Source organism: Doryrhamphus excisus, chromosome 7, assembly GCF_030265055.1.
Source record: "Doryrhamphus excisus isolate RoL2022-K1 chromosome 7, RoL_Dexc_1.0, whole genome shotgun sequence".
NCBI lineage: Eukaryota > Metazoa > Chordata > Actinopteri > Syngnathiformes > Syngnathidae > Doryrhamphus > Doryrhamphus excisus.
In genome coordinates, this window is record NC_080472.1 from 13,700,779 (window position 1) to 13,772,867 (window position 72,089).

The 72,089-nt window shown below is 40.5% G+C and overlaps 2 protein-coding genes and 1 long non-coding RNA gene across 7 annotated transcripts in view; 1 reads left to right on the top strand and 2 right to left on the bottom strand.

The window, feature by feature from the left end:
• Window positions 1-15,139: 15,139 nt before the first annotated feature.
• LOC131132815 (uncharacterized) lies at window positions 15,140-53,735 on the bottom strand. 3 transcript variants are annotated; one of them, XR_009130440.1, is made up of 4 exons: window positions 53,417-53,735; window positions 34,621-34,653; window positions 34,439-34,526; window positions 15,140-18,439 (listed from the first exon to the last, which is right to left on the bottom strand). It is a non-coding gene; the product is annotated as an uncharacterized LOC131132815 (long non-coding RNA). The 3 variants fall into 3 exon arrangements; XR_009130438.1 differs by having other exon boundaries at window positions 29,745-34,526; XR_009130439.1 differs by having other exon boundaries at window positions 29,745-34,653; window positions 47,563-53,735.
• Window positions 53,736-57,289: 3,554 nt separating this feature from the next.
• mkln1 (muskelin 1, intracellular mediator containing kelch motifs) lies at window positions 57,290-68,908 on the top strand. Of its 3 annotated transcripts, none has more exons than XM_058078008.1 (18): window positions 57,290-57,405; window positions 58,706-58,775; window positions 58,929-59,071; window positions 59,238-59,326; window positions 59,399-59,508; window positions 60,030-60,222; window positions 60,311-60,388; window positions 60,651-60,716; window positions 61,688-61,800; window positions 61,875-62,087; window positions 62,386-62,607; window positions 62,679-62,808; window positions 64,301-64,448; window positions 65,093-65,207; window positions 65,687-65,826; window positions 66,031-66,133; window positions 66,210-66,264; window positions 66,744-68,908. In XM_058078008.1, exons 1-18 carry the CDS (start codon window positions 57,326-57,328, stop codon window positions 66,863-66,865), a joined length of 2,190 nt encoding a protein of 729 aa, XP_057933991.1. In that variant the 5' UTR covers window positions 57,290-57,325; the 3' UTR covers window positions 66,866-68,908. The 3 variants fall into 3 exon arrangements, with proteins under 3 accessions (XP_057933991.1, XP_057933989.1, XP_057933992.1); XM_058078006.1 differs by having other exon boundaries at window positions 60,311-60,427; window positions 66,744-68,903; XM_058078009.1 differs by lacking the exons at window positions 57,290-57,405; window positions 58,706-58,775 and having other exon boundaries at window positions 58,936-59,071; window positions 59,150-59,326; window positions 60,311-60,427; window positions 66,744-68,903.
• Window positions 68,909-68,983: 75 nt separating this feature from the next.
• podxl (podocalyxin-like) overlaps window positions 68,984-72,089 on the bottom strand; it is a 12,641-nt gene continuing 9,535 nt past the window's right edge. The window contains exon 8 of the mRNA XM_058078010.1: window positions 68,984-70,876. Coding sequence (XP_057933993.1) covers window positions 70,682-70,876 — 195 coding nt within the window. The 3' untranslated portion in view covers window positions 68,984-70,681. The remainder of the gene's footprint in view (window positions 70,877-72,089) is intronic.

A 72,089-nucleotide genomic window follows, 5' to 3' on the forward strand; every position in this document is an offset into this window, starting at 1 on the left:
ACCATGCCAGGGTTGCGACACATTCTACAATGAAGTGTATTTGATTCTATTAAAAAACCTCTAAAACCTGTCTGTGCAAGTAATACCACTGTTTGGAGCTAATAATACAAAGTTATTCTTATTTGGCATGGCTAGAGCAACTTTGGTGGTTAGAGGGTGGGAAAGGTTGGCTCACGGACGCTCAGACCATGCTGCTTTTATCAATGACGTCTATTTTTGTAAAATGACTTTAAATGGCAGAAACATTTTTGCACACTGCCCAAATGAAGCAATAGAAACAAAACACAGTCCATAAATGTGCCATGTTGTACATCAGATAAATGGAGTGGGAGTATCAGCAGCAACCTTTTGTTCACGTTAATTTCCAATAGATCTGACACACTTTTATTACAAAAACCTTTACCTTTATGTTGCCGTCATCCTTGTCTCTGTGTTTCCGCTTCTGTGGAAAAATGACCAGATATGGCATGAATACTCACGGGAAAACATTTGTGTGGTCAATACACAAAGCCACAATGGCCGACCTCCTGTTTTTTTTAACACAAAAGATGACACAATCTACTTCTTTTGTGGTGTAGTCTGAACGTAATCCATTGTTTTATACTTGCATTCTATACCAGAGATGTATTCATACGTTTTTATAAACCCCAACACCCAATCCCAACAAAAACACGCCAGTCATGCATTTCACGTCAGATAAAAATGCCCACAAGGGGGCAGGTATGCAAAAATGTTGACATGTGGAAGAGTGTAATGTGCAGAAGGTTCGCATTGTAGGGAAATTTTAACGCGTGCACATACATTTCAGTTCCAATTGTAAGTGGTTTATGGTGTTATATTTGTAAATACATGGTTATTTTTATGTAAAACAACCATGTCTTGTTTTATTTTTGTTGGTATAGTTGTTAAGATATTTCAGCTGTCACAAAAGCAAAAACAATGTGTCAAAGTTAGCCTTGAAATGTCATCTTTTCACAAACCTTTTTTTTAGTCTGGAACTGATATTTTCCTGAAACGTACCTATGTTCTCCTGCTGATTACCAAAGAACAGGAAAAGGTAGAAACAAACTTTTTTTTAGTCGGGAACTGATATTTTCCTGAAACTTACCTAGGTTCTACTGCTGATTACCAGAGAACAGAAAAAGGTAGAAACAAACTTGTTTTTAGTCGGGAACTTATATTTTCCTGAAACTTACCTATGCTCTACAGCTGATTACTAAAGAACAAAAAAAGTTAGAAACAAACTATCTTTTAGTTGGGAACTGATATTTTCCTGAAACCTACCTATGTTCTACCGCTGATTATCAGAGAACGGGAAAAGGTAGAAACAAAGTTTTTTTTAGAGGAAAAACAGACAGTCGAATCTTTCATTTGGTAGGTTCGATGTTTATATAACCAGATAACACAATATTCGGTGTGCCTTGGAAGATCAGTCGAAATGATCTAAAGTGGCCTTTTGAAAAATGGCTGGGATTGAATTTGAATTGATTTTTTTTAACTTGTAAAAAATAAATAATTGGAAGAAAAAGTATTGAATAAACTGCAAAAAATGTAATTCAATAAGAAAAACACAAATAAATAAATACAACTAAGAATGTGTTTAAAAAGGGATGAAAAGTAAGTTAAAAAATTGTGTGATGCATAAAATTTAAAAATATGTTTTAAAAAGGAATTAAAACGAGAATGAAAAATATATATAGATACAGAGACGGCCCTCCACAGACATTTACAGCCACTCCATGTTTGCACCAAGGGGCAATTCTGCTCATTGCCCCTGTAGTTCTTTTTATAAAGCAACAATTGTCAGTGCTGGAGGTCCTTCAACTAACAAGAAAGAGTTAATTAGGCAGCATGATTCTTTAACACCTGCATGTGGATTGTCAGTCAGAGTCAGTTAGCGGGTGAGAATAGTCCTTTGGCAAGTTGAGACGATGGGGTCGTTTTAAAAAAAAAAGTCCTCGGACTCCCCCAACCCCCCAGGGGGTTCTGTCATTGCTGGGTCCATTAACCAAGACAATCCAGACCGCCTCGGGCTGGACACACAGAATGTATGTGAAAGCCTCTTGGGCATATTAAGACAAATCATGTTTAAACGTTGGATTGGTCTTTTGTTTCTTGGTTTAGGAGCTTTCCGGGCAATGCTGAATACTTGCATATACACATACACGCTTCCATCTCCATAGAAGGGTACAAACCATTCATTTGGAGTCGGATCACATTTATTTAGAGAGAGAAACACAGTGGCTTTTGAAGTCGGCCAATGAATTACAAGCATGGAAATATGCCTTATATAAATTAAACTGCAAATACCGCAGCTACCTTGCAGACTTCAAAGTCCTTACAGCTATCAGGCATATATATTTTCTCCCTCATATGCATTACCCACTACTATGCTGCTGTACACCGAATGTACTTTTCCATTGTAAAACTCTTTATTATAGAAGTAGTTAGGCAGCACAAACTGGTTCTCACTCACCCTTTCTTTCCCAGACCTTCATTTTTTCAATTATATGCGACAAGAACACTGCACACCCACTCCGACAATGACAGACTATAACCCTGACATTATAAAAACATCGGCACATCATACTTTTATCTTTGAAAATATGACAAGCATCTACAATGAGTACTAGTGAAAGAATGTTCAATAAATGGTATCAACTAAGGGTGGGTGGATCAGTCAAAATATGGACATTACTGGGTAGTATTAGTGCTACATAGGTATTTTCCTGTCCTCTTTTCATTATTGTCACAAATAATTGTGTGTTTTGTTTTTATTACATAGGAAGTAATAACAACAATAATAAATAGGAAGTAAGTAATTGGACACTGCAGGGTTTTGGGTGCAAAAAGATACTTTGTAGACCCTTTTTTTATATGCTGAAAAATGTTTGTCTTGTTAGCTTTTATGTTTATATGAAATACATGCCGCCTTTCCTTCCACCTATGGTGAGTTTACGTCAGTTAATTCACTTAGCAGAGCTTGAATCCATTTTGCGAAAAAAGAAACAAAAACGCTATTTCCTTTTTTCCTTAGTGGAAGGACGTTCTGTTTACGCACACCTGACCCCTTCAGGATGCAGTGGTACTGCAAGTGCCTCTCATATGACATTTCTATGTGTTTTATCTTATTGTCTGTGTGTACAAATGTGCAAATTCAGCAATTTTACAGAAGAAAATAATTGAATTCATTCTTTCATTTTCTACCACTTATGCGCATATTTGTTTTTCTGCATATTTCATCAAGACATGACATGACCTGACCTGCGCTCTCCATCAGCAACTCGGGGATGGGATAACAAACGCCATGAAGCAACTTGTTCAAATGCAACACGATCTTCCTCAACAAACACTTGTCTTGTACGGGATAATTGCGGCCAGGGCTGAGTGTTAGTCACTGACAGATTTGTGCTTAGCACAAAAGGCCAATGATATGCATAGACGACACAAAGAAGCAGCATTGATGGACAGCTGTGTCTACTACATGGCAGCTGGGTATACCATCCTTTGATTCAAGGGTGACTTACTGATGAACTAATGCCATGACATAAACTTCTCTTTCATATGAAATGAACATCGATAAATGTTTCCTTTCATGACATGCAGTGTCGCTTGTGGAACAGAACAGTTCAGTGATGTTGATTCAAACTACTGACTGTGAAAGATTTATTGTTGATGTTTGGGGGAGGAGGAGGGGGGTGTGAGCATGTCTACAAGATGGGCGGACAATACCCATCTCCAGGCATCCATCCATCATTGTTGAGCTTCATCCCAGTCACCTGTGACTGACGAGTTGGTCTCCTGATAGAGAAAAGCTCAGGTGCAAATTCACCAAACACAATAGGACAGCTAATGACAGCTAAGATGGGTTTTTTCTTCCATTCGAAGAGGGTTTTACTTTCGTGGGAACGCTACATTGCCGTGTAATTGGAGTGTGTGTCAGAAATAGTGCCAGTTGTGACTAGACTCCATATTGAGTTGAACAGATTACAGATCATGCGAGTTGCATTTGATCCCCAGATTTGAGTTAGGGCTGCTTGAACCCACACTAATCATCCATGATGATAAACTGCCACATTACAACATAGATTTTACAATCCCTCCCCCCGTCAAAAGCCTGTGTAACATCAATGAGAGCTTGTAAAATTTGCCCTTTGTTAGCATGTGCTATCAACTATCATGGGGCATCCATCCAATGACTACATCAATAAAGGAACATCAAAGTGTGATGTATCTGAGAAGAGAATAAAGCAGCTGCACCAAAGTCGTCTCTTGTTTCGGCAAAATAGCACTCATTTTCCAGACTAAAAGTAACACTTTTTCATAGTTTGGCTGGTCCTGGCGACTTAATAAGTACTGTTGTCCTTCGTTCATCGCGGCTAAATTGTTTCCAGACCTGACCGCGATAAGTGAATTTCAAGTAGGAGTCAAAATGAATAAACAGTATATTTTCACTGTTACAGCATCGAACACCTGTTTATAAGCTTTCTAAATACATTTTTTAACCATTGTTAAAAAATTTATTAGCCCTGTAATAGCCCTGGAGACATGAAATAACACCCCTATAGTCACCTTAAGCTCAGCGTGCAGGCAAGTTAGAGCCTTTCCAATGTAGACCATGGAGAATAGACTATAGTCAACCACAAAACAGCCATCAGTTGCAAAACCAAAATAGTGAGGGAGCGATGTTCAAAATGCGATGTAGCGAGGGACGACTGTATATCAAATAAAAGCAGTTTTTCAAGTTAATTCATCCCAAGTTTGACAGCCACACTCAAGAGGACACTCAAGGCTAGCGACACCGAGGATGAACAATTCCTCATGCATTAAGTGATATGGAATGAGATATGGAATGAGGTACCTTGCTCATTGGACTTTGTCATGCATTTTTTAAAAACTGAAAATATGTAGCTTAAATTTACGCTAAAGTTGCACTGTATGAATAATGGAGTCTATCAGACAGCAAAGAATGACCTTTATTGTGAAGCCACACCCAAAATACATTGAACTATGCCTAATATTTTGTCAACTCATGGTTGACAACAGATCATTCAACATAATTTCACACTTTGTTCTGCGCACCATAGTTCTGTGCCAGTGAACAGAGGTTAATATTGCATCTAGAATTACACCAATGGGTAATTTAGAGTAATACCTTCTCAAGCTTGCTTCGACGACCCGGCAAAAGGCTACACCATGACTCCCAATTCCATCTGTTCACCAATTATCTTACATTATCATCCGTTATTGGTGAGAACTGATAATGCGAGAATGCGTTTTGTAAGTGTGTGTGGCTTTAAATCTGGATTGTATCATGAGTGAACAATGGCGGCTTGAAGAGAGAACGGTCGGTTCTAATCTAATCTACTGTTGATCTAAACTCATAGGAGAACTTCACCGTCATTTTTATGGGTGTCTCAATGAGCAGCTGACCTTGGAACATGACCCCTGCAGGGATCTACTGATTGCTCGGCACCCCTGACACGTACGTCTCAACTGACAATTGCACAATTAAAAAAGGAACAGTGCATACCAAAATATCTGTCTAACTTAGTTTCTTGTAGCTGTTTATTAGCCTATTCTGTTTTGACCTAGTGCACCTTGGCATCGGGTTGGACACCTGACGCACATTCTTAAGACCGTAACACCCTCCGGGCCGCGTGCCTGATGTAGAATGCACCAAACATTTGGGGAATGCTCGCCTCTCCGCGTTCCAAGGTTTACCTCAGGGCCAGTGCACCCCCACCTCTATCCCGCAATGCTGCGGTACTTCAAAGCCAAATTACTGGACTAAACAAAACCTCGGGCAAACTTATAGTGCCAGGATTTTTCGGGGATAAGCGCAACACTGAGGCGGAGAGATGTAAAAACACTTCCAGGGTTCTTTTATCACATGGTAAATTTATAAATGACTGACAAACTGGGGCAAGATTAAATGGTGTGCTAATGAGCTCCATATGTTTTGGGTGGATGAGCTAATCATACCGTGTTTGTGAATCAAAGGCAGCAGCAGGTTGGCATGAGATGAAGAGCCAATGAACCTTTCTTTGCAACAGTTCTTTTATTTTTTCTCTGCCATCACGAGTGATGGATTGGGTTTCAGGCAGCTGAACCCCCCCCAAACCGGAATGCTGATGCCTTCATTGTGCTGTTTGTAATCTGCTCGACTTTATTCACTGCTTCTAATCAGCTTGTCTCGTTTTCTTCTGACCCTAAACCGCATGGGCACGCTGTACGAAACAGTACGGGTTTAAAGGTCATTAAATTGTCTTTGGTTGGAAATCAGAGCTTCTTTTATTATCCATCTTAAACTGGTTTACAGTCATTCCCAAGGGAGCCGCTCAACATTGAACATAAAATAAGCATCGCTCACGTTCAGGGATGACCGCATTCAAATCACAGGCAGCTCATAGTTGATTGCGGGGAAGGTTGTCCATCAAGGCCTGATCCTGATAAGAACCTCTTAATGTTTTCCCATTGCATGTCAGGGATCACACACACACACACAGTACTCAAATACAGCATGTTCTTTCAGTTTGTTTTTAGTTGACCAATGATACATGTAGACTCGTTGCAAAGACGTACATGATGCAAACTGGTGTCAGCAGCTTGGCAGTAATCAATAGCTGAAGTTGGATTATGCCGAATGGCCATTAAAAGCTAACAGGAGGAACAATGCATTTGCTCATTCATGAGCAAACATACTTTATCATTAATAATGCTATGCAAAAATTCCATCTGTGCTCAGGAATGATCAATTCTACACTTTCTACTTGCTGTGGAAGTATCGCACTAATCCAGCTATAGCCGGGTTCACCCTCGCATGCCTTTTGTCGCCGTATCGGTAGCCGACTTCACGTGCCAGTGAGGGTTTGTTTGTGCCACACATCATTTCCATGAACTAGTCGTGAACGCACTGCAACCTATCCCTAAACGGGCGTGTCTCAGTGTAACCTCTTGAAGCAAGTTGGGAGGGAATTGTCAAGTCATTTCTGTAGCCTCTTGGATCTCCTTTGGGAGTTTCTGGTAATAGGTGACCATAATACCCAAAGCGATGTGTTCTAGTCAGCAGTTCCTTCTTCCAAACTGTCCGTGCCTCTGTTTTTTTTTCTAGTTTATGCCTCTCTTCCTGCAGATGTGAGATAATATAGACTTACCTTCTTCTCTTGAGTTGACTATCTTGCAAATAAAGGAATTCATGAAGCTAGGGATGATGCTTGCTGTTGCATGCTGTCAAGCGGGACCAAACAATGCCACAACTGCTTCACAGATGCGGGAAGTAGTGGTGACAATGCATACCCATACGGGAACATTGTGTGTCGTGCGTACTATCGTCATGCGCTGGGTGTAAATAGTACTTGCCAAGGTGTAAATAAATCATTTCACACCATTTTCCAAACAGTGTGCAAACTCGTCTTCACACATTTCAAGCGTGTCATAAATAAACGACACGTATTTAACAGCTAATTGCGGGAACAATCTGGATGTAAAATGCTCCGCTTATGTGTGAAGGCTGTCCATCATGGTGCCAACTGCCTATTGTGTGAGCGCTTTAGCGTGTACTTAAGGTAGCACAAGGGTGGGTCTGAATGTATTTTTTTGTTTGTCCTCCGTGCAGCCTCGGGCAATGCAGTTGACTACAATTAAAAAATAGTCAAGAAGTCAAAGAGGCAAAATAAAGTTTGTTGTGTTTTCCAGGTCTGAGATCCTACAAGGAACTTTCTTAGCGGTGACGATGAACAGTTCTACCATTTCCTAAATTGTTTGTTGAAAAGCCCTGAGGTGAGATTTAAAGCCCAAACACATTGCCGTGATGGGAAGCAGCATAGCTGAAAGTTTTCATGGTGAAGCAGGAGTGTGTTTATAGCCTGGCTGATATTTGTTCTGGCGGGATGACTAATATCAACGACATATGCGCTTCATACTAGGCCTGTACTCACCAGATTGAAGTCCCACGGTGACACTGAGGTGAGTAAGGTGAGGGATCTTCCTCTTGGCAGTGACCTGTGTGATGATAATGCAGAGACGTCAGAATGACAAGAGAACGGCAATGCAGCAACAAAGCAAAGTGTGCTGCTATGCAAGGCCTTTCAACAAGCAAGAGACAAACAAGCATTTAAAGCACTAGTTTAGTTCACTATGACCTTCTTCTATCCTGAGAATAACTTTTGGGACTTCAAAGCCTGTATAAGGTGATAAGAAGCAGCAATATGATACAGAGAACACCACCGGCCTGTGAAAACATTCACCTCCTGCTACCTACCACAGCTTCAACATATTGGAGCTCCAGTGCCTCACTCCATACACCACCGGAAAGGCAAGGGGAGCGTGACCCGGGTCAGCTTCCTCTCATTAACCAAAAAGCTTGCCTAACATCCAAGGCAAGTGTGACTGGATTGGAAGGAGGCGTCCTTGATCCCACACTCCCAAAGACTTTGGACAACCCCAAACTCATGTTTTTTTTGCAAGGGGAGGCTTTACTGTACCTATTTCTGGGGTTTGCATTTGATAAGACTAAAAGATCCCTAAAATCAGGCTGGAATTTAATAAATCCTCATGTTGTCGGTGATTTAAAAAAGGGTAGGCTGGATAAGCCAGTAGGAATACCAATGGTTACAACGCAAAAACATGTGATATTATATTTATCACAAGAAATGAAAAGGCCGTTTTAAGTGCAACTCATCAAGGCCTGGTTCTTCACTCGCGTGTGTATGCAAAAGCAGATTTGGAAATATGTCAAAATTAATGCTGTCTGAATCAGAATCGGAAATGATATTGAATGATGATACAATGTTGTTGGTATTTGTTGTATGATATGGAAGAATCTGCTCACAAAAGCTGGATGTTACTTTTTGCAGTCATCTTTATCCTTTACAAGATACGTTTGGTGATTTTTTTTTTGTCGCCATTATGAGCCAATAGGTATGTCGAAGTCGACGTTCAAATGCGTGACAAGTATAGGTTTTCTGTTCACCATTTTCAGGTCTTTATTAGCCAGAATTAGGCTGTTTTGTGGTAAAATTGGCTATTCATAACAAAAAAAAAACCGTGGGGGCACCCGTAATTTTTCTTTACATGCCATTTTTCTCTACACACTTCATTCAAGAGGGCTGCAAGAAAACGGTTTACATCAGTACTTGCCACACTTGGAGCCCCCAAGGCAGCAAAGACTATAAGGACATCTCCTGTTTCCTTTTTGTTGAGACGTACTGTACATAGGTCAGAATAGTTAGATATTCAAGTTAATCTCCTTGACACGTCAAGGCCTAAAAAGGAATCAGCATCTGGAGAATGTTGTGCTGCCCAGAAACACTTGCTGTGTGTGTCTGCCTGTCAAGTGCTGCTGGTAAGGCCGGCTCATTCCAGTAATTCGGCTGCTCGACCCGTGTCGCTACAGGTGGTGTCCACCCAATGAGACAGCAACTGTGCAGCGACACTCACTAAAGCAGCTGCGGGTCACACAACACATTTTGTCTGCTTGTACACTACAACACACAAGGTTTAAAAATGGATGCCATCATCCATATCCTGAAGTCTTCAGAACCGTGGAGAGCTGAGGATGATCATGTCGGACTAGGGGGCACAGACATCATCACCCTTTAGAGATCAGTGAAGGACAACATACATGTGAATTTGATGTATTTCTTTCATTGTCACTTGTGTGGAAGTGGTTTTCCGTGAAAGCAAAATTGAGTGCACTACTTGGCTGCAACCAGAGGCGCTGTTATATATGGTAGCTACGTTAGCTGCATCCACTCCAAGCAGCATTCCTCTCAATAAAATAGGAGTTGAGAACATTCAGAAATTAATTAAAGAATAATAACAACCAATTAATTTTCACCACGGATGAAACCAAGATTCTTATCGTGAATACACAAGCAGTCAGATATTACAGATATTATTGTATTGGTCATCATTTTAAAAACAATGTTGGTCCAAATATGCAGTTAAATATAACAGACAGTATGGGTCTAATATTACATTTTTCCCATCTAATATTGCAGTAAATTCATACATTTTCTGCTTATCAATCAGAAAATCTTACAATATAAATATTATAGAGGACAATACATTTTTTTATTTTATTTTTTTGGGGGGGGGGGTCAAATAGATGATGACTTACTAATGTACAGTAAAAAATAAACAATTCAAAGTCAATTAAAGACAATTACAATTGTCGTTTTAATGTTGAATGTCCAGTTTTATTTGATTTTTTACAGTCACTCCAATTTCTCTCATAGCTATATCAGTGTGTCCCTAATCATTCTTTGTATTGTTGTGCTGTGTTCACTGTATGTCTTATTTTATGTTTAAAATCGAGTACTACACTTTTGTCACCACTTAAATACACTTTTATTTGTCGAATAGATGTTGAATAAATGAATACCCGGCAAGTAAAGTAACTTAAAGTTGAATTTACATGCAATGCGTTGATTATTAATAGTTGGGTAAAGAAAGACAAATGGTAGTCATTGGTTAATGTATGATATAGGCAAATGGAAGTAGTTTACATTTGCACACATGAAAGGGTTGTACGCTGGAGAGTCCTTCACTGGACCACCCATGTGGGTAATACATCCACCCTCACTACTGTAAGGAGTTCTGGCTTATGAATGCTGCATGTGTTTTAGAATAACAGCGGCTGAAGTGAGAAGGAAAACAAGACTTCCTGGGTGTTCTGGGGAAAAGAGGTGAAAGGCCACCGGCAGGTGTTGTTGAGATGGAACTGTCAATGTGGTAGGGAGTCCTGACACACTCAAATATGTTTGACTTGTTTGTATATTTCTTAGGTACTACTTTTTTTACTGTTAAGTTGCTGTGTGATGAGTGTAGTGTTCTGTAGTGATAAGTGACTTATGTATCCAAATCTGTCCTTTTACTCTAAATCTACACAGCCATCAAAGCACATACCCGGTTGGTTAATCATTCACAACCTTAACACCCAGTGATAACAAATACCAATCACTGAGTCACTTGCAGTGGTGTGTGTGCCAAAACAAAGCAAGGCCAAAGATTTTGTGGAATGTCTGAAACTTCCAAAGCTGTCGCCGGGTGACAGAGTTATGAACTGTCGATGAAAAATGACAAGCAGTGTCTGACCATTGTTACATCACCCGGCTGGAGTCCAAGGTGTTGGACAATTTCTCCAACTGGTGTAAAAACAACATGCCGGAAATAGCAACAGGAAATGGGAGCAACCATATCTTCCTCACATAAACCTAATATCTCATTTCCAAACCTAAACACCCATTCCAGAAAGACTGCACGGACAAGGAAGAGGTATTTCTATCAGGGGTGGATTGGGAAGTAAGCACATTTATACACACTAGCTATATTTACTTCCACAGCAGCCACATGAGTACTATGTTGTATCATTTGCATTTCATCTACTTCATAATAGTTTGGATGGTTTGTTTTCTCCCAATATAGTACATATTGTTAAAATGTTGACCCTTTTGTGCCTTTACATATGTAGATTAAAGGTCCAACTTTTTGATGACTTTGGACTCAAATTGCCAATATCATCAAAGACTTGCAACTCAACTTGGACTTTGACATCAATGATTCAGGACTTGAATCTGATGTGTATGAAAATACTTGAGATTTTCAGTGAGTGAGGAAAGAAGTGTTTCCATTCAAAGTATTCAGCTATGATTGTGATGTAATTTCCAGCAAGACAAGGATGAACGTCCATCAGGTTTAAGGACAAACAACGACTGTGTGGGTGACATTGCTGTGCACTGACTAAATCCTGAATGCTATGTCAGCACTTTTTCTGTGACGAAGCCTTGTCCCCCTGGTCATGTTTTATTTCTAAAATAAAACAATTCAAAATGCACTCAATCTATTTGAAGTTCAAAGCCAGTGACTTCAGATTTGACTCGACTTGTCTTGAATTGAGACTTGGTTAGACTTGCATGTCTTTACTTTAGATCAGGGGTGCTCATTAAGTCGATCGCGATCTACCGGTCGATCGCGGAGGTGGTACTGGTCGATCGCTGGTCGATCGCGGCGTGACATTAAAAAAATATCATCCTCGCGTCAATGCTGTCACTTGATTGATATACAGGGCAGCCATTCAGATGACAACTGAATGTTGCCCTTCGGGCGACCAATCAAATCAAACAACGTCTCTAAGTGCAGCAGAACTTACGATGTCAGCCTATCATCCATCCCCGTTACTTGATTGACATACAGGACAACCAGTCAGATGACAACTGAATTTTGACCTTTAGGTCACCGCTCATGCGTAAACAGCGATGCAAAGTGCTAAGCTAGTCGGCGAATTGCATCAGATTTTAAGCCCTCGCTAAAGTTTATGGTCACTAAAATGAGTGAAGGAGCTGGACCAAGTAAAAAGGCAAAAACATATCACTTCCATTTGGAATGGGAGGTGGACTTTTTTTTCACAATGTCTTTTTCGAAGTGCGTTTGCCTCATATGCCATTCTACCATCGCAGTACCAAAGAAGGGAAATGTGGAGTAATGTGGAGGTAATTACAAAAAATGTTAATAGTTAATTATGTGTGTTTTGCAATATTGGCTCATTTGGTTATGTAAGGTACATCAACATACATTGTACGTACAAATAATCCTCAATACATTTGAAAATAAATAGATGTTTTGCATTTTTGTAGTGGGTAGATCATTTTGACTCGGTCATTTTAAAAGTAGCTCGCATGCTGAAAAAGTGTGAGCACCCCTGATCTAGATTGATTGGCCTCGAGACTTGCAAAACACAGACTTTCTCCCACCTCTGGTATATAAAACTAATCATGTGGCAGATGTCTGGAATGTAGAGTTGATGTGTCATTAAATGTTTCTCAGATCATATCTCAGGTTTTTGATTTTCTTTGTAAGTTAACTAATTTCTGCCCTCCTGTGTTACCAATATTAGTTTACTTTTTAATATTTACATTTATTTCAAGCATTCATTCATTTTCTATCGCTTATCCTCACGAGGGTCGCAAGGGGGTGCTGGAGCCTATCCCAGCTGTCTTCGGGTGAGAGGCAAGGTACACCCTGGACTGGTTGCCAGCCAATCACAGGGCACATATAGACAAACAACCATTCACACTCACATTCATACCTATGGACAATTTGGAGTCGCCAATTAACCTAGCATGTTTTTGGAATGTGGGAGGAAACCGGAGAAAACCCACGCATGCACGGGGAAAAATATGCAAACTCCACACAGAGATGGCCGAGGGTGGAATCGAACTCGTGTTTCCTAGCTGTGAGGCCTGCGTGTGGCCACTCGTCCATGTTTTGGGATTATTGTTTTTATTTGGGATCGAGATTATTATTTTTTTGTTTTTCATATTTTTTCATTGTGTCTTGACCATATTATTGACATTCCGGAACAAAAGTAGTGACATTTTTCTTTGTTTAGGTCACTGATAAAGAAAAAGTAAGTCAGAAGTGCTAATTGTCTATAGTTTCCAAGATACAGTATTGTCAAAACAGGAAATGTATGCAAAATAAGACAAAAAGGTAGTTTATCAGAAGCTACAGCATGTCTGTACATTCCAATACATTCATTTTCAATAGTTTTGACATCAAATGTGTTGTCTTTATTTACAGAAATGTCTCCTGGAAGTGGACAAAATCATTGCATGTCGAGAAATTTCATGAACGGTAGCAGAAACCGACTACTGCATCAGAGTTTCTTGGAATCATATTAAGCAGCTGGTGGCAAACCCCCTTGCTGCAATATAGTATGTGTCACTAAAGATACCTTTACTATAGATACCTTTAGAATATGCAAATGGGGTATGAGAATATGATGGTTAATTGGGATGTTTCCTGCATGGAGAGCATTTAGAAAAGCAGATATTGATGAGATTCTATCTCTATTTTGGTACGGCCTGCATTCCGGGGACAAAGGTGCTTGTGTGTTTCAAGGGAAGTGTGAGTCAGTGGATTAGCATCCCAGGTCGCCCTACCTTTGTTTGGGAAAGCATGTTAACACACTGAAACTAGATCAGTGCAATGCCCTCACCTGCGCCCACATGCCTTAATGTGTCCTTTTTACATGCCAAAGGAGGGGAAAAAAAATTTCTTTTCAAGGAGAAACATGTGAATCACATTTTATTTAATGACACACATCTCACCATGAGAACACAATCATGGAAAATGAACATGATTTGGTTGTTTGGGCTTTGATTTCTGCACATACTTGGCTGACAGAAAATAGAATTCAATGCCAGTCTCACTTGGGAAATGAAGCCCTCATTTTCCCCATGTGGTTTTTCTTAACATAGGTCACGTTTTTCCATGTTTGTCTGCAGAGAGGCAGGCACCGGGCAGGGCTTGTAGGCGCAAACGTTCCCAGGGGTTCATTATCCCAATTCATTATACATTTGATGCTGGTTTGACATAAATGTCCGTATATGAATAAAGTAAGATTTATAATAAGATTTACATGAATAGAAATGTATTTATAGTTTAGTTACATTATGTCCTATCTCTCTTCATTATTGATTGATTCATTATTACAGTACAACAAACTTGTATATACTTTAGAGTAGTACATTAAAGCTCCAGTGTTGCAATTTGGCAATTTTGTCAATTTTTATCTGGCAACGTTCCAAACCCTATTGGTGACATATTTTCTCAAAAGCCATGAGTGACAAATCTAATGACTTTTTCTGGTGCCATTGAAGAGTATTCTGGTATTGGGGAACTTAAATACAGGATTGATCTGCAGTTTCTGTTCTCACTGAGCAGCAGCAGGAGCTGCTGGCATGTCCACCCCGCCCCTAAGCAGTCACAATTTACTTCTGTGGCATCCATGAATCACTCCTAATCAATCACACACTCTTTTGGATTCAGTCACTTACCTATCAGTGAGTCAGAACATGTGATGGAAGAATGATGTTTTTTCTTAATAATCGTGCCATGGTGCAGGGCTGCATGAGTGCTGTTGGCACCTGCGGAGCTGTGGTTCATTGAAGGAAATGTACATACTGTGAAGCAGAGCATGATCCCCTCCCTTAGGGAACATGATATGGTGAATATTACAAGGTATATTGACACTTTGGACAATATTTGGACATGTGAGGTGTACTCACTCACACAGCACCAAATTCTGGCCCCCCTGTATAAAAGTTCCACTCCCGCCCACCCTGCCCTTGCCATGTTTAGTTTGTCAGTATTTAACACTAAACTGAAAATCCCCAAGTAACCATAATGTTTTGTGTAAAAAATAAAAAAGATGTGAAAAGTGTGTATTGTTTTTGTAGTGCTGAAGTTTTGATCATAAGTGGGCTTTTGCTGACATCTAGTGCCATTTTGGCGCAACTGCGTTTGTTTGCAGGACAGCCGTAACGATACAGTGCTAGCTTGACTGCTATTTTAAAATCTTGCTGGTTTTTTATTATTAACATAAGTACATACACTTCTTTGACGAGGCGTTTCCTAATCATTACCTTTGGTCCATTAATGTTATTAAAACGAATTGAAAGGTTATACGCCAGCTATAGTCACCATTAGGTGCTAAAAAAAAAAAAACAACGTATGTATTTTTTGGTTGTATTCATTGTTTTGGATGATCTTGCTGTCTCTAACACCTGCTTTGACTTCATTCCATTTAGATTAAATGTAAACAACCTTCATCAACTCACTTTAGACCAGAGGTGATGTCATCGTCTGTGTGACAGGTGAAGTGGTTGGTGGTTAGTTCCGGTTGGACTCTTATTTGTGTTTCCTGCCTTGCCACCTCATATTGCAAGTTTTCTCACGCGACGCAACGGTCTCTTCTTTGTAATTAGCACACTATTTTAGTTGAGCCAGCAAGGAAGGGATACGTTTGTGTGTTTTGTGTCAGTGTGATAGATTTGACCTATACCTCCTGTGTTCTTTGCATATGGTGAGTATTTTCCTAGTTCCTATATAGCACAGGGGTGTCCAAAGTGCGGGCCGGGGTACTTTTTGCTGTGGGCTACAGCACATTCATCCACTAACTGGATTCATTGTGGATTTATTATTTCTTATGGGTGGGATTCAGTTGCAGTGTGTTTGTTTAGAGTCAGATGTTCTGGAATGGATTAATGACGCTAACCAAGGTTCCACTGCATTAGCAAAGTAGCAAAGACTCGTCTGAAAAGCAATGCAGACGAGGGTAACAAACAGTATTTTTTCATATATCAGAATATTGAAATTCATATTTTTAGGAATGTCCGATAATTATCAACCCGATATCAGTGTCAAAATGTGATATCAGTATCTGATTTTTCCCGACACAAAAAAAACTTCACTTCCTGAATTTGTCTCAGCGCCACCCAGTGGCGACAGGAAAAGGAATGCAAATGCTGTCGGACTTTGACCTTGACTTGCGTGGGGGTGACATTTTCTTAATAAATATGCATGTACTATGTACCTGTGTGTCTATTTTTCACTGGTGTGTTGGACAGATGCACTGATCCACGGTTTTATAACCGATTTCAAATGGTGCTAGAAGGACTCAGCAGGGCTCTATGCACCAGAGGAAATCGGTTATCTGGTAGTGGAAAAAAGAGCAGAGTGAGGGAACAGCTTGACCCCCACCTGACACTGCCTGAAGGTCGGTGGGGTGGGGGTGTGGAGGTCGTGCTCCTGTCCTCAAGAACACTGATTTCAAATGGTGCTAGACAAAGCGAACATACATCTAAACCACCATGTGAAATCAGCTTCTGGGGGCAGACATCTTGCAACGTCTACTATCACTGGGGTGCAAAATTCCAGGAAAATTGAACCTTTCTTGTGTGCTTACAAACTCTTGGAACAAGTTATTGGATACAGGAAAGCATTTGCTCAAACAATTCTGTGTAATACAAGGGAATTATATTGTAACATTATTGTTGATATTGGAACATTGTTGGGCAACCTAAAAACTTTGTCCAGTGTTTCATTCTGATGATGTAAAATAACAAAATCATTCAGTGTTCTGCAAAAATGCCAGGTAAAGACTATTCCAGACTAATGGTAATAGTCTACATGCATAAATGTCAAATATTTATGTTTGCATAGATGCAGAATGTGACAGTCGCACCAAATTTTGGTTTAATTCTCATTAGTTCTCATAGAAACGGAATATTCCTCAGTTGAAAAAGTTCCTGGATCTTTACTACAAATTGTTATATCAAAGACTTGCAAAACACAGACTTTCTCCCACCTCTGGTATATAAAACTAATCATGTGGCAGATTTCTGGAATGTAGAGTTGATGTGTCATTAAATTATATCAAAGTTGTCCAAAGTGCAACTTGCGGTCCATTTGCGGCCTGCGGCTGTTTGTTATTGTATTTATTGTGCCTGTGGCACATTCTGAAAATAGAATTTAACAAGTAACTTCAAAATAACAGCAAAAAATGTAAAACAAAATAAGTGGTAATTTTACAAGAATAAAGTCAAAATATTATGGGGAAAACAGAAGAAAAAATATTCAAATTTTAATCAGACAAAAAAAACAACGAATAAAGTGGTAATTTTTGCAAAATTAAGACCTTGTTGCTAGAATAGTCAAAATATGATGGAAATAATTTATGATGACATTTACAAAAAGAAAAAAACAAAGTGGTATTCTAATGAGAAAAAAATGTCTCAATTTTATAAGAATAAACTTAATATTATGAGGAATGGAGTTGAAATATCCAAGAAAATGTTCAAGAAACGTGGCGCAATGTTGGGTACTCCTTAGCACAGAAGATTTTAAATAGCATGAATTCAATGGTTTAATGGCAACATATATCATTAACTGATTATTGCGCTTGTTTTTGCTCCCACTTCTCTTTTGCCCATTCACATATCAAGATGCAATTAAGTCAATCACCACTAGGTGTCACTAAACCCGTCAAAAATGATTGTATTAAATTGAAAGTTAGGCAGTGTAGGTGATCTCAGGTATTTCAAGTCTTTTTGCGATAGAAAGCTAAGAGTTTCACTCCATTCCATAGGAGTCATTAATTAAACCACAAAGTCAGAAATAAGGACAGAAACAGTCTGTTCATGCCAGTCAAAGATCTTGTGTTGTTGTGTATGACAGGAGCGCTCTGCTGTTTTTAAAACCCAAACGTAAACACTTTAGTCATAGAGCCTCAATAAGATGTTTAATAGTCCCTATTGCAAAAATACCAAGTCCAAATACTATCAGGCAAATCCCTTTTGGATGTCAGCTGCAAACTCTGTATTCTCAATGATTGAAAAAACTTGCCCTTTAAGCTTTTTATGCACACTATCCGCCTCAGCACCACACACACATACACACAACTTGGGAAAGAAAGGCCTCCTTGTCGAGGTGGGCTGCATTCTCCTTGTTGGCTTGTCTGCTGGCTTCCTGTTGCATTCTCTCCCAGGAAGTGACTTGTCGAGGCACATACACAGAGATATTGGTGTCTCTACGCTTGACTCCTACGCTTGATGAGCACGTCATCCTCCATATTGATCCACAATGCATCCATCTGTGGAGGGAGATTTCATGTATTAAAACATTTTATTTGCATGGATGGAGACGACATGATGCATGAGGCTGGAAGCCCTTTCCTGACACAACCCTGGCGAGGAATCAAACCCATGTCCTCGACCATAAAAGGTGTGTCATTAATTGTGTTTAAATATTAATTCAGTAACTCAACACATCGATATCAGTGAACTCACAACGAGCCATCGGAAATCACAGGAGGTAATTTATCAATATAACAGACTGACTCACTGTGTCATCTAATAACACTAACTTAATCACACAACAACTTAACACCCAAAAGGTAGCTAGGAAATATACAAGTATTAATATGAGTTTCAAGTAAAAATTCGTCCAGACAAAGCATTTCCTTGGTGCCTGCCGGAGAGCTGCAATGACGTCAGCCTCTTTCTGGGCTCCTTTGGTTCCCTCTAGTGGACAGAGGCAGCATTGCAGCTCCTTCCATCCATATACCGCTTGTCCTCCAATGAAATGCTTTACTCAGAAAAAATGCATTATGGAAAATGTTAACGTTGTTTTTTTTTTCTTAGACTGCATGATGAAGCTACAACAAAAGAAGTAAATATGCAAGTGATGTACATTCAAGAACATAAAGAATACATAAATAATAATACAGCCACTTTCGGAACAACAGTGATTCAGCATTTTGAATCGATGACAAGTGGATATGTGCTTCCCAAAGGGCGCATACAATGTGTTGTTTAAAAAAATAATCATTTTTGATCCCTGACTCCAAATGTTCCCACTGGACCTTGCTTTCAAACGCAGGCTTGTCAGACACATCCGGCACCTCAGGGCCATAAACTGATGAGCCCTTCCCCCATGTCTTCCCGTCAAGGACGCCACCCCCTTATCAGTTGTCACATTGAACATACAGTATGTGTTGTACAGTATGTTGCATCCCAGGAGAACTGGACACAAAACCTGAAATAAAAATGAAAGATACAATGATAATCACTCATTGGTCAAATCCTCAGACTATCTAAGGAAGTTGTTTTCCTTTCCCTTTTCCCGCAAACGGAGACTGAAAGTAGGCACAAATCCAACTTTTCAAGATGGAAAGCATCCAAAACTCACAGGTGTTGGACCTTATTGTGTGAATGTTGGCTTGCGGCTGTTTTGTTTCTGTGTGCAGGAGATAACTCAAGATACCTAGAGGGATACACTGGGGTCCTCTACAACCACACGACCTGATGAGCTGCTTTCTAAAGGAATCATGGCAGGCTATGTGGTCACAAAAGCAAATAACCGCCAGGGTTTCCAATTAGTACTTGGTCCAAAACCATATCCATAACATGAGCCCCAGCGTGTAGAGGTATGTCAGGGTATGCTGCTGATGGGAGCAGAACGGATCAATCTAGGATAGTACAACTGGTCTGTATTTGGGCCTCATCATGTCAGTCACAAATTGAGCACAGATTGAGATTTTGTACAAAAGTGTGTTTATAATCTAAAGAAAGGCTGAAACACTTTGACGTTGAGCATTTTTGTTGACTCCATACCATCTGATTTAATTTAATTTTAAAAAATGCTTGGTTGCTAGGTAGAATTTGCAAAACAATCTTTTGCGCCCCGTAGGCAACATAAAATCCTCATTCCAGCATGGACCTCCACCTAGGTTGAACTGCTCAAAAAAAAAGAAAACACATCAGGAGCAATCCATTGTGTACTTTCTGCAATCAGCAGTGAGCGATCTGACAAGAATGAGATAGTTGATGCCGAAAAATAGCTTTTACGGTGAAGCCAAGCAGAAAGTAATTCATCTGATGCCATGCTCGTTGACTCAAAATCAACATTACTACACTGTATTTCCTCAATTGGAGGCCTCCACTCCAATTGATGCCATGCTCTAATCAATCACCGAGTGCTATGTAGGATCCTGCCATTAAAACAAAACAAGCCATACTCCTCAGATGATAATTCTATTGATAAGATTTGATGTTGTACCCTGTGATGAGTTCTGGATGTCTATTTCCTCAAATAATGATTTCTGCTCGCAATATACTGTATTTCTTAAAATGATGGCCGCTGCTTTAATAGACGCCCAAACTCAAATAATCATCAGGTACAACATAGAACTTTGTCATTAAACCACAGTATGATGTATTTCCTCAAATATTCACCTCCAGCCCGACCTCAAATAATCACCAGGTACAACATGGAACCTTGTCATTAAACTACAGCATACTGTATTTCCTCAAATATTCACCTCCAGTCCAATAGACGTCCAACCTCAGTTAATCACCAGGTCCAACATAGAACCTTGTCATTAAACCACAGTGTGATGCATTTCCTCAAATATTCACCTCCACTCCAGTAGATGCCCAACCTGCTAAAATACTGTCATGAAAATTGTGACGTTTGTGGCTGCAATTACCTTTTTAAAAATGAAACCTGACAACAAAATGTGTTTTTGTCCGAACATGTGAAGCCCTCTAAAAGGTGCCTACATCACAGAGACATTGTTCAAAACCTGAGATCTGATCACATCTGAGTACATGTGTTCACACTTGGTATTGCTTTCTTCATGCGTCTCCGGTGACCATTTGTGATACGATCTCATTTGTTTGCAGCAAACCCTGCAGCTTAGAGAGGAACAATAGTGAGTGGAAACAAAAGGATCATACGAGAAGACTCAAGCCGATTGCTAAAGATTTTTCTTATTTTTTCCTGAATAGGGAGCTTCATGATTTTGTGTCCATAATAATAACACAATAAGCCTATGGTCGGTCACCTTTACACACATATTACCCAATATAGTAGATATAATTGCAATAAATGGACAGGAAGTGACGTTGGGAGTTGAAATTACAGCATGATGATCATGTTATGATTGTGGCTGTTGTGAGATAATGGCAACCTGTAATAAAAGCCTGTTCCGGCGATCAAGTCTGATGCGTGTATTTTTCACCTACTGACACCTGGGGATCAGTGTATAATACTGCATATAACAATTTGAATCAGTTTTCTTATACCTTATTTGTATATTAGTTCATTTGGGCAAAAAATAGATAAAGTTTGCTTAACTATTTATAAAAATGTTTACTGATAGGCTGCATTCAACCACAAAAAAGCATGATTTAGTAGTTAAAGGGATAGTTACATTTTTAATAAAGTTATATGACATCCCTATCAACAGTGTAGTGCAGGGGTGGGCAAACTACGGCCCGGGGGCCACATCCGGCCCGTCAAGTATTTGAATATGGCCCGCCTGTTCTTTCCAAAATATTTCATTTAAACTCAACATACAACCTGGCATCATGGCTTGAGCCAACCTTTTGATGGTTGAAGTAGCTGTTTTATCAATTTCGTTATTTGATATGGTCTGTTGTTTACAAAATGCTCCTGAAAAAAGGGACACAAGCACATAATAATAATAATAATAATAATAATAATTAAAATAATAATTCATTCATTTTTTACCGCTTATCCTCATGAGAGTCGCGGGGGGTGCTGGAGCCTATGCCAGTTGTCTTGGGGCGAGAGGCGGGGTACACCCTGGACTGGTCGTAATAATAATAGTAATAATAATAATAATAGTAATAATACTAATAATAATAATTCATTCATTTTTTACCGCTTATCCTCACGAGGGTCGCGGGGGTGCTGAGCCTATCCCAGCTGTCTTGGGGCGAGAGGCGGGGTACACCTGGACTGGTTGTAATAATAATAATAATGATAATAATAATAATAATTCATTAATTTTCTACCGCTTATCCTCACAAGGGTCGCGGGGGTGCTGGAGCCTATCCCAGCTGTCTTGGGGCGAGAGGCAGGGTACACCTGGACTGGTCGTAAAAAATAAAAATAAAAATATCATTATTAATAAAATTATGAATAAAAAATATTAATATAATTTATATTTATCATTATTAATATAATAATAATGATAACAATAATAATCACAATACATTTATAATGCACTTTACATCAAATAAATGATCTCAAAGTGCACATATAGCAGACTACATGACACTTTTACATGTAAAATATGTGTAAAAATATACGTGTACAAATGGACTGTCACGTGTAAAATACTATACAGTCTGCCCCCCCACCCCCCGTCAATTTTATTAAATCAATGCGGCCCGCGAGTCAAAAAGTTTGCCCACCCCTGGTGTAGTGCATCAACGGTGACCCAACCTCTACCCTTGATCTGGTCTCTTGTTCTGGTCGGTTAAATTGTGTTTTATTTCGCAAAACAATATGCGTTCATAATGTGTGAATGTGTGGATGAAGACCACTTCCACACATGTAAACACCTTGGAATTGACATTTCCCCTTTATATGTTTGTATTATTAATCCATGTGATCAGTTTCGGCCCATTTTGATGATTGGAGTCAATAACAAAACCTTGATCGGTGCATCCCTAGTATTTATTAAACTATCTTTTGTAGTATTTTGGAACTAAACAAATTAAGCATTAATAAATCCAATTATGAATACTGTAATTATAGCTGTGGTTTATTTACCTAACCCGCAAAAAGGATATTAATTTGAAGCAGGTGATCATTTGTGTTATTTCTGAAATTACACATCGCAACTTACTTTTTAAAAAAACCTCTAAGGATGATTTGGAGTGCATTAGAAAGTGGAAAGAAAAAAGGACAGGTCAGCTATAGTAGTTCCCGGTACAAATTCAAGAGTTTTGCACCAACAGATGAGTAGTGTAACCAATATTTTCAAGCGCAGTCAGAGGTAGATAAAGCTGCTATCTTATGGAGCAGGTGTCCCTGCCCGACCCACATGAGTTTTCCAAAACCAACTCTTAGTGCACCTGTTGTAATACAACCAATTCTGTGTTTGTTTGAAATTTGGCAGTGGGTCACTTCCAAGACCTGATGACATTAGCGTGGAATGCTGGAAAGTGGGATTTGTGGTTTAGTCTTTTTTTAGGTGCGTACTAATTCCAACACACAGATATTTTCCTGTGAGTGAACAACACTGCCCAACTCAAAAAAAACAAAACAACAGGCTCAAGAGTTCCCGTACCTCTAGAACATAAACAAAGATGACGTATTTGTACTCGCCGCAATTTTCCAGCGGACCAAAACTCCTTCTGGAGAATTTCAAACATCTGGCTTTGTTTGGGCTCAGTTACGGGAACGCATCACTCTTGCTCTCTTTTGTCTAGTGATGTTGTGAGGCCTTTTTCTCCTCTTAATGAGCCAATTTGAAGATGAGGGTAAAAATAGCTGTTTTTTTACTTGCTTGTAGAACTGAAGTTAACTGGAAAAGCAAGGAGATGTGTGTGTGTGTGTGTGTGTGTGTGTGTGTGTGTGTGTGTAAGAGAGGGAAACGGGTCATGACTTAATCATGACACATCACCCCCTTACAGTAAAGCCGGCTATTTATTCATTTCTAAGCCAATAACCACACACTAACATGATTAACCCCCCCCCCCCCCCCCCCCTCCCGGGAGAGCACTTTATATTACACTACACTTGTTTTAAGTGTGACATACTTCTGAAGCCTGCAAAACAGTGAGTCAGAAAACATAACACTATTAAATTTGAACTGGAAACATGGCACCAAATACAAATGCAAGGAGCATGATGAATGCATTTTGGCTGCAATCTAGTCAGCAAAAAACTCCCATGCTTTCTTTTTCAAAATTCTCCTAATGACTGAAGAGTGACGGTCAGGAGAGCCTCCGATCTGTCCTATGCATCGTCACCATGACTCGACAAAATCTCCTCGCAAAAACATTCATCCCTAATGGCTCTCTTGGCATCACATGGTGCAGTGGGTGTTTTTATTTGAAAGTGTGGGCGAGTGAAGGAGCAACGTCATGGTCTCTTGGCAAGCTTGTAAATAAAGCCTGTGTGCAAATAAAGGCTGCTCTTTCATAAAGCCAGCATTGGAACGCCATATCTCTTTTTGCAGATACATTGATTGATCCATGAGTCATCATTTGCACTAGACTGGAAGACAAATGTTTTGGACAAAACCACAGTAGACTGGAGTCATCCATGCTCCCCCCTAAATAAGAAGCTGACGCAAATCATCTGACTAAACCAGGGGTGGTTTGTGACTTTGTGACTTGTCTGCCACATTGGGTTATAAAAATTTAGCGAGGGTGGGGGGGTCTATATATAGTCGGTATCAAGCAGAACAACATACTCACTAAAGCACTCATACTCATAAGCACTAAACATAACACAACTTAAATGGCCCGCAAGGCATGCTGAGTAGGAGAACTACAAACAATAACATTGGTTTCACTCCTTGATTACTTGTCTGACGCCCTCCTCAACATATTTTGCAATCTAGCAAAAATGCAACAAACACTGCAAATGTAGGAGAAAACATACCACAAGATACCCAGCATACCTTGCGGTGGGAATGCGTGGGTGTATTTTCTTGGCATGGGTATTGCACATCCATATTTGTTGTTATGCCCCCGTGGTGCACTAGGTATATTGCACAACACATCAGCAACAAAATCAATGTTCTCATAGCGATAATGAGCAAATTTCTCAGACTGCATTAATACAGCTCATGAGTTCATTTTTTACACCAACAGATGAGTAGCACAAACAACATTTTAAAGTGCATGCAGAGCTGAAGAGAGCTGTTGGACCCTGACCATTCATGATACCTCAAACCCAGCTTCTGGGTTTTATTCACAGATTTCTTTTGCTGCTGTTTTCATTGAATTCACGTAGCACATGCAACCTGTCTCTGACCCCCCCCCTTTGTTCAGAGATGGTTTTTCACCCTTGGACATGTACATTTTTCCACTCAAAGGAGTGGTAAGGTGTGGGACAACTAGGTTCTGACCTGAAGAGTTACTCCATATGTTGTTTACTTGCTATCTATTTGAGTGGAGGCAACTACTTGACAATTTTTTAGCCTTGACTGCTCCTACCCTTTTTCATCATGTTGCTGTCACAGCGTCAATATCTGTGTCTTGGCAGTACTGCAATGTGAATGTATGCTCCTTTGACTGTCTTTCAAACATAAATTTAATTACATCTTTGGAAGGTTCTAGTCGAAGCTAATACGTGTTTGTGGGCAGATGTGAATGAGTCACTTTATGAGTCACAAACTGCATTCGTTTCGACATAAATTGCTCTTAATGGTATTTGCTCTGAAATACATTTTGGGTCATACTGAATTTAAAACAATATCTTTCTAAATCGGACCAGGTCAGGGTTTTCAGCAAAAAAGCCAATATTGGACATCCCTAGAAAATACAATTATACAACAGCCACACTAAACAGTGTTTACTTTAGTTTTCTAGGCAAAGACCAAATGATGTGGTGTGCATGAGAAAGTGTCAAGTAAAGTCTAGCTTTCTCTAACCACATAGTCATTTCAACATATATATTTCACAACAGCAACTGAACCAGGTAACTGCTCAGTCAGCATTAATAGCGCTGAAGAGTTTATTGTAAACAAAATAATGTGGCAAGTGTCACATGCATGACTTTCATAACAATAGCTCAGTAGCGCAACCAATGTTCTAAAGCATCATTTCTGGTGTTCATTCATTCATTCATTTTGTACTGCTTATCCTCACGAGGGTCGCGGGGGTGCTGGAGCCTATACCAGCTGTCTTCGGGCAAGAGACAGCGGGGTACACTATGGACTGGTCGCCAGCCCATCACAGGGCAATTTCTGGTGTATAAGATGCTACATTTTCTCATGCTTTGATGCGGCTGATTTATGGTTTAAAACTTAAAATTTGCCATGACGCTTCTTGCCATCAGAAAGCAGTGATGTAGACGAGTGAAGTGAATGTTACAGTAATATGACATTTTGAAGACTTATGCAGCGACCTATATTAACTAAGTTTAATGAACTGTAGAATTACGACAGCTTGTTTGGACTACTCCACTGTCACTAACAGGCTTGGAAAGACTACTGAGCGCTTTAGCTCAAATTAAATGGCTAACGAGACAAAAGTGACACAAAGGGCAACAATGAAAAAAAAAGTGAGAGACTGACAATGTGTGTGATGAAGAAATTGTGAGGCTGTTCAAATGTGATGATGAAGAAGATGACTTGAGTGGTTTTAGTTCCCAGGAGGAGGGGCATGGCGATGAATGACTTTTGTGGTCGGCTACAGTTTAACTATTCATGGAACATGGAACATGTGTACTAAATATCCCATGTTGCATTCAAATCTTTTTTTTTTTTAGTGGGTGCAGATTATACCTGTGTGCTCTATAGTCCAAAAATTACGGTACTTTAAATAGAACTACTTCCATTAATGTTTTTTAATCCAGAGCTAATTAGCTAATTTAATTATTTGCTATTGTACACAACAGACGTCAAACAAAATATTTACACAACGCCATATTATTTCTGTCTGCATATGGACGGCAATGAAGCACGGGCTATGACTCACCTGCCTCGCTGAGTTGGATCATGGCCATTTTTTTGCGTCAAGAGACGATTAATCAATTACACAACCAACAGAAGTATTAATGATTAATTTATTGATATCCATCCCAGGAATGTGGGGTGTTAACCCAACTTTGTAACCCCAAAGTGTGTCTAAATGACCAAAATAAGCATTGAGAATATAAATGATTGGATGAATGCATAAAAGTTATACTATAAAATACGTATATCCCTCCACTGATATTGTGCTTACGTTTGTGTACCGTTCTTGTGAGAACACTTTTTATGAGCTCTACAACTGAACTTAACAATAGCAGCACAGCAGCGACGACTGAGTTACAGCCACTGCGAGGGTCAAGAACAGTTTGGGACGTGTTTCGGTTAAATAGTACTAGTGTGAAGCAAAACAAAGGTCATAAGGCAAGATTGTGTTTATGTATTGTATATTATCAGCAACCCTCATACTGCTTCTGCAACAACTTTCGACCAGTATAGCAAGCATGAAACACTCTCACCAGCCACTTCAGGAAGTACACATGCATAATCAAAAGGGCTTCTAGTAGTAGTAGTATATTTGCACTGCATACATAATGTAGTGCAACTAATGAGGACATCTTATATATATATATATGTCACAGGGGACATATTATACTCATTTTCAGGCCTTTGTATTGAGTTGTGGACTCCTATAGAGCAGCTACCAGCTCCTATAGACCAGCACAGAAAGCTTTCTAGACCTTCTAGATTCCGTACCTATTCCCAGTGTTTCCATGGATTACCTGCCTCTGTGTAATTGAATCCACCCCTGGTCCTCCGCCAGGCACACCTTCCGCCGAACCCACTCTGCTGCGATTGGTCACACTACTAAGCACTCCCAAGGACTTCCGGACAGCTGCTGAACACCTTTTATTAAATTTCTTCCACAAAATAAACATACTTAGGACGCAGATAAATTGTTACATACAGCTTTCTCTTCTGACTCTTCAACATGATCTAGTAACTTTGGGAAGGTATCGGACTTCAACAATTAGCCGTTTTCACAAAACAGTCCCATGTGAAGTGCCGTTGACACGCAAGCATATTTTCTCTTGCTGGCCAGGAATAGGGAACTCCAACCACTTCTGTCTGATGCTTGCATAATCTAAACAAAATGAGCTTTGCCTCACACTGGGAAAAAATATTTCCTGGTAGCCATCACTCAACTGGGCATGCCCATATCCAAGTCGGTGTCCTCTCAACCACACATGATAAAGGCTAGATGTTAGACTGACAACAAAATCATAACTGTCAAGAGGATCCACAATTTTAAGCAGTTTAGATTACGATGTGTAGCAAAGCCTGTTATCACGACGGGGCATGGTGAATTGTTGACTTCAAAATGAAGTGTCCACAGCTACAACAGTTGAGCTGCATATCTACAGATATGTGTTTACATTTGTTCCAGGTATTTATTGAAGTATCTTTTGGTGTGAATAGCGCTTATTTCATAACTCCCTCTTGAGACTTGGCCTTGCTTTCATAGTTTGTGTTGATAGGCAGACCATAATCTTTTCCTCCTTGGCAAAGGTCTGCAAGTGCCTCTCCAGGGCTAGAGAGTATGATTCCCTCTCCCACAGCACGTTAACATCCACACTCTCCGCCAGCTTCCAACTCAAACAAAAGTGCTGTAAGGTGGCTCCAGCTTGCTGCCCGTGCACACTGACAGGAAATGATGTAAAGGCAGGCTCACGTCAACACCCATGAATGGTCAGGTATGAGCGAGAAGAAGGAATGGGATGGATTTCACTACTGTGTTTTTGTGCAATGACAATAAAGGGAGTCTATCTATCTATCTATCTATCTATCTATCTATCTATCTATCTATCTATCTATCTATCTATCTATCTATCTATCTATCTATCTATCTATCTATCTATCTATCTATCTATCTATCTATCTATCTATCTATCTATCTATCTATCTATCTATCTATGTGATGAACTCATCAGATATCCACCAGGCGCTGCATTCAATGCCAGTGGAAATTCCCTTTTGGCAAGTTCTTAGACAGACAATACCAGTGGTTTGGTCCAAGTTTCAATCTAATCATCTTACACCCAATGCACAAAAAAGCCCCTGTGTGATTGACTTATTCAATAACATGCTTCACGTTACTAAGACGTTTGGCATTCTGCTTCAAAGTGACTCACTTCATTTACAGAGACTGTACAGTCGTGGAAAAAAATGACTTGTAAATGTATATCTGTAACACGAATGGTTGCTAACTAACTAACTTGTCCATGTAAAGGTTGCGCTTGATGCTTTTTAAGAAATCTTGCCCAAATTTTACACAAATGTGCTTGTCAGTTTCCTGAATGCACATACCAAATTTCATGGCGATTCAGCTAAACACACTCAATTAACATTTTTGAACAATGCTTTCAAAAACAATTAACTGGAGTGGCCGAGCATGACTTTCGCCGAAGCATGGCTGAAGGATGAGTTTGCTGTGGAAGAATCTCATTAAACATGAGTTTTGAGCAGAAGCAGTCACTCACTCTGACCTCACAAATCCACTTTCTGGATGAATGGGACAGAAATACCACTCAGAAGCGGCCGACTTCATAATCACTTCCTATGAAGGTGCCTCCCCCAAAACTTTTGTGGTGGACTGCTGTAGACTATGACTATTACACGCCAAATTCCCCCCCACATGCACAACATGTCTACCTGTGTGTGTGTGTTTTGTCTATATACCTCCATTTCTAAAACATGGAACTGTTTATGGCAGGAAGTTTGGATAAGAAGAAGGCGGCTCCTGTTAACTTCCTGATAGGAATGTGCGGGGAAACCTCAGGTGCGTACCACATAATACCATGCAAACACTTGTATGATTAAAAAAGTCAAGCAAAAAACACCAGATTACACTTAAAAATAAGTACATTTTACTTACAAGGTAAGTGTGTATCCTCTCCTTTTTATTAGCAGCACACACTTTTTCTTCACAAATCCAAAATTCTCCATCCATTTATGTGTCCATCTTCACTTTTTCTTCATCATCTAAATGGGACTGAAGTTCCGGACTCTGAGCATAGCCTGACACTGACAGTTACACACTGCTCTCTCTCACTCTCTCTCACTCTCTCTCACTCTGTGTGTGTGTCCTGTCCTACAAAACAAAGTAGGTGTGTCTCTCATGAAGCAAGCCAAAAAATGTGAGTAAAGAGGAGGAAACGCACACCCACAGACGAGTCGATGATCGATGGGCTTTGTCACCCACTGGAGGTATGTCTGTTTATTTTGAATGTGTAAGAGGAAGTTACACTGTAGGTAGGTTATAGGTAGCTTAAGACAACGCCAGAGGCCACTTTGTTAGTCTTATTTATTTATTGGTATCAACATTTCAGCTTTATCTCTTTAGATTGAGGGTCTGTCCTATTTTTTTGCAGTTTTTTGTTTAATATTATTTCTACCATGTGCCCCAGGCCATTAAAAAACAAACAATGGGCATATGATTAATTCTAGGTACAATTAGCCAGCGGATATTCATTTTGAAAACATTTCAGAACAATCATCTCTACCCTTGAATTAGCCTAAAATGGTAAAGCTAACAAAATTCAACACACTGGTTTCTTATGACATATATTGGGTCATTGAAAACCACATTTAGCTTAACAGAAACTAATGAGCTGCATGGCGTCCGAGTGGTTAGCATGCAAGCCTCACAGCTAGGACACCCGAGTTCAATTCCACCCTTGGCCATCTCTGTGTGGAGTTTGCATGTTCTCCCCAAACAAGTGTGGGTTTTCTCCGGGTACTCCGGTGTCCTCCCACATTCCAAAAACATGCTAGGTTAATTGGCCACTCCAAATTGTCCATAGGTATGAATGTGAGTGTGAATGGTTGTTTGTCTATATGTGCCCTGTGATTGGCTGGCCACCAGTCCAGGGTGTACCCCGCCTCTCGCCCGAAGACAACTGGGATAGGCTCCAGCACCCCCGCGACCCTCCTGAGGTTAAGCGGTAGAATGAATGAATTCATGGTTTTCAATTTGGACAATTGACTTTCAATTATTTGAATAATTATTTGAATAATTGACTTTCAATTATTTGAAAAGTCAATTGTCCGCCACATGGTGCTACCCTTTCCCATTCAAAGCATGCAGCAACATGTCTCCCCTTTATACTGTTTTCTGCAAGCGTGTCTTGTTTGTGAAATGATAGGTGAGTGCCTCCCTTGATGTTTGGAAAGGTGTAAATGAAGAAAAAATATGTCTCACACACACACACACACACACACACACACACAGCCAAAGGCATCCAAGTGTGCACATGCATGTGTGTGTGTGATGCCAATTGCTCTACTACCACAGGCGGCTGGCAGGGATCCCAGCAAGGCCAGGAGACTGATTCAGGGGGAAAAAGGTGTTAAAACATCAATAGGATTTTGTTACAAACCCACACTTGTGTAATGTGTAGTGCCTTGCTCAAACCTGCAGGACATCACACCCAAAGCATCTTCTCAACGCCGCAGTCAACTACTCCACAATTGCACTTAGCCTTCAGTGCACTGAATGGTAAACAACCAAGAGAATGAGAGGAACTCTATAAAAAGAGCCAGCGTCTCCATGGTGACGCCAGAGGCAAAGAGAGGGGTCAGTCCCACCGGCCCTGCCAACTTCTTTCTATAGCCCAAAGCAATATGACACGATCATTTGCTTTCTTTGACCACGTCCACGCTCAGAAACCAAAGGTCAAAGACAGGAACAATCATCCAGGGAGAGTTCTTCAGTACATGAGTTCATACTAGTGTTTCAGTGCGTATTTGCTCTTATACTGCACCTTATACAGATACATCTTTTCGGAAAAAACAACTAATGACCCACCTAGCATCTTCTTTCAAATAAAAAAAGTAAACAAATAATAAAACTTTGTAAACAACATGTATACATTAGTTCCTCGGTGCGACGTAAACTGGTACTGAGGATCCTGCTGTGCTCTGTAACGATTGACAAGTAGACTGACCAATGAGGAGTGAGTGAAGCAACTGACCCATCCCATCTGTCATAATTCCACTAAAACGGACATCATAGGGTCCTCGTTGTTGTATGACCAACATGTAGACTCACCAATGAAGAATAAACAAAGAAACAGAGCAATCACAACCGGCCAATCACGAATGCCATGTGTAATGATTGGCATGAGTACGGACCAATCTTAACAGTTTTCCTGACAAATGACAACAATAAAAATGAGTGACCAATCACTACTCTAATCCAGAGTGAGTGACGCAACCAACCAATCATTGGTCCTGCTTGTATTATGAACCACGTGTAGACTGACCAATAGAGACATGGAGACTGGCCACCGTGTCGTCTCTGCAGTCACAATTCGAGCAATTCGAGTCTGGTGTCCTGACTCAGCATTACATCAGTGTAAAAATTCAAATGACTCCACTCATAAATGATACACCGTTGGCATATCATTAGTGGGCTGCCTCTTTAACCAATCACAGTCTCCAGAGTGTAGTGGCACTAACTGGGTCACAGGTGTAAGCAAATGAAGCTCCTCAGAGAAGCACTTCGCTGGAAAGAAAGAGGGCTATGTTTCCCAATAGAGATCATGATCTATGGTCACACATAGCGGGGTTAGAACGGCATTTAAAAAAAGAACACCGCACACGTGTGACCCCTTGCCTCTCATCCTGCTAAAAAAAGACTTGCTGACGCCATGTTTGTGTTTCAGTCTTTTTTTTGTCACGAGGAAGTGGAGGGCAAAGGTGAACCACACAGTGAGCGCCCAACTATTCATAAAGGTCAGGATTCTTGGAACGGCAAACAGAGTAATAGCAGGCACGCACTAAATCAGTTGTTGTCATTTATCATGGGTGGCATCCAGGCTTGTCCACCAATAAAGACATGTTACCATGGGAAATAAAGATTTATAATGGACTTTTTTAAACCTAATTTTTGTATAATGGGCATATCCACCAGATGGTACTGTGTTTTTTTTTAAAAGCATTTTAGCATTTTGTATTTTCAATGGGACATTTCTTTTGCCATTGTGGCTTTCAGCCAAATGTTTGAAAAATGAATATCCTCAGGCAAAAATGTCACTGATACCAACACGGTACAAAATGTCCACAGGATCTCTTCAGAGTTAGTCTGAACTGTTTGTTCATTCTTGGCTCATGATAGTTGTTTCCTGTTCCTTCAGTGTGTGTGTTTATTTTGACATGAAGCGCATGACTCAAGAACAATAAATGTTAATTATTGACGCATTAAAATGTCACACACTCACATGACAGAAGCTGGGGAACAGATGAAAAAAATGAATAAATCTCAAGGATCCTATCATATTTTCAACATAATTAAATTGGAATGGTACATTTACTGTTATATGAGTGTATGTGTGTGTGTGTGTGTGTGAGGTTGACGCACTGTGACTCATCATTTTATGCAATACCATTAAAGGTGCTTTTAAAGGAGGCAACAGGCATAACCCTCTTTCAATGGGTGACAGATGTGGGTGAACAACAAGAAGCCAATGGAATTCACACACACACACACACACACACACACACACACACAATGATTCATCATTGTGCATCACAAATAATCCTACGATATTCTGCATTGTCGTTGCCATCTTCAACCACGGTCTTGTGTTCCCAAGCTTCACCCCACAGCTCAAATCTTATATAGTGGGAGCTCGGTTTTGGTTATTATTCTGTTTCAAATGGTCTGAAAAAAAGTCCAAAAAAATGAATGTTTTTTTCCCCGTATGAAATAATGTAAATCCAATTCACTCATTCCAGACACCCAATAATTTGGTAATTTTACATGAAGAAAACAAAGTTAAATCGATACATATTTTTGGCAGTAATTTTCATAAAAACCATACAAAAACTGTATTTTTGCAAAAAATAGCTGCAAACAACTAACGTTTCTGTGATACTAATATATTCTGTTGTATTTCATATGCATCCAATCCAAATTGTATTGGTATATGTATTGGTATATGTTTGTATATTTAAGTGTTAAGTGCTGTGTGATGAGTTTAGTGTTCTGGGTAAGAGTACACCGTGAGTCAGTCTGGTATATCATTGTCAGCATTTTTTCCTAGCTTATGATGAGTTCCTGTCCTGTCTCCTGTCCTCACGGACGTGGACATGTGCGGGTTATACACCGAAATTTACGGTAGTTTGCATTTAACAACATGATTTGTCTGGAATCTTAAGGAAGACAAAAAATGTATAGTGTGATTTTCAGTGTGCTGCCCTGCAATATTACTAACATACTACATAATTTATACATCTCCCTCCATGTGCTGCCATTGTGCCTGCAAGCAAACATAAAGTCCAAATGAAGAGCCAAAGTTCATTGTGAGAAGGAGTGGTCACAAAAACGCACACCCTTTACAACAGGTAGAATCATGCTAACCCGCCCACACACACACATTTTTCTCGTTCCGCAGCCACATAAACAATTGAGTGTAGGGTGTAGACACACAAAGAAGCCTTAACCACAGCCAGCACGGGTGCACAAATAAAATTGATTATGCATCGTCGCTTGGTGTTGGAATTACGGATTCGGCAAATCAAGTGAAGGATTCTTACACACAAGTACACAAACACCCACGTTCAGACCTTCGTTCCAGGAGTGCGTCATTCCAGTGCTGCCTGCTAATTTGAGCCCCGCACACATTGACGGCTGTGCACTAACCTCCAGCGGTGTCTGTAGAGAGAGAGAGAGAGAGAGAGAGAGAGTGAGAGAGAAAACATGGTTACATAAGAAGTCCCTGAGAGATGGACAGCATCTCTTTACTGACCGCCCTTGGTTATCAACAGCTCGCCTCGCAGTCCTGTAGGGAACAAGGGAGGAGAGAGACAGTTACATAAACACCATTCAACATCATCAAACACAAATTACAGTATACCCATTCAACGTCCTTTCAAAAGAACAACATAGCTGTGCAAGAAATTCCAGGTCAATCGGTCAAACTTTTGACTTTAAAACTGAAATATAATAGGACAAGCATGCACCGTAGGGGTGCATGTTTTGGTGTGGAGTGGTTCAAGTTAGTTGAAATAAATTCACACTGTCATGTGAAAAAATTAGTTTGCCGTTAGAAAAACATTTTGCTTGATGGACATGTTTCTCACGCAATGTTGCTCAAATTTTACAAACACGTGCGTGTCAGTTCCTTATCTGTTATATTATCTTCCTGATCTGTTGGGTGCATTTGTGAGAATATTCAAGTCAACATGACTGCCGGGGGTCAAACTTTGAGATTTAATAACAGTAACACCATGTAGCAATAATAGCACAGACAACACCGTCGAGGTTAGTAATACAAGATGGAAGCCAATCCCAGGGCACATATAGACAAACAACCATTCACACTCACATTCATACCTATGGACAATTTGGAGTGGCCAATTAACCTAGCATGTTTTTGGAATGTGGGAGGAAACCGGAGTACCCGGAGAAAACCCACGCATGCACGGGGAGAACATGCAAACTCCACACAGAGATGGCCGAGGGTGGAATTGAACTTGGGTCCCCTAGCTGCGAGGCCTGCGTATAACCACTCTTCACCGTGCAGCCCATCTATTATCATTTATATGCAACAATATATTGTGATATATATCATTATTGTATATAAGCCATATCACCTATTCCTAGTGGCGGTGCATGTTGTGACAAATTTGACAAATAGCTTACACAAAAAGTAATTAGAAAAAAATAGGACATCATTACCTACTTCCCAGCAGCATTACACAGCCACTACTAATCAGACAGTGTGCAGTGTCCAGCAGAGTAATAAAGTTGCCACTTACATGACGCTATATACTTTATATGAGTGTATTGAAAGCCTTTGCTAGCTTGTAAACATAAAAAAAAGGAATCAAACCAACACTTTGGTTTGATTAGGCTGGCCTGGCTAACACTTTCTTGTTGAACACAAAAAAGGATCCTGAACAATATTTTGAATTTACTAATTTAATACACTATTTTGTAGTACTCTTCCAAACAGTAAGTTGTAAACATATTGGAACAACGGAATTTGATTTATTGCAAAATGTTCCACAGTTTGAAAGCTGCACGTCATCAAAGTGTAATCTTGACTTGCTGTAAATCAACAGCACACGAGAAGGGAGGCAGTCAATGGATTTCATAGTGGGAAGTAATGTATCACGTTCTAAAGGCCAGCTGTGCCATCCGCTCCTCCTTACTGAAATATATTCTGGATGAACTCAACATGCACATCATGTATTGTACATAAACTAATGATAAAAACATATCTATTGATTTACTACGTTCCTACTTATCACAGGATAGGTCAAATATTTTGAGACGTCTGCTCAGTGAGGTCATTTAATTACATAAATGCTACCTGAATTAATTAAATCTTTTATAAAGGATTATTTAACAAAGGCATTTGTGCATATAACTTCACCAAAAAATTAGTCAGAGCACTTGTTTGGGACATTTAGCCTTCCTGATACATCATGCTAGGTGTCAGCATGTTAGCATTCATAGCATGCCAATATTAGCGCAGTAGAATTTTTTTTGCTATTTTCATTGGTAGACACATACATGAGTGTTAGCATGCAAACATTAGCATTATAACAATTATAGTAACATTTTAGCAGTTTCCAAGGTAAGCACTTGGAAGTATATTCGGTGTTAACATACTAATATTAGCATAGTGACATTTTTTGCTATTTTCATGGGTAGACACATTTATATGAACACTTAGCGGTATCATACTAGTATGTTAATATTAGCGCAGTAGCATTTTTGCTATTTTGATTGGTAGATTGGTAGATGAACATTATCATGCTAGGTGTTAGCATGCTAATATTAGCATGTTAACATAATTATGGTAACATTTTTATCATTTTCCAAGGTAAACACCATCATGCTAGTTGTTCCCATTTTAACATTAGCATGTTAGCATGTTTCCCCGTCACTCATCGAAAAAAGCATGAACGGTATTGACACATACAGTACACAACAAAGCAGGAAGCTGGTCCGGCGGCAGGGAACGTTCACAAGCCTGGACGTACAGCAGTGCTGTCAGTCCTGTTGCCCCTGGCCCGTGACACATTTATCCGCTCAGCTTGACAAGGTAAAGACCATAACCAGGAGAGAACGTACATTGCCTGAAGGACATGTGACTGATCGAGCGGCTATGGAGCAATTGTCTAATATCCAGCTGCCGGGAGATGTCACATAGTGCATCCCCATTGTCTTAAATGGTATAATCTAGTGATGACAGCGCTCATTATTTTGACAAGCAACTCAAGTGGCTGGCTCTGACGATGTAATGAATGGCATGTACACCGTGTTCTTGAATGCCTCCAAACAACAACCACACACTTTGGCCAAAGAACGTTTCCTGGCATCGCCCCAACTCTCTCCGGTACCCTGTGCACACTTGGTGTATGACACACATTTCAGTCCCCTATTTTCTTGCTGTAAAGTTTTGGTTAAATTCAATAAACACGATATCTTAGCATCTTATCTTGAAAAATGTTATGTTTTTGTATGTGATATATGGCACCTATTATGCAGGACTAGGCAGATTTCAGTGTACTTTATATGTAAAAAAAAATTGATAAAGTGCATAACAACTCCTCTTCAAAGCCGCACAGTAAAATAATGTGTTTTGATTCAAATGTTTTTGCAGACATTGACTAAGGGCCAAGTTAGATTCCAGTAAATTTTTACTAGTGATCAGGATCGCCATCTGGAATCACAGCGCTGCAGGATTTGGGTAAGATAGATACTTTGGCTTCATGAATCATACCTGATAATATCTAATAAGTCAGGATTATATTACATATGTCCAGGTATTTCTACTCTATGTATACAGATAAAAGAATAAACTAGTACTGTTCTCCGCTTATGCTCTCATCTCAACAGTGGTCCGATTTTCCCATAAATCACATGAAGGGAGTTGTTTTGTCGGATGTGAACAATCTCAGGCACGTGGGTTGTGTACCATGTGTTTGTGTGTGTCTCTATGTGTGTGTGAGACTATTCCTCCTCCATGAAACCCTCAGGGTTGATTCGGTAACCTAACACCCACTCTGGTCGGCTGCACGCTTTACGACACTTACGAGACGTAACACAACTTATGAACTCTGGCGCTTGTTCAAAAATGTTCTTTTATCTCTACATGACTGTTTGCTGACTCAGGCTTTTTTGTTGCTAAACTAAAAAGGAAGAGAAAGAAGAGTTTAGCATAATAGTGGAATTTTAAGCGAGTCATGCAGCTTATGCGGTGAACTTTTTACAAATCTATTGCATGCCACCACAACAGGTGGCGCTGTTGATTCCATTTAAGGCTGCCGAAGGCTGATTTTATTGCTTTTAATGATCACATATCATAGGTAATGAACTGAAGGTGTGTGCATATTTGGGGGCGTGGTTGCAAGTGTCACTAATGCAAGGATATGATGTCCATCCATCCATTTTCTATGCTGCATAATCCTCATTAGGGGATAGAGGTATGCTGGAGCCTATCCCAGATGACTTTGGCAGAGGGGCAGAGGGGCAGAGAGGCGGGGTACACCTTTGACTGGTCGCCATATACTAGACAACCATTCACATTCATACCAATGTACAATTAAATAGAGTCAATTAATGGTTTAGAATAGTGATAAAAGTCACATGACACAGATTGTGACACTTTTCTATAGTTGTAGAATTGAAGGATATTTTTCTATACTTTTTGTGCACTTGATTCAGATTTCTCAAGCAGGATGTTTTGTCAGTATAGGTACGCTTCTTATTTGCGAAGCAAAATGCATTACTTTGTGAATGATGATTTGTATTTGCAAACCAGAACGAGTTTATATGGCAATCGTTGGCTGTGAGTAAAACGTGTTGTGCCTGTTTTTGAGGTTTGGGCATGATTTGGCATCTGGTGCTGCTTGTTATGCTTTCCACTTTCTCATGCACTACACATTATCAATAAAGTGATAAAACAATGATATGAAAATAAAGTTACCACATCATTTCTTATCAAAGGATCTTCCTGCTGGAAAATGTTAAGTGAATTGACTCGTCAGATGGCAACCTCTGCTGGATCCTTTTCCCCTGTGGATGGGACCATCAAACCACTTTCTATTTAAGTTACCGGAAAAAAGGAATTATTTACAAATTAAAGCAGGGATCTAGTGCATGAAAAGGCTTGTTTGTTTTCTATATGTTCAAGTTGCAATCACATCAATTCCTTGAGAATACAATGAGCTGGCTGAATGACAATATTCACAGGCTGTATGCAGTATATGACACCCAGAAAGCCTATTTGACAAATATTATGTTCCATGCAAAGCAAATACATTCATTCAGTTTTGCAATTGACTGCTCTGCCTAGCCCAAGGGAAGCAATGTGAAGCACTCTTGACTTCTTACACAAGAGCGATTGTGTCTTGTCATGCAATTCCGGTTCAATTAACCATAACCGCAGTCTTTTTGTAAACTGGTTGCTATACTGTCATGTTGTACAGCAGTCAAAAGCTTATGTCTGATCTTGTCCGGCAACACAATTGGCAGCCACAAACACACAGCAGCAGCAACAGTGCATTTGCATGCAGGACGCATAGTTCTTAATTTCACCACTGTTATTCAATCTGTCTTCCTTCCTCCCTGCTGCTAGAAATACAGCAAAATGGTTCGACTAAATTTAATTAGTTCCAAAGAATTTAGGATCCTACGCTTGAGATAAAGGTCAGAGGAGACGCGAAAGCCAAACATAACCATGACTTTAAGGTCCAGCATATTGGTGAGGGCTGCACGGCCCTGGTTGTGGTCAGTGTGCAGGCCTCACAGCTAGAGTTCAATTCCACCCTCGGCCATCTTTGTGTGGAGTTTGCATGTTCTCCCTGTGCATGCGTGGGTTTTCTCCACAGACTCCGGTTTCCTCCCACATTCCAAAAACATGCTAGGTTAATTGGCCACTCCAAATTGTCCATAGGTATGAATGTGAGTGTGAATGGTTGTTTGTCTATATGTGCCCTGTGATTGGCTGGCCACCAGTCCAGGGTGTACCCCGCCTCTCGCCCAAAGACAGCTGGGATAGGCTCCAGCACCCCCTGCGACCCTCGTGAGGATAAGCGGTAGAAAATGAATGAATATTGGTGTGTTTCGATATAGTGTCAGAAAATGGTGCTAAAAATGGCCACCTATGTGGCCACCAACTTCATTGCGTAAGAAATGCAACAAAAGCCGAGAGGTATTGAAAAAACTGTACGTCGTGGGGACGGTCAGTTTCAAGGCGGACATCATTAAGTGCAGAATTGGACATCCACGCTCATGATGTGTACTATGTAGACCTTGTGGTCATTAAATCAAGTAAACATGCGAGTAATGTTATGTCAGCCGGGGTACGTGAATAAAAATTCAGAGTGCACCTGAATGCCTCACAGCGCAAGGAGAATGGAGCAGAAAGGAGACAGAGCGTGAAGTTTTGTGTATATTTTGTACTTTAGATACTGCTTTATCATGTGCAGTGCAACATGTGCAAAAGTTGTGGCTGTAACATGTATGAGTATGACTCTATGGAGCGTTTACAACAGGGGTGCTCATTAAGTCGATCGCAATCTACCAGTCGATCGCGGAGGTGGTACTGGTCGATCGCTGGTCGATCGCGGCGTGACATTAAAAAAATATCATCCTAGCATCAATGCCGTCACTTGATTGATATACAGGGCAGCCATTCAGATGACAACTGAATGTTGCCCTTCGGGCGACCAATCAAATCAAACAACGTCTCTAAGTGCAGCAGAACTTACGATGTCAGCCTATCATCCATCCCCGTTACTTGATTGACATACAGGACAACCAGTCAGATGACAACTGAATTTTGACCTTTAGGTCACCGCTCATGCGTAAACAACGATGCAAAGTGCTAAGCTAGTCGGCGAATTGCGAGATTTTAAGCCCTCGCTAAAGTTTATGGTCACTAAAATGAGTGAAGGAGCTGGACCAAGTAAAAAGGCAAAAACTGGACCAAGTAAAAAGGCAAAAAACATATCACTTCCATACGGATATGGAATATTATACGGATATTATGATACGGATATTATCCATGACTGATAAACATTTGGAAGTGTGCTTGAGGCTGGCTATCAGCAGCTACTGTCCGGACTATGCATCCCTGGCTGGTTCAATTCAGTGCAAGTCATCAAAGTAAACTCAGGTAATTACAAAAAATGTTAATAGTTAATTATGTGTGTTTTGCAATATTGGCTCATTTGGTTATGTAAGGTACATCAACATACATTGTACGTACAAATAATCCTCAATACATTTGAAAATAAATAGATGTTTTGCATTTTTGTAGTGGGTAGATCATTTTGACTCGGTCATTTTAAAAGTAGCTCGCATGCTGAAAAAGTGTGAGCACCCCTGGTTTACAACATGCAACATGCTAACTGCTGGTCTCAGCATACTGTTCCCGGGCGCTGCTGCAAAAGCCATTGTTGATAAATGCTTGTCACAGTACAGAAGTGCCATTGCCACAGTGTGAAAATTATTGAAAATTATGGATGGCCCCTAAGATACTCCTGTGTTCCTGTGAAATACATGCAGTGAAAAGTATAACGAATCCTATACAGTTTCTGGACTTCAGGACATGATGACATAACATTGATAAAGTGGCCCATCCCACTCATTTTGAATGCCTTTCCCCTACGACTGCTGCATATTCATATTTCATTTCGACTTGAGGTGAAGGTGTTCCACAGGAGGCATTCATGAGTTTAGTGTGTATCTGAGGCTTATTAGGGCTTTGCTGAGTAAGCAGATCACACAGCTCAATTAGAATTAGCTTTCAAGCTAGCTTTTATTCTGGTCTTCATGAATTTACATTCAATTCAGACTATACAAAGTTTATATGCAGCGGCCATAGCTTTAGGCATAATTTCTCTTGACAGTAAATACCACAACACAATACAGAATTAATGAATTATTGTAGAGCTGCAACAATTAATCGACTACCCAATTAATCAACAACTATTTTGGTGATTCATTCATGTTTTTTTTTTATTTAAATGTGTAAATATCCTTTGATTTCAGCCTCTCAAATGTGGATTTTTTTTTTTATTTCCTTCGTCATCCGTGAAAGCAGACCTATTATTTTTGTGTTTTTGTCAAAACAAGATATTCAATTTTGACGTTGTTGGGCATTTTTACCTCTTTGTCGCGGACCCAACCACTATCTTTATTTTCATTTGGTCCATCTATGGCCTAACTGATGACTCCAGTAATTGCAACTTTGGATGAATCGACTAGGAAAATGATCATAATTGAATTTTTCTGTGCATTTAATGTTGTACTCAAGCTATTTGACAAACATTTAATATCATGTTAACATAATATAACATAACATAAGTGGCAACCTGATGTTTGTGCACTTATTTGCTCCAGCTGTTCAAATATTATATTTCCAAATCAAGAGGCAGAAATTTTTAATGTTTTTGTAATCCAATTAATCGAAAAAAATAATCAACCAATTTATCGGTTATTAAAATAATCATTAGTTACAACCCTAAATTATAGTCACATTCACTCCTACTTTTTGTACTTTTTAGATGTTAAATAAAAAATGCAAGCATTTCTATACCAATTACTGCAAAATACACTAATGCCCTAATCACATTATTGCACTGCACTTATATATTTAAAATATATTCCTTATTATACATTTGACTTCATATACATTATATCAATTTTCTATTTGGTTTATAGTCATATTATTTTAATATCATTCTATCATATAATACATACTATAACCTCAAAATAAATGCATAGTGAAAGGCATATACTGTATGAAATTGTATTTTTTTGATAATTAAAATGATATAGTATAAATACATATACATGGACTATTCTAGAATGTTTTTTTATTCATTACAATTCTTCTCATCCTTTCTCTGATTTTCTTGTCGTCTGGTCTCTGTGCCTCCACCTCCCACCGCCTTGCTTCTTCCCTGTTCCCACGGCAACTCATGGCTATTGGTTACATAATGCTTGCGTTGTCAGCTTTGTGTGTGTGCGCGTTTTGTGTGTGTGTGTGTGTGTGTGTGTGCTTAAAGCTGCCCCAGGCTTGGGAAACCAAAACGTTCAGGTTTTATTAGATTCTGAGCTCATGCGAATGCATTTGCTGATAGCGTTAACACTGGTTGAGCTTAAATACATCTTCGTTCATTACAGTGTAACTTGCTAAAGTCAGTGTCCCACTTATGTTGATGTGTCCCAAGACAACCAGTCTTGTCCACTGTGTTCTTCTTATCACTAAATGTGCTCGCTAGAATCCAAGTCGATAAATCGTCAACCGCTTATGTGTGTCCAAGTGCCCCTTAGACTGACTGACGTCAAGTTAAGCAGGTTCCACTGTATTCATTTGGATTAAACACGGGCCATTATGGTTCACGACATAATGATGCCTTGTATGTAAGACCAGCCTACGCCGAGTGTATGAGGCACGTGTGTGTGTGTATGATAACGTTCAATGCTGTTGTTGGTGCTATGAATGGGGATTAGTGTTTGATTAAATAGTGAGGTGGATGTGTGGCGGATCAACACACACAACCACACACACACACCGTCATGGCCGTCAGATTCCTTCTAATGGCATTAGGCAGGCCACAGCAGGAGAAGGCCAAGCTGCTGCTCACTTCAATTAGAGCCATGGCAAGGAGGCATGCCACACACTGAGCATGTCTTCATTCATCTCATTTTATATTTATGAAGGGAGAAATCAGGAAATACATAAACGCTGCTGCAGGGGAGATTTTGGCACATTAGTGACGTGTTTTTACACAGGAAAGACCGGGGTGGATTTGCATAAATGTGTGTGAGACGAGCAGCTGCAGTGACTGAGCTCTTCTCTTTAGAAGCCCTCCAGACTGCAAAGGAGGAGCAGAATGTGGTAGTAGTAAACACACTTATTTACGCACTTACACTTACTGATTACATAAATCCTCAGCACTCAGCAACATTAACATATTAGCTTGGTGTTAGAGGTAACGGATCAGAATTTCCAGACTACAGAGGGCACCGATGTATAAAATAGTAGTCTACCAGAAAAGTTCTTCATCAGCGTCTTCATCCTCCTCCTGGGGACTAAAACCACTAAAGTCGTCTTCTTTAGTGTCAGAATTGATCAGCCTGATAATTCCTTCGTCACACAGTTTTTCAGTCTCTCTCTCTTTTGTTGTCACTATTGAAGTCACTTTCAACTGGAGGCAAATTAGCCATTAGCTTAATCTGTCCTTGTCATCACGCAGCCTTTCAAAACCCATTTTTTATAGCAATTTTTTCGCTATAAAGAATGACACACAATAAACCTTGCAATCCTACCTACACTTGATGTTCCCAGCGTCACTCATTGGCTCCAATATTGAGACATGAGACACTTTTTTCTATCAGAGTTCGACACCTTCCATGGTCCAAACAGCTGTAGTAACTTACACTTGATCAAACCTACTTAATATTTGTCAGATCAAAAACCAATCTCGGCATAACACTACAAAACATGATATTAGCGTCCACTTCACTTGCCCGTGCATGACTTCCTGATGCTGCACTCTGAGCATCATGGGAATTATAGGTCTTTTTAGCCGGTCATATCACTGCATAAGCCACAGGGTTCAGACAGCGAGAAAAAGTAGCAACTCATACACCGTAAATTACAGTAATAATCGTATATATAATAATTTGTACAATATGATGGGGGTCAAGAAAAATGATCTGCTAGCTAAAAACGGCCCATAGCTGCACTTTGGACACCCCTAAGGAAGAGATTCAAATCACATAAAAAGATCCTGTTTTTGGTACTGAGTATTACAAGAAATACGTGAATATGTATTTTGCACGCCATTGTCCAGGAAGAAGCATTGAGTTTTTTTTTCTGGGAACATCACAACGTGCTCTTCCATCTGAGGGAAGCAGAGGCAAGGCTATTAACAGTAAGTGTTCTGGGTCCATTTTCAAAAAATCTAGGCCAGTCACTCTGACGTAGGTAACATGGCGTAGAAGAAGGGAGCTGTGGCGTGGCTCATCAATGTGTGGAAGAGGCGTGTGAAGTCAAAACTGGAAGGAGAACCTGTACAGCTGGTCTATTTGGTTGTGGTCACCGGGGAAACTGGTGTCATAGTGCAGAAAGTCAAATCCCTCACCCGCCCTTCTCCACGCACTGGACAAACACAGATGACAGGCCAAAGAAACTCTCCCAGGCAGGACCCAGAAACGGAACACACAAAAGTAAATCCAAAAGCAAATAGAGCCAATCCGGTAGTAGTGGCATTATAGACTCCTTTTGTAAGGGCGTTGCGCTCTGCCCCCATTACGTATTTATTCACAAGTGTCCCTTCTTCTTTGCTTACATTGTCACCATCTGTTCTGTTGCCTTGGAGATGGACAGTATGACAGGACACCAGGAGGTCAGTAGGTGTAAAAATCCTGACTAAAGTTATTGCAACAGGCTACAAATTAGAATTACAGTTTCACCATGACTGTATGTACTATCACCAGATAACCAGTACATCTCAAAAAGTGTGGGGGGGCACACCCAGCATGCAATTAGACTCTTGAATACACTTATATGCATCACTGCTCACCATTTCATTGCAATTCGCTGGTTTCAGTTTTGATGGATATGATCAGTCCCTCTAGTTTCTCAATAGTTTTTCAAATCAGGGGGCACAAAAACATTGCTGTCCCCTGGAGGAACCTGTTCCCCTCAGAAGGGGCTTCAAAATAAGAAACATAACCACCCTGAACTCCGGGCCAACACTATGGACACCCCTGTTTTTAAAAATGCGACTCTGTACTTATTTATTTGAAGTACCAGGACATTACAACACATTCTATTGAATTCTATGTTTATCTGAGTGTTTTAACATTTTTCTTTGAGGTGGAAAAAGTCGCAAATTAGATCTTTTTTAGGGACCCCATTAGCTGTGCTCTAAAAAAAGGATGGACAAAATGGAATGAATCAGATTTATGAAACTCCTTAGTCAAAGTCAAGCCCACAAAACACCCACTATAACTTTAGGGTGTTTATCTGAAACACCACACAATTTGGTACACACCTTTGGTGGACTGACAAGTACATGTGTGTCAAATTTGAGCAAGATTGGTTGAAATACATAGTCACCATCAACCAAAACGTCTCTGCAGAATGCAATAGAATGGCACAGAATGGCAATAAGTCATTGACCATTCGTCTAATGATTATAAAACTCACAATTCCACAACACATAAAGGGCTCCACAACTTGCATGGCTGGAATGCATTGTATTTGTAGCTGAAGGCCAATTAAAAAAGAAAAAAAAAACGGTCAAAAATGGCCCCCGAGCCGCGCTTTGGAGACCCCCATAGTAACTGTCCACCCCCTGCCACTCCACCAACACTGAGGAAGAGTTTACACTTTCCATGCCCTCTGGCGAATTCCGGCCAAGGATACCCCCCCCCCAAACCCATGCTTTACTGACCGACCTTCTGAAATAGTTAAAGTGCTTAAGGAAAAAGGTCAGTGTGGTCTCTGAGCCAAGAAAAAGGAACACTTCCCCTTTTTGACAAGTGGTTTTGAGTGTCATGTACAGACACCAGACAGCATAGGAAACATGACGCACGCGAGGCGATCTCCCTCCCACTCTTGCTCTGTGTCTTTTCCCATCTCCAGCTTGAACAAGACACTGGAGAATAGCGAACATAGCAGCGCCGGTTCATGTGACGCTCCCCTGTGCCTTTGGCCTACTTAACGGCACTGAAGCAATCTGTCCCTGCTCTGATACCATCCCCTTTCTAACCGCAGCGCATCCCCAGCACAACCGTTTAACATCCCTGTCCAAATACAGTCAACATTCATGACATTACAATCTAAACCATATAATTAGAGCCAACATTTACAAAGGGAAGTACAAATGTTGAAAATGTTGACCTAACCCAACGTCGACATGCATGGTCGATCACATTTGTCGACATATAATATGAGGCACACAGGGGGCATTTTCATGTATGCAGCAAAATAACTTTAGTGTCTAGTCCCACAACATTAAGACACAGTGACTTCCTGCTCAGTGCAAAGTAAGCTGCGGATTCTACGACAGCAACTAACAAAAAGCCCCCATTTAGTTTGCAAAGGAAAGATTTTGTTGGTATTGTAGTCAAGACATGCAACTAAAATACTACATCAGTATAAAATGTCATTTGAAAACACAAGAATTTATCTTTCAGTTTCCATTTCGGTTACTTTGATAACCATATATGAACGACACTGAACAAAAATAAGCATCAGTTACAGTAAGTATTAAATGAACAATATTTTAATTTTTCTAGTTTGCAGTAGTGTTGGGCTGCACAAGTGGATAGCGCACAGGCCACACAGCTAGGAGACCCGAGTTCAATTCCACCATCTCTGTGTGGAGTTCTCCCGTGCATGTGTGGGTTTTCTCCGGGTACTCCGGTTTCCTCCCACATTCCAAAAACATGCTAGGTTAATTGGCCACTCCAAATTGTCCATAGCTATGAATGTGAGTATGAATGGTTGTTTGTCTATATGTGCCCTGTGATTGGCTGGTAACCAGTCCAGGGTGTACCCAAAGACAGCTGGGATGGGCTCCAGCACCCCCCACTATCCTCGTGAGGATAAGCGGTAGAAAATGAATGAATGAAGTCATTTCAATCTTGTACTGGTTTTGATTGAATTGTCTCAAGGTATTTAATAAGAATGTTTTCTTGGCCTTACAGTTCACAAACAATAGCGTATCATTTCGGCTTTCTGCTGCCCGGTTGCATACTATGCAGCTTGGCGCTAGGCCAGACTCTCCCTGCCGAGTCACCTTCCATCCTGCAGGCTGGGCAACAACCGACTCCCCGCAGACAAGCGCAGGCCCATTCACAGAGGCTCCTGTATGAAACACATACAGTAAGCACCACGCTGTATGATTAGACGTTTACAGTGTTGCAGTGTGCACATTCCTGCCTCACATGGGGTAGATGATTACAGCATTTCCTTTTTAGACACTTGATTCATTATTCCATCGTTGGCAGTGGAGAAATATTACCTTTGGACACACAATAACCTCACTGTCACACAAGGCATGCTGACACAATATGATCCACAGGTCATGCTGACGGCTTTAAACAAAATATGATCATTTATTTCTTTATACTTCAAAATTGGATCACATCAGAAATGTAAGTCGCACGTCATCACAGCTGTTTTTATACGCAGTATATTTGTTTCCAGTGTACAAAAGTGCTACTAATGAGTTTTAATACCGTAAAACAGGCATCAACTTGAACATGGATATTATCAAGACAAAGAATAACATTAGAGTTTATAGTTTCTCCCATCCCATCATTTTTGCTCAGATTTTAAATAGCCGCCATGTTTTCCCCCCATTGTCCTACGAATCCAGCAGAGGGCGCTATTTCACAAGTCAATTCATTCAACATTTTCCAACAGGAAGATGTTTTGTCAAGATGTAGTGTGCAACTGCATATTTTCCAAGGATAATTCTCCCTGTCTGTAATTGTTTCATAATGTGTAAAATGGAATTTAAAAATGACGTAATAACTATGAGAGGCATATTTCAGGGTTCAGCGTATCATACAGTTATCCCTCGTTTGTCGCGGTTAATATCCTTCAGACCCAGCCGTGATAAGTGAATTATCCCACAAAGTTAATAAACTGAATATTTTTGTAGTTAGAGCATAGAAAACCTGTTTGACTTTGTAAATAAGATTTCTACCATTACACTCCTAATATTATTATTATTTACACGACATTATACAATGCACAGGCTACGGGATCATTGCAGGAACATAAGAGACTGACATTGCGTATATGTGTGTGCATTTGCATATAGCAAGGTACCAAGCTAACAAGCTAACTTCAAGTATACTATTTCCAACATAGTGGGGAAGAAGAACAAAGTAAGCCAAAAATGTACCACTTCCACACTGAATGGGAGGAGATTTTTTTTTTCACTCGTGTTGGACCTGCCATGGCTGATCCACTCCACTTTTGGGAGAATAACATACTAAGCACAGGCAAAAAAAACAATCATAATAAAAAAAACTGGCTTTGCTACACATCTTAAAGTCTGGCATCAGTCAACAATATCCATGGGAGATGTGAGTTTTCTTCAGCAAATAGACGACATAACATAATGTTGCTATTAAAATGTGACTGTAATGTTAGTACTGTAGTGTTTGTGTCCTGACTGTACACAGCATCTATTACATCGTGCAAGTGTGCATGAATGAAAAGTCATTTCAAAAGTAATGTTGAATAATAGTAGAACATGGGACAAAAATAAAGCATCAGCCGACTTACTGATCATGCTATCAGTGACTAGGCGGCAATGTGACAAACCACAGTCTGCATTCATTCTTCCGTTGCCCTGTGACTTGCTTTTTGTTTTAGGGCCTGCCTCCTTACAAAGTCCCTGAATATAAAAGTGCTGTAACGTCAATGGCTGGAATCACAAACACAAAGTGTTTGGGTGTTGAAAGTTGACTACCACACTTGACTAACCTCCATGTTTGCTTCTTTGAGTCTTTCTTCGTATGTCGAGAAGCATTTGTCGAGATGTCAATAGTTGTATGTGTTGCGAAAGTTTCACAGCCAAGAAGGTTCGAGAGGGCTCCAGTTTGGCAGGCGAGTTAGCTAGAGAGATGATGAGGTCACCGTGAATAGCAAGCGGGGATGTTGGCTCAGAATTGGAACAGGCCAAGCTCTGAACAAACACAACCTTGTGTCACTACTTTTATAGCGAGCGAGAGGGTAAACACATTTCATAATCAAATTGGCCAAAACCAGTGTGAACAATGACTGAGTTCATGTGTGTCGAGTTGCGCGTCACTGTTCCTAAACTACGTATGTTTTATCTCGCTATGTTGTCCTAACCCTTCCTGTCCCCTGTCTCTCTTGATTTTCTGCAGCATGTCTGCTATTCCCCTTTAAGACCGACTCCTGCGTCACTTCCCCTCTTGGTCGGCTGTCATGTAAACACAAGCACACCCCTCATCGCATTGTATTCACACGCACGCACACACTCACAGAATCACATGGGAGGTGCTAATTATGACCACATAAACCCAGCGGAAATACGACTTTCACAGCTGGCTGTTCGAGCTCACAATAAGACACACACAAAAAAAACTGCTGTCCCATTTACTTCAATTATTCAGCAAAAACACACTTGAGGAAAAAAAGTAATGGGCTCATTTCTCAGATTCGCCTGTGTTCGCATGTTATGGCTACAAGCAGCAATGTGGCTCATTTATATTAGAAAGAAGGCAAGCATAAACACCTGACCGAGGCCATGCGCATGACGTGCACAACGCAGGACTGTCTTGTACAGCGAAGACAAAAACAGATACACAGGAAAAAAAAACTTAATCAAACACTGTGCATCAACCACTATACCTCCATGCAGTATCTCTCATGGTTGAACCACTGTACAGTCATTGGCCAGGCTGAATGGCAATCATGACAGGCCTCCATCGACATTCATTGCTCTATTGCCCTGTGGCTCACAGGAGGTCCCACCTTCTTGCAGTGTTTCTAGACTGTTCAAACGCTATACGATCAATGGCCTACTCTTTGTTCATATAGTCATTGGCCAGGCTGTAGGGATACCATGACAAGTCTCAGTCACTCACTGGTCATGTAGGCATTGGCCGGGTCACATGGTAGTCACTGCAAGCAGAACACCAGTGTAGAAACCGACCCTTTGTTTGTGCAGTCATTGGCCGCTCGACACGTCAGTCATTAATGGCAACGCCACTGGACAGTTCTGTCTGTCACACTGTTACTATTTATACCAGGGGTGGGTAGACTGCAGCCTGCGGGCCACATCAGAGCCGCCAAACGTCCTCATCTGGCCTATTGGCATTTTTTCCAAATCCTTTTTTTTAGACCTTTAACATCAAAGCTGTATCCGGCAACATGACTTGCAGCGCTATTGTGGCACGCTTGAGTCATACAGGAAAATAGTCAGAGGCGGTCTGTAGCTTGTACAAAAGGGCGATCCAAACAACGCAACACGTCAACACACAAGTGATGCACAACGTAACCTTCCCACGACACCATGTGTGCATACATATAATATCTACGCAAAATACCCATGCCAACAATACACCCATATAGTCCTGCCGCAAGGCATACCGGGTAGCTTGTGATACTCTCTCTACCAACATTTTTGCTTGGCTGATATGTTGGGGAGCTCATCAGGCACGTGAAGAAGGACGGACATTAACATACTCTTCGTATCCAATATTTGTATTGTTGTTGCTGCTGGGCTACCCAGCATGCCTTGCAGGCACTTGTAAATAACAGCTGAAGTTATGTGTTACATTTACCGGTTCGCTATTGTTTATCACCCACGTTGTCACCGTCGTTGATATACAATATGTGATGCGTGTTGCGTTTTTGTTATGTTGCACCGTGAGTAACTATGCCATTCTCTTTGACGGAAGTACAAATATTCACCAAATTGTCAGCCATTTTATCTGCATATATTATACAGTAAATAGCCAGAATAATAAACATGTTGTTCAGTTTGGCTTGCTCTTCTACTGGATCCCACCAGGATGTGCAGATGTTCCTAATGTTGTGGCTGGAAACTGCTGTTTAAATTAGCTTGAAAGGGGTGACAGATTTGTTCGTAATGAAGGAAAACACAGCGAGATTAACGCTGGTTAATGCCACGGGATTATCACACATTTCTCTATCATGAAAGAAGGCAAGGACAACGAAGCCGGTGTTCGACACTGCTCTGACTTGTTTGGGAGCATTTGTTACTTTGTTTACTTCGTGAAATACAAATGCTGCATTCAAAGAACATTTTACCCTTAAGGAAATGTCAAAGCTGTGAATTTTGACCTATAATATACAGGAAAAAGACGACTAAACAACACAAAACCCAACAAAACGAGTTCCTTGTTTCAAGATTTGACAGCTGGTTGTGTGTGGCACCTGGCATGAGTGAGTTCGAGAACAACCTAATGCCAATCACAGCAGCCATACAGACCTCCACTGAGGCCAGAACACTACTTCCTGGTACATCGTGACTCTGAGAATGAACAAAACTTGCCGTATCGATCCTTTATCCAGATTCTCACCATGATTTAACAGAGGAAACATCCCTTTAGCAAATGCTGCTAATTATGAAGCAAAATGACCACTGTGGTGAAAAAAGGGTCATAAAACAACAGAGCTTTTGCACAAATATCATATGAAAAGACACCAAGCGATGGATAGATGGGATCGGATTCAATGATTTTTATTTTGTGACGAAACAACTTCCTGATTTCCATTCGTTGTGATTTTTAATATTGTCAAATTAAATAAACAACTTGCGCTAAACGTCCTAAGGACCAAACATTTCTTGTTTTTTTAGAACAACTTCAGTATAAAATATACATATCAAATATTAATTAAAATTTGTGGATTTTTAACCCTTTGAAGGTCAGTATGTATTATTTTACAACAAGATACATCACCATTTGCTTAGAGATGCCAATTCTAAAATAAATATCCTCTGACAAATCTTATCTATATTCATTTAACACAATCACAATTTTTACAATGTAAAAAAAAACGGAATGACAAAGTGACTAAAGCAATGTGTGATGTGTTTTCCCTTCCTTCTTCAATATTGTCTGTTTGCGGCCCTCGCTGGAAAGTTTGGAACCCTCTGGCACAAAGCTTAAATGACTCTGATCTGGTCACCCTGCTGTGAATCAGCACTTTTGTGTTGGATATTTTATAGTCATTTTCAGAAATATCTGTGTGTTTCTTTTGTGTTTTTGATACTGTTATTTGCTACAAACTCAGAGAATAGGTTTGTGGATACAGCAGGTCTTTGGGGCAACAATTTGGGGCAACAATTGTCAGTACTGTTTTTTGCATTTCTTAGCTAAAAAAATAAGGGAATAATTGTTATATTTGGTTGATATTGTGACATAGTTGGAAAAAGAAGTTGATACAGTAATGTCATGTGTTTTAGTCTGATTATTATCACCATCACAAATGAAAAGCAAAACCACTAAATAATTGAAGTATAAAGTATTGGTATCTGGAATTATTGTATTTATTGGTATTGGATCAATCGCCTACCACTACTACTATATTTATCCTAACCTTTTTTTGCACAAGTCCTCCATAAGTTAGAGAAGTGCTTTCTCCCACGCGAATCCTCATTAAATGTCAGAAGGACTGCTCAACAACTTGTTCTTGGCAGCTCAAACTGACCCTCCAGTATGGCTTTTTTCTTTCAATTTGATCTAAATGGATCAGGATATTTCCCGCCATGCCGGGAGCGATGTCCTTGCTGATGAAAACACGGGTTTGCAGCTCCACAGAGCCACTATCCCCACTTGTTTACTTCCATTTCAATGTGCGCAACAGCACCTGGAATGCGGACACTGGTGGTGGAGCACAAATGGCACGTCATCTACCCTGCTTGGCTTCTTCCACTGATACTCCCAAGAAAGAAACTAAGCGATGTGGATGTAAAGGGGACTAAAAGCGCGCATGGCACCTGCGACAGAAGCGCACATCTGCGAACGGACGTAACTTGACTCACTCAAAGGCGCTCCTCATCTTCGGCGGGACCGTGACGTTCCTCCAACACACTCACAGCTTTTAAAAGGTGCAGGTGCACTTATTCTTTCCACAAGTCCGTATTCTCATCTTCTTCCTCCTCCCCGCTGGGGCTGCTTGTCGTCGGATGACTGCGCGCATTTCCTCGGCCGCTTTTTGCTGTTCTCTATCCAGCCCAGAAGTGTGCACAGCGTGTTGCTGCAGTGATATCACGTCTATGTGACACGATCGGGACTCTGGCAATAGCAACTTAAAAGGACTTCCCCCCGCCCCCCAAAAAACTCCAACCCGGGCCGGTGGACAGTGCTTTTACCGGAAGGATGACGACAACGATTCGTACAAGACACGTGATGATGTCACCGGTAGCCATAGTGAAGACGTAACGCTGTTGTGGGAACGATGATGTTATTATGATCAAAACCTTACTTATTTAACCTTAAGAGATGCTGCAGACATTTTGTGACATCAGGATTTTTTTTTCCTAGGAATGATTTGTTTTTTTACTTTGGCTGTGTTGAAAATAGGTTAATTAGGTGAAAATACGAAAATGTGTCTGCTTTGCATGAACATATGGTATACTAAAATATGCTATTCATAATAACTATTATAAAAATATCAATTATTAATATTATTTGAATACTTTCTATTCTAGCTTCCGAGAGACCTTACAGTGATCATAGCCCAATGCAGGAACAATATTGGTTTGAGTAGTACTCGGATAAACAGACCCTTCACCCCACCCCACCCCACCCCACCCCCACCAAAAGCCTTCGTCGCTAATTCCCCCGGTGCGGGCATGACGGACCACGGCTTGCGCCGTAAGTGGCTGCAGGTAGCCGGGCTGGCCGCTGCTCGTATCGGCTATTTTCCCTTTGTGGCGCTGGTCTTGTGTCTATGTGTGTGAACAATGTCTTTTACCTGCCGATTTGTATGCCGAGGTATTTTTAACGGTCCCACACTGTACTCCTTCATCTAAGAGTCTAGTTTGGAGTTGTTGTTTTTCCCCCTCCCCTCTCCTCGTGTTGCCCCCCCCCCCCCCTTCTCCCCCCACTTCATGCAAATTTCCCCACTGTGGGACGAATAAAGGCATATCATTCATTTATTCATTCATCATTCATTCATAGTCCTCATCAGGTCTAGAAGACTGCTGGTCCTCATTATGAGGGGAGGAGGTGTATAATAGTAATATTAATCATATTTATAACGCACTACTGGCACTGTTACTGCATTTTTATCCATATTAGAGATTCCACATAATGTTTTTATATTGCACAACTGCTTTTTTGTATAGTCCATAACTTTCTCTTGTTTATATTTTATAGATTTATTGATATTTTATATTTAAGTCATACATTCCGTTCATCTTTATCTTGGATGACTTTGTTCATGTAGTATATACCATACGCCAGACTTAGTGAGATTCTTTTCAAAAAGTGAGAGGGAAACACGATTCCGATTCTCAAAAAAAAAAACACACATACGTTTGTAACATCACATGCCCACCAGATGGTGATACTTTTTCCAATTCAAAGCATGCAGCAACACGAGGGCCTGGCTAATATGAAATGATAGGCTTGTGTCTCTACTGATGTTTACAATGCTGTACACATATTTCATTTTTTTCATATAAAACAGAGTTATGCAAACATTTTCTCATTTCAAAGGTTTAATATCTCAAAAACATGATTCATGATATATGTATATTTCAGATGGAAGTAGTTTTGAAAGAGGTAGTTTTTGGGAAGCTGATGTTTTGCCCTGAGGATCTTGTGTGACTTTCTTTTACTCTGAACATCAGTCATTTTCCACTCATAATTCATGTTTGATGTATGTATCCTTCACCTTGAAGTAGTTGTGGGTCAACAAATATTCATATCATATTTTGACTGCAGTTTTTTACATTTCTGTCACTTTTTTAAATACTTCATAATGGTTACAAAAATAACAGCAACGTGGTGGGTATACTGTTGAAATGATGATGAATATGAATGAAAAATAGCTATTGTATTGCAACCAATGTTGACCACAAGTGATAATAACAATAGTGTTATGACTACTAACAACATTAACAATAAAATAATGTATTAATGTGTATGTATAATATTATTGTCAATGTATGCATCCTTCTTCAAAGTGAAGTGATTTGGGAGACGAGGAAGATGAGTCGTGCCTTGGAGTACATTAAGATGAGGTAACCGGATTTAACCGGAGTAAAGGTATTACTCACCAGATGCATCATCATCATCATTGTAAGTGTCCACCGACTCAACATTTCATGAAAGACTGAGGTCACCCTGAAAGTTTATGCTTCTAGAACAGGGGTGGGCAAACTTTTTGACTCGCGGGCCGCATTGATTTAACAAAATTGACGGGGGGGGGGGGGGGGGGGCAGACTCTATAGTATTTTACAAGTAATAGTCCATTTTTACAAGTAAAAGTGTCATACAATCTGCTATATGTGCACTTTGAGACCATTTATTTGATGTAAAGTGCATTATAAATTACATTTATTATTATTATTAGGTTAGCGCGCAGACCTCACAGCGAGGTGACCAGGGTTCAATTCCACCCTCGGCCATCTCTGTGTGGAGTTTGCATGTTCTCCCCGTGCATGTGTGGGTTTTCTCCGGATACTCCGGTTTCCTCCCACATTCCAAAAACATGCTAGGTTAATTGGCCACTCCAAATTGTCCAGGTATGAATGTGAGTGTGAATGGTTGTTTGTCTATATGTGCCGAAGAGCTGTCTTCGGGTGAGAGGCGGGGTACACCCTGGACTGGTCGCTAGCCACTCACAGGGCACATATAGACAAACAATAATTTTTGGAGCCCAGTGAGGATAAGCGGTAGAAAATGAATGAATGAATGAATTTTGTAAACAACAGACCACATCAAATAACAAAATTGATAAAACAGCCACTTCCACCATCAAAAGGTTGGCTCAAGCCGTGATGCCAGGTTGTATGTTGAGTTTAAATGAAATACTTTGGAAAGAACGGGCGGGCCGTATTCAAACACTTGGCGGGCCGGATGTGGCCCCCGGGCCGTAGTTTGCCCACCCCTGTTCTAGAAAGTATAAACTACTAGTAAGGAAGCATAGGAAAGCAACTAGGAAAGCATACATTATAAAGCAAATCAAGTATATTAGATATATCAAAATGCTATATGATCTCATGCCAGAAATATATTCCATTTATAAATTGAATACTTTAATCAACAAATGACACCCTGTTGTTTACGTTGAGACATAGATAAACTGACTTAAATTGTTTTCAAATCTGACATATTTTCTTTTTATAGAATCCATGCTAATGTTTATGTAACACTATCCATTACCTCAAAAAGGCACATTAAAAAAATATTCAGTAAATACTATAAAGAAATGGATGATCAATTTTAAGATATTTGAAATAGTTGTTTTTGCTATTGATGCAGATTGAGAGGTCGACGTTGATGACGCGCACTTGTCGCCGCCATATTGGTCAGGGCAAGGCTGTTCTGTATGAATTTAGGGAATTCGGTTTTTGTATCAAAGCCCTACCACGTCGCGGCAATTACCGCTAAATTTAATGTATCATTATCATTACCATCATCATCATTATTGAGTTAAAACAATACATATGTTTATGTATGTACATATATACTGTATTTATAAGCGTAATTCTTAATATATTGTAATAAAGTAATTGAATTAGTGATGATACCGTTGAAAATAGCTTATTATGTTTGTGCTTGTTATAGTTGAAAGGAACTATATTAAAACATTAAAAACATGGTAAGAAATGTGGTGTGATATTGCATAATATTCAACTCTAAACATGTCCACTGTGTCTTTAAGGGCTAACGCTTCCCTTCCTTATACCCCTCCCTGCTTGTTTTTTTCCTGCAACAAGATGGCTGTCGTTCCAGAGAGCAGGGTTCTTACTTTCAGCGTTTTTAAATGGAGTTCTTACTCCTCTACGTATTTACCCGAGTGAGTAATTTTCACATTAGTTAACCCGGTGTTTGCATGCATTTCTGTAGTGCCGTGCGACCCGTTATCGCCATTGAGCACCTTAGCTTCTTCCCATTCGCAAACTGGCCTAGCTCGCCGTGCACAAGGGCTAGCTAGCATTAGCTAACCATTACTGGCACCTTATTTATTTTTAAACCGCCACTATGTCGAAGCGGCTTTGTCGGTTCATTGCGTGAATTCCAAAGGAACTATACAATACTGATGCTGCTACTGTGGTTCTAAATATGCAACCCCCCCTCATTATTGTCTTACTTACTGTTTGACAGCGGCGAGTAGTATCGGTGTTTATTTACTGGTTAACCAATCGAATTATTACCTTTCTCAGTCAAGACATTCGAATATTGGTGTTTTTGGTACATCATAACACTTCCAGTTGGAATTTATCTTATTGTATTGTGTATTGAAACCTGTAAATAGCAAGTAAATGTTGTAAATTATCGTATTTAATCCGTCAAATTAAGAGGAAATCGAAAGAAGCCGAAGTTAAACTGGATGGAGGTATATATTCTGTTGTTGATATATGTTAGTCAATAAATATCAGCAAAGCTTCGCTACCTACATTATGTCAACTACCCATTATGCATTGCACATAAGCAAGATGTCCGCCCCTCGTCTCTAAACGATCTGTAAACTTTGGAAAACACTGACTATTGGCAAGGCGTGTATTTTTAATTCAGTTACATTTGTTTTTTCACAATCCCAACATATTATTGCGTAGTTTCTATTACAATATCCTTATATCTGTCCGACTTGCCCCCCTTGCTCGATATAAAACAGTGCAACCTCCGTTAGCGACATTAATTCCATTAGTTCCAGAAGGTCCGAATGAAACCGAAATGTTCTTCCTGTAAGAAATCATGCAAATTCTACTCATTTGTTCCAGGCACCCAAAAAACACTTTGCTTATAATTTTACATGGAAAAACAATTTGAAATGTATATAAATACATAATGAGGAATTAAACGCATAAGTAAACATTTAACGTTGCCTTTAACTTGATTGAAGACATGACTGTTGACAAAGACGGCAATGATGAACAGCAAGGGGCTTTTGAATTGACTTGACTTTTGGCTTAACTGTGTTAGTAAATAACTACAGCCTGATGATGTCATAGATGGGTGACGGAGCTGGGAGGACAAGACTTAGGGTTCATGCTAATAAATGTTCCGAACACTGTTGGATTCCGTATTGTACGCTAATTTTACGCTGAAGATGTGGAGGGTCTTTTACTTGGCTTTATCCTCCTTCTTTCTTGTAGGAATATTTTGGTGGACAAACCAAATGATCAGTCCTCCCGGTGGTCTTCTGAGAGCAACTACCCTCCACAGGTAAACCAGATGCTGCAAAATTGTGCACCATTGTATACAATACATACTTTATACACTATGTACTGTTAAATTCCTCTTTGTGGTATTGTGTTTATTTGGATTAAACACTGCCGCTTGTTTGAACTGATTTTAGATGGTCTGACTTGTTGACAGTTTTTAGTCTTGAAACTGGAAAGGCCGGCGATTGTTCAAAGCATCACCTTCGGGAAATATGAGAAAACACACGTCTGCAACTTGAAGAAATTCAAAGTGTTTGGTGGGATGAGTGAAGAAAACATGACTGAGCTTTTGTCCAGGTGAGATTGAGCTGCTTCAAATCAAACTGAATAATACCTAAAAATAATAACAACTATATGCTTTTGTTTGGCTATTAGCCAATTTTACTAGCAAGTGGGTGAACTCGACAGAGCCGACAATACAAGTAGTGAAAAAGTGGCCTCTCTTTTTCTTCCCCTCTGCCAGTGGCCTTAAGAATGACTACAACAAGGAAACGTTCACCTTAAAGCACAAGATTGATGAGCAGATGTTTCCCTGCAGATTTGTCAAAATAGGTAAGAAGGCGTGTTTTGTTTCTGCAGTTATTTTTTGCCACATTGTCTTCTCTATATATTTATGTCTCCCAGTGCCTCTGATGTCTTGGGGTCCGAGTTTCAACTTCAGCATCTGGTACATTGAGCTGCATGGCATCGAAGATCCAGATGTAGTGCAGCCTTGCCTTAACTGGTATAGCAAGGTAAGAACATGTCTGAGGCATGGACTTGCGGTTTAGCGTTTCATCCATTAAGAGAAACCATTTTTTTTTTTTTTTTACAAAAACTGCCAGTATATTGTGCAACTATCCAGACTAGGCATGGGTATCTATTCTTCTAACTATTCATTAAGCTTTATTTGTATTCAAATATCTGTTTAAAAGTGTGGGTGAACAGTAGGCCTGTCACGATAACAAATTTTACTGGTCGATAATTGTGCTACAAATTATTGTCGATCATCGATATCATCAACAGTTTTTTGAGCCCATTTTTTAATTGCCATGAGAGGTGTAATTCACATTCAAATGTAGGTATAAGATTTATCCCATATATGCCATATAATGCTATTGAATGGTTGCATAACTTTTGCAATGTAGCAAGCGACACAGTGTGAGCGCGCACCATTTTGCACTGTTTTGTTTTTAATTTATAAATATTATATTTATATTATGAATATTTATATTAGTTTCAGGGCCAATAACCCTCCAATTGTGTGCCCTTGCAGTACAGGGAACAGGAAGCCATCCGCCTTTGCCTCAAACACTTCCGTCAGCATAACTACACAGAGGCCTTCGAGTCGCTGCAGAAGAAGACTCGGATAGCACTTGAACACCCTATGCTTACTCACCTACACGACCGACTAGTTCTGCAAGGAGACTTTGACGCCTGTGAAGACCTTATAGACAAAGCCGTAAGAGGTAGAGCACTGTGGTGGTTTTGGGAGTGCTACTGTCAATAATATTCTATATTCTAATGTTGGATTATTTACGCCTTTTCTCTTCTTAGACGGTTTGTTTAACCAGTATATCAGCCAGCAGGAGTACAAGCCCAGGTGGAGTCAGATCATTCCCAAATGCAACAAAGGTACAAGCGCCCAAGAAATCACGAGGGACGACATGAACAGTGAGACCATCTATTGAAAGCGGGGTGTACCCCGCCCATCAGTCCAAACATTTCAGTAACATTTCAATGCTTTGTAGCTCAAACAGTGTTGCCTTCCTTTTTTGTGTGTCGCTTCCCCACCACCCTCCGCCCATCCCACACGATCCTCCGGCTTTCCGATTTACCCCCTCACATCCCACGTTCACACACCGTCTTTGTACCCGCCTTCCTTTGCTCTCTGCAGGTGACGGTGACGACAACAGGCCGGGAATGAGGGGAGGACATCAAATGGTTATTGACGTTCAGACTGGTGAGAGCTGCACACACCAAGTATGACTCGGCAGGTTGAAAGCTCTAGGTGCAGGGGTGGCAAACTCAATCGGACAGGGGGCCAAAACTCAAAGACTACTTCAAGTTGTGGGCCGAACTGGACATTACGCCCCCACCCACATGGACACCGGATGAAATTGCAGCGTGGGCCGAATTTGACACACGTACTCTAGGACTGTTTCCTCTTTCCTTGACTCTTTGTGAAGCTTTACTTGTGTTTAATCAGATGATTCCGTATTGGGGGAGAGTTGATGTGTGCTTCCTGTTGCTAATCGGAAAGGAAGTGCGTATGTCTGTTTGATGTGTAGAGAATGAGTTTGTGACACATTATTGTCTGTTGAGCCAAGAGTCGGCGGTTCTTAGTCTCAGAAAGCACACACTGACCTCAGTGTTCAATTTTAAAGAGGGCTCTATTATGTAAAATTGACTTTTTAACAGTAAGCCTCAGTCACACAAAACAGTGTTTTCCCAGCATCAAGGCTAGATTGTGGGCAATACAACATTGTGGGACTTGAAAAGTAGCATAATAATGGGATCTTTTAATTGTATTTTTCTAGAAGAAAGTTCATATCCCTGTGTGTTCCTTGTCACTCTTTGAAACTCCTCCTTAGAAGTACAGTAGTGACCTCTACTGTAGTAGACAACGTGGGTCAATTACTTGCTAGTTATGTCAGGCACACATCAACACTGTGCAAATGGATGGCTGTGATGACCTTTACTGTCTCTGACGGCAGCATAGTAGTCACAAAGCAGGGTTACTGTATAAAAGGGGAAAAGTCACAACATTTCCTAGTCCCCTGTCAGGTGATCCTGCAACAGTGTTTCTCCAAGTCATCGTATTATCTTATGTTATTGTTCCTGTCTGCTCGGAAGTAACAGAGGTTGATTGAGTCACAAGTTCGGCTGTCACATTTGCCATTTACCAAGCGTTTGTCAAACTGTGTCCTGCAGAGACTGTATACCTCTTCGGGGGCTGGGATGGCACACAAGACCTTGCTGACTTTTGGGCTTACAGTGTTCAGGAAAACCAGTGGGTCTGCATCTCCAGGGACACAGAGAAAGAGGTAATAATGGTCAAACACAGCATATGCCATAAATGCCTTAAATCCTTACCAAGCCTTGTTTGCATCTTGTTCAGAGCGGTCCAAGCGCTCGCTCCTGCCATAAGATGTGCATCGACTCCCAGCGGCGTCAGATCTACACTTTAGGCCGCTACCTCGACTCCAGCGTCAGGAACAGCAAATCACTGAAGAGCGACTTCTACCGCTACGACATTGACGTCAACACCTGGACGCTCCTCAGCGAGGACACATCAGCGGACGGAGGGCCAAAACTAGTCTTTGACCACCAGGTGGCTTGATGGACAGCACTGTTGTGTTTTGCATTTGAAATATACTAGTCACTCAAATAACAAACATTGAGGAAGTGCTGTTTGATAACACCAGCTATGACCATAAATTTGACAAAAAAAGCACTTAAACAATTGGAGATGATAATCATAAAGTTCAGCAACTTGGCTTGGGACCAGGGCTTTTCTGTGTCGGGGTGACAAATGGTGATTCCAATTTAAGAAATACAAATCCTACATGTGATGACAATTTTACATTGAAACTGATCATTTCCCCCCCTTCATTTTGTCCAACAACAAGATGTGCATGGACTCTGAAAAGCACATGATCTACACGTTTGGCGGGCGCATTCTGACATGTAACGGCAGCGTGGAGGACAGCCGCACGTCTGAGCCCCAGTTCAGTGGCCTCTACGCCTACCACTGCCAAGCTGGCACATGGAGTCTCCTGCGGGAAGACTCTTGCAACGCTGGCCCAGAAGACATCCAGTCCCGTATTGGCCACTGCATGCTCTTCCACACTGTAAATCTCGATTACACATTGTTCTGTAAAAGCCATCCTGTATGTTAACATTTCCCCCCCTCCTCTCACAGAGAAACCGCTGTCTTTATGTGTTTGGCGGTCAGAGGTCAAAGACTTACCTCAATGATTTCTTCAGCTATGATGTGGATGGAGATCACGTGGAGATCATATCTGATGGCACAAAGAAGGACTCAGGCATGGGTAAGACTCCTCTGCGGTACTTTTTTTTTTTTTTTGCATTTTTCTATACTTTAGTGGTGAGTAATATCTGGTCAAAACACTGCATTGGGCACGTTAAGCCTTGCTACATTATGACCATTGTTGATAAAACTATCAACAATGTCATACTTGTCAACAACTATTGTTCTGTTTGAGTAATGTCACTTGAAGCCTTTTTTGGAATTCCATGCTACTAAATATGTAATAACAGTATGTATGCTCTGCGCGAATATTGGATCAATATTGGTATCGGCTGATATTCAAGGCTGCAATATCGGAATCTGATCATACATGAGAAAGTCGTATCAGGACACGCCTGTTTGAAAATGGCTGCCCGCCTTAGAAATGAATAAACGTGACAACACAATGACAAAACATAATTGATTTCACTTAACAAATACCCCCATGGTAAGACTTGTACTTCGGGTCTGTGTTTAAGGGAAGCGCCTGGGTCGTCATGCCCTGCCGCCTACTAAAGCTGCGGCTACATTTGTCACGTTCGCGAGGTAAAGGCTGACCACAATTCGGTCACTTTAGAGATGATGAATTGCCAATACCCGTGTGTGCAAATAACAAAAAAAACCAAGGGAACAAAAAGGAAGCAGCAAGCACAAACGGTTCTTTCTTTGTAGCTTATAAATGGCTCTCACATGTGAATGTGAGGCAGCACCGCAGGAGCACCAGCATCTTGGCTTGCCCAATTACGCTATGAATTAATGAAACACGTCAGTGCCAGTCTTCCTTCCTGTACTTGGTCTTCCTCTATCTTTAATATGCGCCTCGTCTCAAAAGGGTCAGACACGCTGTTCTAATCAGTCATTGCATTATAATAGAATTGAATAGTCTTTATTGTCATTGCATAAACAAGGGAGTTGAATGGAATCTGTATTGATGCCATTGATTAGAATGAAAGTCCAGATTACATTAAGTTAGTGCATATACCTGTATCAAATCCCAACTGAACTCCTTACAGTGTACTTGATAGAAGGTAAAGATACTTCCTGCTTTTTAACAGTGTGACGAAAATATGAGCTTGTTAGCTAACGCCAATTCAATAGAGCTCTCTGTCTGTGTCCCTGTAGCGCTTTTAGCCGGCACATTAATCGAGTCGGGGGTGAGGCTAGAAAAGGCTTATAATAACTAAATGAAGTAGTTGGATTTTTTTTTATGTCTTGCCAATTATAATATTTATTGACCTGCGTCTAAGGAGCTGACCATTGGGATTTATCACAAATAGGGGGTGGGGTGAATTTGCATGCTGAACACTGTCTGTCTGCCCTTGTTGCCATGGCGACGTGCTGTTATTTTTCTTTCTCAGAGCTCCTAAATTGTCATGCGTTCTGCTTTCATTTTTTTTTTTTTGCTTATTGTGAAAGAAGTTGTATCATTAATGCAGCTCATTTTTATGTTTAGTTCCTACCCCGTCTGGTGTGCCTTACTTTTGAATCATAATGGTCATCTTGTTCCCCCGCAGTGCCAATGACAGGCTTTACCCAGAGAGCCACCATCGACCCCGAGCTCAACGAGATCCACGTCCTGTCGGGCCTCAGTAAAGACAAAGATAAACGTGAGGAGAACGTTCGGAACTCCTTCTGGATCTACGACATCGCCCGTAACAACTGGTAGGACAATCAATGCAGTCAAAAACACCCTAGTGCTCAAGATCCCTTTGCCCTACCAGAAAGTGGAGCATTAAAAGCAGTCCACCTGACAGCAGTTCCTTAACTCTCCACCTGGGGAGCTGCTGTGTGTGTGTGCTTATACGTACGTGTGTGCACATGTACTGTGTCTGCGCTCATCATGTTTGAATCAGTGGTCGGGAAAGAACAGGCCGTCCTCGGTGTTCCAGCACATTGATTTTAGCTGCTCTTGTTGTTCTCTGTTGGCACATTCAAACAGGGCTGTGAGACATTTACGTGGTCATTACTTTGGTGTGTGTGTTGTCATTTAACACCTCCAATTTACGTTGTCATCCTTTCACACCTATTAGACGAAATTCAGGCCGATGCTGATTTAAATGGACCCTCCTTTATGTCGACTACAGGTTGACCCCGCTTTTGTGCACACCTTATGTTGACAAACTCATTAGCTCATAATCTATTGTGTTCTAATGACTAAAAAGTGCCACCAACGTATGTTATGATTTCTGTTTTGATGGGTGTCCTTACACTGTAGCAGGTTTTCCTTTAGTGATTCAGGGGAAAAAAAGTTGACAAATGTAAATGTTTCCTCTTCTATTTTTGTCCGGGCATGTTGTATATCCAAGGTCTTGTGTATATAAGAACGACCAAGCGGTGAAAGAAAACCCCAGCAAGGTCTTGCAGGAGGAGGAGCCGTGTCCACGCTTTGCACACCAGCTGGTCTACGACGAGATGCACAAGGTAACACACGCAAGGGAGCATGCATTTCTTGCACCACAACGCAAACATCACAGACACTTTTATTGTATTTGTCTACATGAGGCACAAAGTCTGACATGTACGCACAGGCTACTGTTATAAAGCATATATATGAATATTTAATGTTGGCAGCACTTTGCTGTCGCTACATCGGAAACCATTCTGACCCTCAACTTGAGTAATATGTCGACCCACAACAGAGCAGCCGTATGGTTATTAATGCTATTAATACTTTTGACAATACAGCACGTATGTATGTGGTTTCAACACATCGAAGCCCGGTTCTGTCTGCGAGGTCTAATTGATACCGGTAATTGGTAACTTTCTTCAGGCTTTTTACAGCATGTTAGATACCGTACACACCAGTAAAGTTACTATTGGACTTGTGACAGCTCGCATTGTCGAAGCATGAAACTGAACCTTGTGCACAGAATGATTTATTTTGTGTGATGCACCCCCAGGTGCATTACTTGTTTGGCGGCAACCCAGGGAAGTCTTGCTCTCCAAAGATGCGCCTCGATGACTTCTGGTCGCTCAAACTGTGTCGGCCCTCCAAGGAGTACCTCCTCCGCCACTGCAGATATCTCATCAGGAAGTACAGGTCTGTGATTACACTCCCTTATGGTTTGACACTAACTGTAACAAATATTGTTTTTTTTTGGCCTGCAATGGTAATTAAAGATGTGGACTCACTGCTCCAAAATGTCGGAATGGCAACCCATTGTGATCACTTTGCGCCTGTTGCCATCTAGTGACCGTTTCTCAGGAGTGCAGCACAGTGACGTTATGTGTTTTGCTTGGCCAGGTTTGAAGAGAAAGCCCAATCCGAGCCACTAAGTGCACTCAAATACTTGCAGGATGACCTGTCTCTCACCGTGGACCACACAGACCCCGAGGAGACCAAGGAGGTTCTTGATTTCTGCATTTCAGTGCTGTTCTCAGTTTGTTCTATTGAGAGATGGTAATATTGAATTTGCAATACAGTTCCAGCTCCTGCCCTCAGCTCTATTCAAGTCCAGCAACGATTTCATCCCCCTTGGTGAGCCTCTGATATCTCTTACCTCGCACTACACTACTGCTATAAATACTAATATTTACTTTTTCTGAAACTTAAAGTGCAAAATGTGGAGCTATTGTAGATAATTTGTGATCATTTTTGTGATTTAAGGCCCTGTTTACTTGGAAAACGTTCCTGGGATTAGTGTTTTGGGCGGGTTGAAACAAAGTTGAGTCCACACTGTGCCGGATTAGTAAATAGTTGATGTGATACACACGGCTCACCGATCTGTAGCTTTGTGAACAGACACGTAGACTTAACCATGTGACATATCAGACTATAGAAGAGGGAAGAACGCATGCGTATAAGTGCGTCGTCTTCTGCTTTCATCTAGGGTTATGGACAAGTGGAATACTTTGGCATTTTAGAGTTTAATACCTGAAAGATGGGCAATTTTGTCGCTTTCAATTTGATTAATTCGCCACTGACCTATATTAATTCGTCCACTTCCTGACCCTCAGGTTTCTCCGACATCGACCAGACGTATGCCCAACGCACACAGCTCTTCGACACACTCGTCAACTTCTTCCCCGACAGCATGACGCCACCGAAGGGCAACCTGGTGGACCTCATCACCCTCTAGCCCCTCCCTGAACTCCTCCCTCTCATCATCACCTCAGCCACTGGACTTAACGTAAACACACACGTGTGCACACACGTACACAGGAAGGAGGAGAGCGAGGGAGGCCAGGTATTTCCTGTTTCTGATCTCTTCCATCTTCCATCACGATGATCTGCTGCTGCCAACACTGTGTGATTTGGACACAAGCGTGAAACCGTTTTTTTCTGTCCCTGTAAAACACACTACTGCTAGCTGCCGAGCATTGCATCTGTTTTTTCTCTCTCTGCCCTGCAATTTCCATCCTCGCAAACGCCCCACCTTCTTATTCTCTGACCACATGTGCCCATCCACATCCTGTCGATGCAAAATCTTTATGGCCTCGCAATGATTGTGATGCAAAATACATTTAAGTAGAACAGCGCTCAATAGAGCAAAGACCTCCTAGCAAGGCGCGTTTGTGGTCACTATGGCTATAACTTTCTTTAATCAACTCCTGGTGCTAGTGGGCAGGCTACTTCCTGGGTTATTAGACTGTGCCATTTGCTTTCTTGGACAGGGGGAACGCTTCTGTTACATAACTTGCCGTGTTTGCGTCACAGAGTGGGGTCTTTTGCAAAATCCTAGTAACAAACATGATAATGAACTGGACTGTCTCTCTATTAAAGGCCAACCAATCCTGAATTTAACCCGTAGACTCATAGGTAACCTCCTGCATATCCATTTACGTAGATTCATAAATTCAATGAGAAATGAAAGGAAACCCTCTGATAGAATACATAATATCTTAGGTGGTACCTCATTTATACCCATCATTATTACATATTTTGTAGCCCATGTGTGTCAAATATTAGTCACTATTAGCAAATAAACTGGCAAAGAGGAAGACCCACGCACTTAGTTGGCCACAATAAAGCGATAAGAGCGTATAGCGTAATAAAAGCAAGTCATTATTACAAAGGCAAGCAGATTTTAGACTATATTTTTACCCTGAAAAAAAAAAACACATAGGGAATTGTTTGGTGCTTTTAATTGCATTAGGTGTGAAGTCTGTATTTGAAGCTGGTTTGGATTGATCATGCCCTTCTTCTATTATGAGCACATGAAAGAGGACCCTCTTAAAATACCAAGGACTATTAGGGCCACGCTGAAAAGACTAATCACTGACTTTTCTCACAAATTGACTCTTCTCATAGTGTTTATAAATTCCAACTGTTTGTTTGAATAATTGTAGTTTATTGTCATAATGTTTTGTCTTGTTTGTCTTGTCTTGTACGACTTTCAATGTCACCAATGAATTGTCATAATATTACAACGGAATTCTCATCATATTTAGACGGTGGATTTTTTAGATGTCCTGTAATATGAACACCTCAAATCGCTCATAATATTCACATCATGATATTGACTTTATTTTTGTGAAATGACTTTCTGTTAAAATTCTGACTTTTTGCCTCATAAAATTGAAAAAGTGACATATATTCTCGTAAATCTATGACTTTTTTCTTCATAATATCACAACTTAACCTCATCCTCATAACATTACGCCCCCTCCGTCTCCTGTTAGGACTTTTGTCTCATAATATATATATTTTTTGTTCAGCGTGGCTCTAATGCTGATTAGTATAAATGGGTTTGCTGTAAAAAAAAGAGCAGTTTACTGTAATGGATTTATTAATGCAAGTGATGGGAGCTGGTGATTAACACTGGTCATTTTTGTGCTATTTTGTTGTTAGCGCTGGGTGGATTGTGTGTTATTGTCTGGAAAAGCTATCAAAAATAATTTTAAAGTTAATTCAAAGCACCTTTTTGTTGGGGAGGAATAAAAGAGCCAAATATGACCGTTTGTTTGTTTTTCAGATGAAATGCTATTTTAGGGTTTCTTTTCGTCCTCAATGTCCAATCTCATTCTTCTATCTCAAGCCCTGGGTGGATCTCGGTAGCGCCGAGTCCAGTACTCTCACATCTGCGAGCACTTCTCTATGGAATGTGTAGAAAGCCTTGTAGTATTGCATTGTATGTAATGTAAATAATGAATAAAGATTGTATTTTGTTCAGCTTTTCTTATCTTGATGTGTGTAGTACGGCCCTCTTGTGGTCATCTTGGAGCATTGCCGTTAAAAAAAACCTCTTCCAAACAGCTTGGAATTATATGGAAAAAAATATTTAATTTTCAAATATGGCAACAGTCAACAATGTACAGCTTCCAGTGTGTCAGACCCCTGTTGTTCACTTCTGTTAGCAAACTAACCATAAATACAAAAAGACAAAAATCAGTAACAACTTTGGTGAAACATAACACTTACATAGTTTGATGTTGTACAAGTACAGCGGTGTGAAAAAGTGTTTGCCCCCTTCCTAATTCATTATTTTGCACGCTTAATTATTATTATAATTATTTCAAGAAATCACTTAAATAGGGGTGACACGGCGGACCAGTGGTTAGCGCACAGACCTCACAGCTAGAAGACTAGGGTTCAATTCCACCCTCGGCCATCTCTGTGTGGAGTTTGCATGTTCTCCCCGTGCATGCGTGGGTTTTCTCCGGGTACTCTGGTTTCCTCCCACATTCCAAAAACATGCTAGGTTAATTGGCGACTCCAAATTGTCCATAGGTATGAATGTGAGTGTGAATGGTTGTTTGTCTATATGTGCCCTGTGATTGGCTGGCGACCAGTCCAGGGTGTACCCCGCCTCTCGCCCGAAGACAGCTGGGATAGGCTCCAGCACCCCCGACCCTTGTGAGGAAAAAGCGGTAGAAAATGAATGAATGAATGAATGCACTTAAATAGGACCTGCCTGACAATGGAACTGTGGTGAACCTTCCAGGCAGTGACCGGCCAACCAAAATGACTCCCAGAACAAGGCTACGACCCATTCAAGAGGTCACAAAGACCTCACATCAATATCCAAAGAACTGCAGGCTTCACTTACCTCGGTTAAGGTCAGTGTTCATGACCTTAAGACACTGGGCAAAACTTCCAAGACCAAAACCACTGCTGAACAAAAAAAACATTCATCTTAATGATCCACTAAGACCTTTGGGAAAATACTTTATGGTATGATGAGACAAAACTTACATTTTTTGGATCATTCCATCCGGCATTAAGGTAACACCACATTTCAGAAAAAGAACATAACAGTAAAATATTGTGGTGGTAGTGTAATGGTCTGGGGCTGTTTTGTTGCTTCGCGGCCCAGTAGACTTAAAAAAACGTGATGTAAGAGACTCTTTGCAAGTTATCGCAAACTCTTGATTGCAGTTGTTGCTGCTCAGGGTGGCCCAGGCGGTTATTAGGTTTAGGGGGCAGTCACTTGAACTGTAAGTGTGGAATTTTTTCCCTCCTTTTTTCCATTTAAAATCTACATTTTGTTTGTTGATCTGAAATATTCAGTATGACAAACATGCAAAACGAATAAGAACTCAGGAAGGGGGACGGGTCGCTTTTTCACACCATTGTATACATTGTTTTGATTGGTTTAAAGGGAATCATTGAATACATTTTGAGAATGTGCTTGTGTCAAAAAATGACTTGTCCAACTTTAGCAAAAATAATGCAAAAATATATTTACAGTGTTCACTTAAAGAGACCACTAAGCCATCCCACTTTGTAGTCCACAGGGTCTCTCATCTCATGGCAAATGTCATTAAAAGGCTGACTTTGCATGTTTTTAATACAAAAAAGATATGGTGCATGAATGTACAGTATAGCAGACCTTATGCAAAGGCACTATTGAGTGATGTATTATTTCTTTGATCCTCACGTTCACGACTGGCAGTTCAGTACAGCTGCCGACATCATAGTCCCATATCTGCTGGGGTGTCAGGCGTCGTCTTGCTTACAGGTGTGTGTCCTCCTCGTCGGGGACGTCCTCCTTGAGGAGGTTGTCGATGGGGACGATCCAGCTGTCGTTGAAGTCGCCGTTTAGCGCCACCTTCTTCTCCTGCATCTCCGGCTGCACCTCCATCACCTCCAGCGTGGGGTTGTCATGGTAACCGTTCTCCACCGTGTGAAGCTCCTCTGTCAGGTGTTGCTGGTGAGTATGATAGGGCATATTCCATTAAAAAAAAACATCCAGTGTTTACATTGGCGGATCATGATGTTATGACTGCAGGTTGGATGAAGTCTTCATACACAACAATGGATACCACTGAAGAGAAAGTAAGTTTTTTCATGGAGGCTTTTTTTGTGATGGAAACCTATTACTCCAGGGTTGGGCAAACTACGGCTCGGGGGCCACATCCGGCCCACCAAGTGTTTGAATCCGGCCCGCCAGTTGCTGTCTAAGTATTTCAACTTTTAACATACAAACTGGCAACATGACTTGCAAGTCGGATGTCTTATTTAGTAAAAAAACAAAAAAAAAAAGTGTCAAATGAAATTACATATCTTGATGTGGTCTGATGTTTAAAGTGCTCCTGAAAAAATTGACATGAGAACATAGAGCTGATAGTGTAACCCTTTTACAGATAAAATTAGACAAATAATTCAAGGAAAATTATAAGCATAAAATACAGTGGTATGAAAAAGTATCTGAACCTTTTGGAATTTCTCACATTTCTGCATAAAATCACCATCAAATGTGATCTGATCTTTGTCAAAATCACACAGATGAGAAAACAGTGTCTGCTTTAACTAAAACCACCCAAACATTTATAGGTTTTCATATTTTAATGAGGATAGCATGCAAACAATGACAGAAGGGGGAGGAATAAATAACTGAACCATCACATTTAATATTTTGTGCCCCCCCCCCCCCCCCCCCCCCCCCCCCTTTGGCAGCAATAACAACCAGACGCTTCCTGTAGCTGCAGATCAGTCTGGCACATCGATCAGGACTAATCTTGGCCCATTCTTCTTTACAAAACTGCTGTAGTTCAGTCAGATTCCAGGGATGTCTGGCATGAATCGCTGTCTTGAGGTCATGCCACAGCATCTCAATGGGGTTCAAGTCTGGACTTGGACTTGGCCACTCCAGAACGTGTATTTTGTTCTTCTGAAACCATTCTGAAGTTGATTTACTTCTGTGTTTTGGATCATTGTCTTGTTGCAGCATCCATCCTCTTTTTAGCTTCAACTGTCTGACAGACGGCCTCAGGTTTTCCTGCAAAACATCCTGATAAACTTTTGAATTCATTTTTCCATGAATGATTGCAAGTTGTCCAGGCCCTGAGGCAGCAAAACAGCCCCAAACCATGATGCATCCTCCACCATGCTTCACGGTGGGGATGAGGTGTTGATGTTGG

Excerpts from the sequence above, each read along its gene's own strand:
- mkln1 (XM_058078006.1), top strand. The coding sequence starts at position 57,326 with ATGGCTGTCGTTCCAGAGAGCAGGGTTCTTACTTTCAGCGTTTTTAAA. Across the intron at positions 60,223-60,310 it reads TATAGACAAAGCCGTAAGAG|ACGGTTTGTTTAACCAGTAT; the intron begins GTAGAGCACTGT and ends TTCTCTTCTTAG. Across the intron at positions 65,827-66,030 it reads TATCTCATCAGGAAGTACAG|GTTTGAAGAGAAAGCCCAAT; the intron begins GTCTGTGATTAC and ends TTGCTTGGCCAG.